At 34.8% G+C, this 72,089-nt stretch overlaps 2 protein-coding genes across 2 annotated transcripts; both read right to left on the reverse strand.

Moving 5' to 3' along the window:
- Nucleotides 1–16,592: 16,592 nt before the first annotated feature.
- Nucleotides 16,593–19,568, reverse strand: LOC131076657 (wall-associated receptor kinase 17-like). Its single transcript, XM_058013957.2, has 4 exons — nucleotides 18,640–19,568; nucleotides 18,386–18,532; nucleotides 18,083–18,268; nucleotides 16,593–17,968 (listed from the first exon to the last, which is right to left on the reverse strand). The coding sequence occupies exons 1-4, from the start codon at nucleotides 19,550–19,552 to the stop codon at nucleotides 16,761–16,763; spliced, it is 2,454 nt and encodes an 817-aa protein (XP_057869940.2). The 5' UTR covers nucleotides 19,553–19,568; the 3' UTR covers nucleotides 16,593–16,760.
- Nucleotides 19,569–28,424: 8,856 nt separating this feature from the next.
- Nucleotides 28,425–30,623, reverse strand: LOC131076656 (wall-associated receptor kinase 3-like). The gene is made up of 4 exons (XM_059220395.1): nucleotides 30,432–30,623; nucleotides 29,797–30,322; nucleotides 29,505–29,585; nucleotides 28,425–29,386 (listed from the first exon to the last, which is right to left on the reverse strand). The coding sequence occupies exons 1-4, from the start codon at nucleotides 30,621–30,623 to the stop codon at nucleotides 28,425–28,427; spliced, it is 1,761 nt and encodes a 586-aa protein (XP_059076378.1).
- Between the last annotated feature and the right edge of the window lie 41,466 nt (nucleotides 30,624–72,089).

Below are 72,089 nucleotides of genomic sequence, written 5' to 3' on the forward strand. Positions count from 1 at the left end.
TCAAAAGATCAAATTGTGTCTTTCAGGCTGTGAGTTGACAATTTTTGGCTAAATAGTGCAAAATTGCCAAAAAGGTCTTCTAATGCTTTCTAAAGCATTGAAACATGTTTTTAAGGTGTTTTTAGGCATTTCTAACTTTTCTAGACAAGTTGATAAGGTTATATTGTGAAAAATGCCTCCTTGAGCAAGAAAAGGTGTCATTTGGCATAACTACAGCTATGGTGGATGTTGATTTTTGGAGCAAGGCCTAGAGTTAAGATGAAGGAAGGAGATTTTCATTTGGCCATGCACGATGAAGCCAAAGAAAAGTACATGCAAAAGGTCAAGATGAAACCAATTTTTTTTGCAAGTATCATTTCCAAGAGGACTTGGAACTTTTTCAATTTTGGGGAGTATGGTGCAGGAGCACCTAGTTGAGCAAAACTCCCATTTTTGAGTATTTAATGCTTTTATGTTTGTAAAGTCTTGTGTTAGGTTAAGTATGTTGTTTTAGGTTTTTTTTTTTTCATGTTTAGTGGTTTTGATCTCATTTTGGGCTCAAGAGGTCAAATTGTGCCTTTCAGGCTGTGAGTTGACAATTTTCGACTAAATAGTGCAAAATTGCCAAAAAGGTCTTCTAATGCTTTCTAAAGCATTGAAACATGTTTGTTAGGTGTTTTTAGGCATGTCTATGTTTTTTAGACAAGTTGATAAGGTTAGATTGTGAAAAATGCCTCCTTGAGCAAGAAAAGGTGTCATTTGGCTTAACTACAGCTATGGTGGATGTTGATTTTTGAAGCAAGGCCTAGAGTTAAGATGAAGGAAGGAGATTTTCATTTGGCCATGCATGATGAAGCCAAATAAAAGTACAGCCAAAGGTCAAGATGAAACCAATTTTTTTTGTAGGTATCATTTCCAAGAGGACTTGGAACTTTTTCAATTTTGGGGAGTATGGTGCAGGAGCACCTAGTTGAGCAAAACTCCCATTTTTGAGTATTTAATGCTTTTATGTTTGTAAAGTATTGTGTTAGGTTGAGTATGTTGTTTTAGGTTGTTTTTTTTCATGTTTAGTGGTTTTGATCTCATTTTGGGCTCAAGAGGTCAAATTGTGCCTTTCAGGCTATGAGTTGACAATTTTTGGCTAAATAGTGCAAAATTGCCAAAAAGGTCTTCTAATGCTTTCTAAAGCATTGAAACATGTTTTTTAGGTATTTTTAGGCATTTCTAAGTTGTTTAGACAACTTGATAAGGTTAGATTGTGAAAAATGCCTCCTTGAGCAAGAAAAGTTGTCAAAATTGTCATTTTCTTGAAAAATGAGGTTAAGGAAGCCTTATGTCCCTACTAGGGCATGAAAACAAACTAGAGAAACTATATAAGGCCTCCTTTTTGTCTTGGAAAAGGTTGGTGATTGTTAAAACAAAAGGTTCTTCAATAAAATAAAAAAATAATGGCTTTATGACTAGTTTTTGTATCTTTTAGAGCAATGGTCTGTATTGTACCTTTGGGAAAGTGTTCATGGTACTTTTTTAATGCTTTTTAGTTGATTGTGCCATTGGTTTCTTCAAAAAGCTTTATTTTACAAAATTATTTCTAAAACTGGGTGCTTGCTGCCCTGTCAAGGGTTTGAAGCTCCAAAATGACTCCACTTGACTAATCCATGCTTGGGATACCACAATATGGATTCAGTCAAGTTGGCACTCATGTATATACTATACATATGCTTTGTTTTAAGCCGAAATGGTGGTTGGAAGAAGGATTTGAGTGTATACTAGGCAAGTATTGATTACTTGGCTAGTAGTGCGTTTAAAACTCAAGATTTGCACCCAAAGTCTAATTTGGGGTGTGCAAATACATGGGGCAGAGGTATGGACATATGGCCAATGGTGTGTAAGATCAAATTTCCTCATTGGTTGAGCTTGATCCAATCAAACTTTATCATTTTGTAAGCAAACAGTGAGTTCACTGTTTTTATGAGTTGTATTTGACTAAATGCTCATGGAATGCCTTAAGAGCATAATCCAAGCCTTGAATCATGAAGGAATTGTAATAGGAGGTTTGCTAAATGTTAGAAGACCTCATTGAGGATCTGTACAAGTTAATATTTCTTGTGTAACAGGTCCAAAGAGTGCAGCAACAGTCTAACTGGTAAAGGGCAGCAAATTGATAGTCTTAATGACATTTCTCTCCATTTTCAGTTGCTTGCCAAGTGTTTGCTAAAATGCTTGTATGGAAAGGGCAGGAGAAGCTCTAAATTTTTATGGCAGAGGTATCCAAGCAGTATGGGAGGATGAAAAAAGTTTTATGGAGTGAATCCATGGTGGAAGCACCCAAAGCCTCTTGAAAACCATTGTTTTGAGGCTACAAAATAGGACAGTCATAAATTGACCTTCCCAAGACCTCTCTTAGCACTAATTCATGATTTTGGCCAAAAGGGTACTCAAAACTATTCGTTGTTTTCAAAGATTCCGTGTTGGGAGTGAATAATGAGAAAAATAGTGTTTCAGGAGGGCTAAAAAGGGCTCTTTCCTTGTAGCCTTGTTTTGGGAAAAACTAAAAATCCGATTGGAGTAAGGTTTGGTGAATTTGTAAAACCTTTTGAAATCAGTCCAAATCAACCTTGGAAACCTTGTTAAGCCCTCAGAACACCAGTTTAGACATTTGGGGGTTTTGACTTAGAATAGTGGATTTGAGTAACTTGAAGAAGCAAACTAGACAATGTTGCATAACACACAAATGGAAGTTTTTGAAAGAATGCTCAAACCCATTTGTAAGGAGGAGTTGGGGGAATGTGAAACCTTAGGAGAAAAATCCTAAATAGTGTGATAAGTGGTAGATGGAGCCTTGGACAGTGCATAGCCTAAATTGGTGGTTTCATCCTTTGGTGGTGTATTTGAACAAGCAAATGACTATGAGTCTAAAACCAAGTTTGACTAACAAACCTTGAACAAAAGTTTTCTGCCCGCACATGTTCATGTTGGATTTGCTAATATGCATTTGGAAACAGCAAGTTGGATGCCAAGAGCAGGGGTTGAGTAAGTATAGTTGGAAGGGTTAAGTATTTTGAGTAGTTTTGTGCATGGGCAAGAGACATCACCTAGAAGGGAGTTTGTTGGGCAAGCCAAACATTGAGAATTTGACATGACAACAATAGGACAGATTGGATATTCAAACACAACAGACTCTACAAGTCCTTAGCCAATAAATTGTTCATTTTGAGTAACTAGCCTTGTGAGTGCTTACCTACTAAGCTCCCTATCATAGTGGTATCAGAGCAAGCGAAAGGTCTGGGATATAGGGGTGAAGATGGAATTAACAAAATCTGAGAAAGAGATAGTTGGTGCTTACAAGAAGTGGAAAGAACTAATGTTTGGTGGACAGAACAAAAGAGAGGAAGAAGAGTTGAGGAAATAAGAAGTCGAAAGAATGAAGCGAGAAGAAGAAGAAAAGACACGAGATGAGATGAGAGGTTTAAGAAGGGCTTTAGAAGCGAATGAAGCAAGATTGAGGGAGCTTAAAGAGGAACTAGAGAAAAAGAGAAAGGAAGATGTTGAAGAAGCAGATTGTGCAACAGTACACAATGGAACTTTAGTGGAAGAAGTGACCCCAAGTACCAACGAAGGTGAAGTTGAAGAGGTAGATAGTCCATTTAGTGACTTGGAGCAGCAGATGCATGCTGAAGTGACGAGTGAGCAGCAAAGAGTTGAAAAGGAACCTTATATGGAAAAGGTTCTTGAGAATGAGCAAGGGTTAGAGACCAATGTGGTTGAAGAACATGGTCTTTATCCTGATGATGGAGTTGTTGAACAGATTAGACAAGAAGAAGACATGGTACAAGGGTCACGTGCACTTGAGAAGCCTATTGACAAGAAGGATACATAGATAGTTGTTACTGATTGTTATGTTACTACAAAGGTCTACATGCATGAACACTATCAGATTGGTATTAGTCTTTATGAAGGTGTCATGACCTTTATGGGAACAATGCTCTATCCTGGGTTCCTGAAGCATGACACCAAGCATCTATATTGGTCCCCACAAATGAGCACTTCTCCTCACTTTGAGATGAAGTTCATTGAGATTTCTCATATCTATTCATGGAGTTGTTCTTGGACTGAGAGTTTTCTGGAATGGCAATTGATGGTATCATCTACACCTTGTGAGCAGCTACAGCTATGGTGGATGTTGATTTTTGAAGCAAGGCCTATAGTTAAGATGAAGGAAGGAGATTTTCATTTGGCCATGCATGATGAAGCCGAAGAAAAGTACATGCCAAAGGTCAAGATGAAACCAATTTGTTTTGCAGGTATCATTTCCAAGAGGACTTGGAACTTTTTCAATTTTGCAGAGTATGGTGCAGGAGCACCTAGTTGAGCAAAACTCCCATTTTTGAGTATTTAATGCTTTTATGTTTGTAAAGTCTTGTGTTAGGTTGATTATTTTGTTTTAGGTTGTTTTTTGTCATGTTTAGTGGTTTTGATCTCATTTTGGGCTCAAAAGATCAAATTGTGCCTTTTAGGCTGTGAGTTGACAATTTTTGGCTAAATAGTGCAAAATTGCCAAAAAGGTCTTCTAATGCTTTCTAAAGCATTGAAACATGTTTTTTAGGTGTTTTTAGGCATGTATAAGTTGTTTAGACAAGTTGATAAGGTTAGATTGTGAAAAATGCCTGCTTGAGCAAGAAAAGGTGTCATTCGGCTTTACTATAGCTATGGTGGATGTTGATTTTTGAAGCAAGGCCTAGAGTTAAGATGAAGGAAGGAGCTTTTCATTTGTCCATGCATGATGAAGCCAAAGAAAAGTGCATTCCAAAGGTCAAGATGATACCAATTTGTTTTGTAGGTATCATTTCCAAGAGGACTTGGAACTTTTTCAATTTTGGGGAGTATGGTGCAGGAGCACCTAGTTGAGCAAAACTCCCATTTTTGAGTATTTAATACTTTTATGTTTGTAAAGTCTTGTGTTAGGTTGATTATGTTGTTTTAGGTTGTTTTTTTTTCATGTTTAGTGGTTTTGATCTCATTTTGGGCTTAAGAGATCAAATTGTGCCTTTCAGGCTGTGAGTTGACAATTTTTGGCTAAATAGTGCAAAATTGCCAAAAAGGTCTTCTAATGCTTTCTAAAGCATTGAAAAATGTTTTTTAGGTGTTTTTAGGCATTTCTAAGTTGTTTAGACAAGTTGATAAGGTTAGATTGTGAAAAATGCCTCCTTGAGCAAGAAAAGTTGTCATTTGGCTTAAAAAGTTGTCAAAATTGTCATTTTCTTGAAAAATGAGGTTAAGGAAGCCTTATGTCCATACTAGGGCATGAAAACCAACTAGAGAAACTATATAAGGCCTCCATTTCATCTTGGAAAAGGTTGGTGATTGTTAAAACAAAAGGTTCTTCAATAAAATCAGAAAATAATGGCTTTATGACTAGTTTTTGTATCTTTTAGAGCAATGCTCTGTATTGTACCTTCTTAATCTGTACTGTACCTTTAGGAAAGTGTTCATGGTACTTTTTTAATGCTTTTTTGTTGATTGTGGCATTGGTTTCTTCAAAAATTTTGATTTTACAAATTTATTTCTAAAACTAGGTGCTTGCTGCCCTGTCAAGTGTTTGAAGCTCCAAAATGACTCCACTTGACTAATCCATTCTTGGGATCCCACAATATGGATTCAGTCAAGCTGGAACTCATGTATATACTGTACATATGCTTTGTTTTAAGCCGAAATGGTGGTTGGAAGAAGGATTTGAGTGTATACTAGGCAAGTATTGATTACTCGGCTAGTAGTGTGTTTAAAATTCAAGATTTGCATCCAAAGTCTAATTTGGGGTGTGAAAATAGATGGGGAAGAGGTATGGACATATGACCAATGGTGTGTAAGATAAAATTTACTCATTGGTTGAGCTTGATCCAATCAAACTTTATCATTTTGTAAGCAAACAGTGAGTTCACTGTTTTTATGAGTTGTATTTGACTAAATGCTCATGGAATGCCTTAAGAGAATAATCCAAGCCTTGAATCATTAATGCATTGTAATAGGAGGTTTATTAAATGTTTTAAATCCTCATTGAGGCTCTGTACAAGTTAATATTTCTTGTGTAACAGGTCCAAAGAGTGCAGCAGCAGTCTGACTGGTAAAGGGTAGCAAATTGACAGTCTTAATGACATTTCTCTCCATTTTTAGTTGCTTGCCAAGTGTTTGCTAAAATTCTTGTATGGAAAGGGTAGGGGAAGCTCTAAAATTCTATGGTAGAGGTATCCAAGCAGTATGGGAGGATGAAACAAGTTTTATGGAGTGAATCCATGGTGGAAGCACCCAAACCCTCTTGAAAACCCTTGTTTTGAGGCTACAAAATAGGATAGTCATAAATTGACTTTCCCAAGACCTCTCTTGGAACTAATGCATGATTTTGGCCAAAAGGGTACTAAAAAATATTCACCTTTTTCAAAGATTCCAAGTTGGGAGTGAATAATGAGCAAAATAGTGTTTCAGGAGGGCTAACAAGGGCTCTTTCATTGTAGCCCTGTTTTGGGAAAAACTAAGAATCCGATTGGAGTAAGGTTTGGTGACCTTATAAAACCTTTTGAAATCAGTCCAAATCAACCTTGGAAACCTTGTTAAGCCCTCAGAACACCAATTTGGACATTTGGGGGTTTGGACTTAGAATAGTGGATTTGAGTAACTTGAAGAAGCAAACTAGACAATGTTGCATAGCACACAAATGGCATTTTTTGAAAGAATTCTCAAACCCATTTGTAAGGAGGAGTTGGGGGATTGTGAAAACTTAGGAGAAAAATCCTAAATAGTGTGATAAGTGGCAGATGGAGCCTTGGACAGTGCATAGCCTAAATTGGTGGTTTGATCCTTTGGTAGTTTATTTGAACAAGCAAATGACTATGAGTCTAAAACCAAGTTTGACTAACAAAACTTGAATAAAAGTTTTCTGCCCTCAAATGTTCATGTTGGATTTGCTAATATGCATTTGGAAATAGCAAGTTGGATGCCAAGAGCAGGGGTTGAGTAAGTATAGTTGGAAGGGTTAAGTATTTTGAGTAGTTTTGTGCATGGGCAAGAGACATCACCTAGAAGGGAGTTTGTTGGGCAAGCCAACCATTGAGAATTTGACATGACAACAATAGGACAGATTGGATATTCAAACACAACAGACTCTACAAGTCCCTAGCCAATAAATTGTTCATTTTGAGTAACTAGCCTTGTGAGTGCTTACCTACCAAGCACCCTATCAGAATTGAAGAATCAATCTTTGTCAAAATGCATGAAAATGGATTGTGGACGGAGTTGTGGGATGAGTTGTAACAAGCTAATAGGTATGATCAAATAATTATTTAAGTACAAATATTCCTATATTGAAAAGAAACCTTTGTCTTGTTAGATGTCTATAGAAAGTGAAGATGATGGATGTAGTTTCTATAATTTATTTTAATGATGTTAATGCAGTTGGCATTTGCGAATTGGTTGTTTATTGGATAACAAATTCAAGTGAAAAATTTCACATAGATAAATATTGTATGCTTCAGATGTTTTGCGTATTTCTTTATTTTGTGGCATTGTTGGTGATAGATCTAGACATTGTTTAGTCCTCTATATTGAAAATTTGTGGGATACAGATTTTGATATTGCAAGATAGATGGTCATGTATGGTCTTGTATGTTGTGAGCACTAGCAGAGTAACTCATAATGGTCAATTATACATTGATCATTATTTGATTGAAGAGTGATTTCATTGATGATTGGAGAACATAGATTCAACATTTTTGAGAGTTGGCTCGATCAAGAAAGTGAGTGCCGCAACACATATTTTGGAGGCCTTTTTCAAAATGCTCATTTTGGGGGAGACATGATGAAACAATAACCATTTTCCTACTATTTTCTTCTAATTTTGATTATAGGGGAGAATGAAGGATAATGAATATTAATTTTTTTAGCTGATAGGCTATTCCTTGTTAGAATCCTATCCAAAATGTCAATTATCACACCTAAAAAGAAAAACCATCTGTTCAAAATGTGCCAAGAAAAAATATTCTCTTTTTTCTTCCCCCAAAATTTTTTGTCCAATCGAGACATTTATTGTGCATCCTAGCAATCTGTTTTCTGTCTTCGCTAACAACACAATATTTCACATTTAATTATACTCTTCACTTTCATGAATCTTCCCTCCCTCACACATGCCTTCATTCACTTCTTTATATGTATGTCTTGCATTCGTCCTACATTAAAATATTTCCCTCCCTATTGACCATGAAAAACATCTTGGAATTCTTGAACACCCTATAAGAACAAAACGCTGAGAGCGATGCAAAGGACAAAAAAATAAAAGCTCCAAAACTAGGAAATTTTTCTCTGTGGCCCCCTAGCTACGACTCTGGATCATATGAATACCCTCGTTAGTGAGGAGAATCTCAACACTTGTGTCATATTTTGAAAAAAGGCTTCTTTGTGCAAGTTCAAGCAATTTTATTTGAGTGTTTGTCTCATCTTGAGAGTAGGGAAAGGCAACGACTAGGGTTTCAGGTTTAAGGGAAACCCTAATTTGTACTTTTTTTTGCATGGCTTATATTAAATCTATTGAAAATGAAGGCAATAAATTGATCATATGCAAAGGACAAAAAAATAAAAGCTCCAAAACTTGGAAAGTTTTCTATGTGGCCCCCTAGCTACGACTCTGGATCATATGAATACCCTCGTTAGTGAGGAGAATCTCAACACTTGTGTCATATTTTGAAAAAAGGCTTCTTTGTGCAAGTTCAAGCAATTTTATTTGAGTGTTTGTCTCATCTTGAGAGTAGGGAAAGGCAACGACTAGGGTTTCAGGTTTAAGGGAAACCCTAATTTGTACTTTTTTTTGCATGGCTTATATTAAATCTATTGAAAATGAAGGCAATAAATTGATCATCTAGATTTATGGAGTATACCCTGAAGCTCTTTCAAACTACCCTAAAGGACTAAAAGCCTTCACTCTGTGATATTTTAACTAATGGGCATGTTACTATTGACTTAGGAGGAGTACATGTTGCCACTTTTGATGCCAACGCCATGTTTCCTACAACACAGTAATATTGTAACATATTACTACTAACATTATTTTGATATTGTGTTTTTTTGGGATGGAGTTGCTAAGGGAGTCCTTGGTGGTTCGTGCTCCTCCTTTCCTTTCCCCTTTCTCTCCCTTGTTGTCTTTGGTGGGCAAACAGTGTTCTCTATTGTTTTTGGCTACTTGGGGTGGAGGTTGTTTTGGTTCCAGGTCCATGAGGCTTCTTTGGTGGATGTATCTGACTTTTGGGGCGAGTAGTCCCTCGGGTCTTTTTTTGTCTCCTCATTGATTAGGGTTTTTGCTTCTCTGATCCCTTGGCTTCTTGGTTTGTTGTGGGTTTCTTCTGCTTGGCCCTGTTTTTTGGTTGTCTGGTGGCTATGGGTTTTCCTCCTATTGAGGTGGAGTGGCTACTTGTGCGTTGGTGTATGAATGAATTTCTTGGGCAGTTGGTTTTCTCTCCTTGGTGTCCTATTGAGGTGTCTCTTTCTCCTTTTGAGGTGGAGACTAGATATGAGGGAGTGGTTCGGATTCTGCTAGCTATGAATGGACTTTTTGGATCGTTGGCTTGCTTTCCTCTTTGGCCTATAGCAGTGGCTCTGTCTCGTATTGAGGTGGATAGAAGGGGTGAAGGAGGTTTTAGGATGAGGAGGCTCGTGTTGCTGGTTAGGGATGCCTGTCAATCCTTCCATGGTGTCCATCACTGTTGAGTATGGGTTTCCTTTCTTAACCCAGTTTCCCAGGTTGCTTTGCGAGTTGAGGGAGCTTGTAAAAGCCCTCTTGGTCTTTCCTATAAAAGGTTTAGAGTGCCTTTTCAAAACCCTATTTCCTAGATTATTTCTTTAGGATGTATTGTTGTGATCTAGGTTTTGTCTGGTTGTGGGAGCCACGCAAATCTCATTTTTAAGGTTAAGGGAGCCCGAAAAAACCCTATTCTTATTCTTTCATTCAAGGGCTGGCTAGATGCTAGTATTACCCTATTAGGTTGGGGGAGCCTTTTAAAACCCACCCACGAGGTTGAGGGAGTCTGGAAAAACCATTGGCATTTTATTTTTTTTATGGACAGGCAAAATGCTGATAGTTTTCAAGGGCCTAGTTTGGTCAGTTTGTGTTTTTGGTTAGGTCTTGGTTTTGTTGTTGGAGAGTTGAAAACTCTCTTATAGGTTAAGGGAGCCTGGGAAAACCTTGATGTTTGGTTGGGGGTGCCTGATAAACCCTCTTTTTTTGTCTCTCAAATTGATAAGGTGTTTTAGATCTGAGGTTGTGGCTAGCCTAGTTTGTATTGTCCTTATTTTGTGTTTGGCTAGCGGTAGTTTCATTTTGGTTGCTGTCTTGCAGCCTCTTGTGCCACATGAGATATAATGTTTAATCCATCTTGGATGACTGTGGCTTTCCTGCTATTTTTCATTGTTTGTATCTGTCTGCAACGTCCCTTTGTTGATTTTGAATCTGTGAAAAATCGGAAGGTTTCAAATCCCTTTAAAATGTGTTCTATGGGGTTTTTGGTCCCCTCAAAACATGTTTATCCTAATCAAAAACATTATTATGATATCTATTTATTATGCAGTTACAATGAAATGAGTATGACATTGTAGATCACAAAACCTATAGATTGTGAGGTTCAAGTTGGTTCCATGTAGGGTAAATTTATCACATACGTATCCACGAGCCACATAAATTCTTACCCTTCTCTCAGGAGGGCCTATTCAAGATGTTTTTCTTGATACTGACGAAAACCTTAATTTTGCCTTGCCCCATTCATCATTAACTTTTTGTTATTGCAAATGCATTAAAATTTGTTGTACTAATTAGGTAAAGCTTTCATCGACATTCTACACATTGGAGATATCACCCCATTTCCCAGGGATTTGATGCATTTTGAAATGAATTCTCCGCAATATCTTTATTGTACGTGGATGGCTTCAGCACAAGCCTGTTAATTCATAGAAAAGAATTGCATGTCAGGTAAACTTCCGATTTCTTGTATTTCTAAGTCAGAGATGACAAACAACAATTGAAATTTTAGCTTACTTAATGTTGATTGACTTCATTTAATTAGGTTTTTAATATATTCTTATTTGTTTTGTTTTATTTTAATTGGTGAATGATGTTGTTCCAACATGCAATGTGAATGACATGTTATTATCAATGTGTAGATAATATGAAGCAAGTCTGACATTCATTGTAAATGATATGGTTTTACTAGTATATTAGAGGCTTGTGTATCGAAATATCTCAATCTCAACTTCATCTTGTATTCAACAAGTTACATTTGTAAAATAGACATGAAACTACTAACTTGATTCTAAAGCATCAATACTAGCATTCCCTCTTAAGATGTTGCACAAACTAAAGTGATCCATCTTTATGCCCTCTGTGCATTTGGCGAGCCACAGTTTTGAACAAACCCAGCAATCATTGCAGTCCAAGACACAGCATCTCGTTGAGACATTTTATCAAATACTTGTCGGACATCAAGCATACTCCCACATTTAGTATACATAGTCATGAGGTGATTTGAGAGAAATACTTGGCATTCAAATCTAGTCTTAAGAATGTGAGTATGAAGCTTATTTCTCTTTGCAAGGGTTTTGTTACGACCATACAATTTTAAGAGATGAGCATATAGTTCAATTTGTTCATCAATACTAAATGAAGTGAAAGCCACAGTGGATGTTCCAACTGCCCTGCTCCGACCAACCACCAAATACGTGTTGGCATTACAGTTTCGTAAATTATGGGTGCGAGTGGTTTGAGAATAGTGGTAAATGTTAATTTATGAAACCTCTCCATATCAAACACATATACCCTCATTTACTTTTGGCATTGTCACTTTTCCGATTGGTGCTGTATATATTTATCCAACTCAAAATGGAAGGGCGTTATTTTCCACCCTTCGCATATTGCACACTAGAACTCTATTCAATTTGCTTGTCAGACTTTTATGGATGTAAAGTTTGAGGTAGCTATGTATATGAGGTTGAAAATGAGGTGATAGAGAACTTAAAAAATGTTTCCAAAATAATTTTAAAATAAAATTATTAGTTTCGTTTAAAATTTGTATTTGATTAAATATGTATTTTTTAATTAGAAGTATTGATAACAATTTAAATAATATGTTATTTTTAAAATTAAAAAATTGGAGAATTATTGTTGGTCTAGAATGGTGATAGAGGAAAAGATAAATAGAAGGAAGAACATGTGGATGAAATAAAACAAGATGTCAAGAGTGACTTGACAGGTGGGATTTTTTTTTAACATAGTCTTAAAATGTTAAGATATATTAATTTGGTTCTTTCATAAACATTATGCTACTTACTACTATGTCTTATTTATTATGATTCACAAAATAGTTTTAACATACAATTTATGTTTTCTTTACTGTTTTTTTTTTCTTTCTAAAAACCTACATCAATTACAAGAAGAAAATAGCAATAATCAAATATGAATTGGGCATTTTTATAATATCTAACATATCATGTCAAGCGTTAATAGTTTTGGCTTTTTCCAATGACTCGGACCATTATGATTTGTTAATTATGTTTGACATATATAACTTCTCAAACACTATACTTAAAATTCAAATTGATGTGTGGATATATTGGTGTAATATGACCATCAATAACAATACAAACGAAGTAATAAATTTGATCTCATTGTTTTGGCCTCATTGTTATACGAATATGGCATTAGGTTGCACACATACTTCAAATTTCATTGGGATACTAATAATTGTCATAGTGGATGATCATATTCTTGAATGTGTCATAATAAGGTTGCCCATCAATAGACCTATTTTGGATTATAGTGAAACATTCGTTCAACATCTTGAAATGAAAAACCCAAAAATATTTTTGAGGACAAAGACAACAAATGTTTAAGTCTTCATATTATTGAGGTTGATACTACAACATATTGTATATTTTTTGAATTGTGACAATTGCAAAGAAGATACTTTGTATAACTTAATGTAATTATATTCATAGTAGATTACACCCATTTAGAATATGCGTTTGTGGACACGGTGCAACAACGGGTATTATTTGTCTTTCCACACATAAAGATGATCCAAATTCGTTAATGCACCAAGTTACTGATGACTATGGATTGGAGGTTTTTGTTGGATTTCCACAAGCCAGGACAAATTTTGTTCCTCTAAAGGACAAGGTCCCACTTTTGCCCGAATATGATTTGAGCCAAAGATTGGGTCACCTAAAGTCTAGAGGCTAATGATTAGAACAAGTGACCTAGCTTGGCTTGGAATGATTGTTTTTAGTTTTTACTTACATAAGGAGGATTGCTAACATGCTCTATTCATTTCAGCAAATTATTTTGTACTGACTACTTTCAAATTTCAAGTAGTTTTTGTCTTTGGCATATTTAATTTAGCATGAGTTGGGTTTGTTTTGGCTATGGGATTAATTTCTGTTTTCTCCTCCCATTAATTTGGTCTAGTTGGTTGTTTTCAATGCTTGATTTTAGTTGGTTTTTTAAGCTTTACCTTGAGATATAGAGTTAGGGTTATGCAACAGGGACACCATTTAAAATTGGGGTAATTAAGTGAACAAGGGAGGAGCTATTTATATGTACACATAACCACAAAAGATATCGGTATGGGGAAGGGCACATTATCCTTGCCCCTATAAATTTGTTTCCTACCAACAATAGCTTTCTTGCAACCTCAAGTTTGAAGTATGTTGGTAGAAGCTAGACTATTCATTTTTTAATTTTTGTTTCCTGATTGAAAGGCTTCCTCTATGTATTTTCTGCCCTAAATTTATTCTTTCAAGGACCTCCCCATAGGTTTCATGTTTTGGATATTCACATTATATGTCACAATAGCACACTTCTATTAAAAAATCTTCTGTTAGATGCACAAATGTGCTTAACTACAAGATGTTTACTTTTTCTTTTATTTTCTTTTTAAACATGAATAAATCATTGTCAAGTTCAAATTACCTGAGTCATAGGGTTCAAAACTTCTATTGTTTAGGTGCATCTACATACTAGAGTGTAGTAACAATAGTTTTTACCAAGAACTCTTTGTTTGTTATACCTTGACATATGTGGAAGCATAATTATGTGGCTTCTAAATATTAGTTGCACTATTTTTATATTGTTTTTCTTAGTAACAATTTATAGGTTGCTGTTAATATTGTTTGGATGTGCATGGACTGTATTCCTAAGCTTTGTAAACATGGGTAAGGGTGTTAAAAATTACCTTTGTTAGTCTCTCATGTGCTTGCAGTTTGTGCTTGAATACCACATAATCATTACACCAGAATCTCAACACGTGTTTCATTATCATTACACCAAACCATGGATTTTTGAATGGTTGTATTCTTATGAATGTCACCCACTACCATTGCACCACAACCCCTTGCAATTTAAGTCATAATTTATAAATTGCTCCAATTTGTTGCAAAATGTTCAATGTTATGCAACTCAATTTTTAATCATTGTAGACTTTTGATGACACCCTATTTATTTTTGAGCTTATTTGCTTATTTCAACTTCCAATATTTACATTGAGATTGTCGACTCATATGGATTACTACTCGAGCAAATGAATTTGAGTACTTTGAGGTTACTAACTGATAAAATTTGGAATTGCCATCCTAATCTTAGGATTGAGATATCTCTATGAATACCTATGGCTTGACTTGGTATACCTTATTATATAAATTGGTGATCTCTTAGATAGTCGTATGATCTATGTATTAATCCTGAACATTTAGTAGATGAAATCTATACATACTACAAGCACACGTGACTGACAAAGGTAATTTTTTAAATCCATCGATTAATTGGATTCCCAATATATTTCTCAAAGTATATCTTACTATCGACATAACCATTGCACCTTATTTAGATGCAAATGCTAGTATTATTATTTGTTTAGCCGTGGTAGTTGGAAATTTCAGTTATGCTCCTAAACCCATTCATATGTAGCACTGAAAAAGGCCCTAAATAGTGGCCTTTACAATTGAAAACTTCCCTGTTCAAACCAGACACACCTGTTGCATGTGATAGATACTTTGGCAAAGGTAAACAGTGCCGAAACCCTGTCACATGTGTCCCTAGTTCGTGGGCAGAGATTTTGTGTGTTTGCCAACTTTAAAACTTGAGACTTGAAGTTACTGTGGTTTAACCAGCAACAAAACACGCCAGAGGAGCTTGGAGATGGCTAAACCAGTAGACGTTCATGCCCGAACTTAATCATTGGTGATTTAGACCTGGGCACACCTAGCTTATTCATCATCCTTTTTTCTTCCCTGTGGATATTATTTATGGCCTAGCCACTTCAAACGTGTGCGTGCATTTCGACACTTGCTCTATTTTATGTCTTGGCCCAGATCATTTGACCTCTTACATTTTTCAGATTTTCAAAGACATTAAAAGAGGGAATTAGAGCCTTTTCAATGGATTTAACCTATCAATAATTGCACTTCTCTTTCTTGAATTTTTTTTTAATTTAGCCTTGGATCCACATCACCCAAGCTTTTTCCATGATTTAAAAACTTAGGCGCAGAAAAGAGTTGACTAATGGCACTGAAAAGTGCACCTCATTTTTAACTTGAATCATCACAACATCCGGTGCTTTTAATTTGAGCCTTTGCCATTTTTCTGATGTTTTAGGCAATAGGCACACTTTAGTAACTGCCTAACCACTGCAAAAGTGTGCCTAATTTCAGACATTTATACCCCAGTGGAGATCAGTAATATTTCTGCCCTGTTTCATGACTTTTGGCATACTTTAATCATGGTTTAGCCACGTAGCACATGCGCCCAACATTTCGTAAGATTTTTTCACTTAACCTTTAGCACATATTACATATGGATTTGCCAATTTTTGCTGCGATTATTTGGTGTTTTGGCCGTAGCCGATGTGTACGACTCTTGATTTTTTAGTGTTAGACAGAGATTTGGGTGAAGAATGCCCTTGATGTCTTTCATTTCGTTTGATAGCCTTCAGGCTATAGCCGTTTCATACTTCTTCTTTCTCCTTGACCGTCGTTGCACAATATCTTCATTTTTCACCTTGGAACAACTGCAAACTCAATCATGTTGCAAGAATCATTGTCCAAAAAAATTAGACCATGACACGACAGCATTGCAACAGGGGAAGGCTATAATTGACATTGAGTAACACGCAAAGAATGATCGATTGACAACAAAATGGACAAGAAGCAGTAAGAAAATTGAGATTCATATGGGTGATAACAAAACGGATAAGATCACTCTATACCTCCTATTTTCTGGTAGATTACATTCAAAACTAAAGAAGACTAAGAAACAAAAAGCACTAGAGAGCTCACTGCTCAACAAAATGTACTGAAGGTTACAGAGCCTAAAACTGCAGGGTACCGAATCCATGGTAACAGACCAAAACAAGGCTACGGTTAACCAAGAAAGCAGACGAAACCTAACAGAAAATACCTAAAAGCAAAATTATTGACACTACTCCATAAAGTCTATATCACAAAAATGAATAGCAAGGCAAAGCATTGAATCTTTCTTTCAACAACTTGAATGCTTCATTATATAAACATGAGTTTATCTTATTTTATGCATCTTTTACATAGTCCGTCTGCTCCATACAACCACAGATTAGGGACCTTACATTACCAATCCCCAAACAAAAGTCGTACCAAATATGGTGGAATACAGCCCTTGTTTCTATAACACCGAATAAAATATTTTTCTAATATAAAGATGAAGCCTGATGATTTACTTTTCTGAATCACACAGCCAGGGTCGACATCTCAATCAGTGCAGTGAATGGCTCCTCCGACGTGTTCTCCACTGTAGATGGAAAAGTGTAACTCCTGAATTCTTTTGAAGTTTGTGATGCTTCTCTGGAAATGCTTCTCTGCTCAAATATTGTATCCTCACAATTCACACTGTCATGGAATTTTGTCTTTCTTGTGCCATCTCTTACACAAATAAGTTCCTCCACCACCTCTTTCATTGACGGTCTCTTCCTCCTTTCTAAATGAAGGCATTCTCTTGCTATCTTTGCCACGTCTTCCATATGTTGCAGATTTTCCTCCTCTAATACTTTGCTATCTAAGATTTTTGTGAGGTGATTGTGGCTGAGTCTCGACAGAAAAAGACTAGATAAACTCCACTCGTGGCTGGCCCTTTCTACACAGATGGGTTTCAGAGCTGTTAAAAGCTCAGCCAGGACTACACCAAAGCTGTATACATCGCTTTTTTCGGTGAGTTGATACGTTTGGAAGTACTCAGGATCTAAGTAACCTCTTGTTCCCACTATATTATTAGTGGTGACATGTGTGTTATTGGAAGTGGAGATGAGACGAGAAATCCCAAAGTCTGCAACTCTGGGAGAGAATTTTTCATTCAACAGAATATTAGACGATTTTACATCTCGGTGGAAAATGGGTTGAGCTGCTCCAGAATGTAGATATGCCAAAGCCTCCCCCGTCTCAATTGCAATCTGCAGACGTGAAGCCCAAGACAAAAATCCCTCCTTGCAGTGTAAATGTTCAAACAGTGTTCCATTAGGAACGAATTCAGATACCAGCAATGGGAATTTAGCTTGGATGCAGCATCCTAACAATTTCACTATGTTTCTGTGATTTATTTGGGAAAGAATTGTAACTTCATTGAGAAACTCATGGTCATCCTCTACATTGATAGCTTGATTGGACTTTTTAATGGCCACAAGAGTACCATCTAATAGAATTCCTTTGAACACAGTTCCAAATCCACCACTTCCCAACACCATGTCATTTGAATAATTATTAGAACCTCTTGCCAATTCTTTGGCAGAGAAAATTCTCAGGGTCTCTCTCCCTACTGTAGAATGTATGTGTTGCTGCAACAGCTGATAATACTTGGCTTCCACAAGTTTCAAATGGCGTTTCTTTAGTCGCCAAACCAGAAGAGAGGCTGCTAAGGAGACGAGGACAAAAGAAGAGACGGATCCTGTGAATTTTACCAGATCAAATGTTAAAAAAAAATATGCCATTTTTTTCAGTATGTTCAAGACAAACAATTATAACAACACAAACACAAGCAGTATATTTGATATTTCGATACCTATGATTGCGGCAAAGGCAAGGCGATTTGAACTTGTGGACATGCATCTTGTGCCATTTATAAAGCCATCCCCCACAAATCCTTTTGCACATGAACAGTTGTAGGAACCTGCCAGATTAGAGCATATTCCCCCTTGCTCTGCTGCAACGCACATACTCCGGCTTCTATAATTACATTCGTTTATATCTAGAGATTGATCATCATTGTCGTTAGTATTTTTTGAGATTTAAAAGGGAAATTATTATAAAAGAGAGCACATGATACTAACAATGGATCTAATTAACAAAAGTGCGGAGATAATACCCGTGCATCCTTTCCCATTTGTAAAGCCATCTCCCACATATCCTTTTGCACATGAACAGTTGTAGGAACCTGCCAAATTATGACATATTCCTCCTCTCTCCTCTCCAACGCACATATTCAACGATTTATGACGGCATTCATCTATATCTGCGCATTCATCATCCTTGGCGTTAGGATGTTTGAGATTTTGGAGAGCAATGATTATAAAACAGAAAACATAGTTAATATAATTAAGAGAACTAGTGAGTTCTTACCCGTGCAATCAGTGCCATTGGTGTAACCATTTCCTTTATAGCCGGGCAGACATTTGCATACGTGCCCTTTTCCTGAAGGCGAGTCGTTGCATTCTGCATGCATGGAACAAGAATAATTGGGCGTTGCTTTAGCCGTGGAACAATTTTGAAGGCCAATACCCCAGTTAAGGTTGAGGCCATAAGAAGCCTTGATGCCATCTCCCCAAAAGAGGTTTGTTCCATTGTCGACGATGGTGAAGGTCGACGGGTCCATTATGGTGGAGAAGCCACACTCGGAAACACTTTCATTGCGCAATTCAAACGTGGTTTCATTGGGCAAGTGAAACAGACCTCCGCCCGTGAAATTTATGGAGGGCAAATTATCTGGAATGTTAATTTCACAACAGCCATAGCGGCAGTACGGTCGATAACTTTTAATGTTAATTGATACACATCTCGACTCTCCTAAATCCCCGAAACTGTAACTACCGAATGTTTTGTTGCCGATAACCACCAACCTATTGGAGTTGGAAAGAGTGAAAGGCCCATCTGAAGGTAGCTCAAAGTAGTTTCTCGCACCACTGGTCCCTAGATCACACGAATAGGATTTAATAAAAGAAGAATTTAAGATGAGATGACCCTTATAATCGATCTCCATAATCTTGAAGGAGTTTACGTCAAGAAACTTATATGGATCAGCAGTTACAAAACCAGTAAGATTACCACGAAAGGCAGTAAAGTATGGAGACAGCATGCCAGTAGAATTTTCCTTCATGCATGTGATCTGAAAACCACGGTATCCACAATCATGATTGTCAATCCAGAAAGGGTAACTCACATTCATCGATCCACATTTTTCAGGAACACATTTGGCAGTAGTAAAGCCGACCAAACAGACCCAAATAACAAAGCGAACTACGACTCCGTAATGCATTTCTGTTTGCAACAATATTTTCTGTTTGAGCAAAACAGGCTACTCTCTGATCATAATAATAACAACAAACAAATGTTTAGTAATGAAAAGCCGCGTGGAAGTAAATATAAGATTGCGTGGTTTACTGGGCAACAATAGAAGAATTTGGGAAATACAATGTAAAATTTCCAAGTAATTTCTTGTGTAGACCGAAGAAATTAGTTCAGAAATACAAACTTTATGGTATTAAAGTAATTTCGTATATTAAAGTCAGCTTTTGCAAAGATAGTATTCGACAGAGAATTGCAATGATCGGAGTTGAGATATCTGATCCTGACTTTAAACTATGTAAAACACGTATTACAAGAATTAATTTTTTTATTAAGCTTAATTAAATAAATTATTTTTATTTTTGTGAAAGGCTTGTAGCTTTATGGTTGGGGAATTTTTTTTTCACCTGAAAGGGTTGTAAATTTTAATTTAATTTATATAAAATACGTGCATAGATAAATTTTTCGAGAGGTTTATTTTAAATCAATTTTATATCTTAAAGTCAAATAGATTAAATTAAAATTTATGATATATGTACTAGTATTATTACAAATATATATAACATTATTAAGAATTTATTTTCAGTTTCTAATTTGTCTCTTTTTGATGGACTGTATTTCTAATACTGCGGTCCTAAAATGTCTATCTTAAAATGTTAAAACACAAAATGAAATTGAAAAATGCATAGGTATACTGCTTTCACCATTGCAAATACTAAAATTTTATCCTTCAAATTCATTGTTAATAAATTAAAAATCTAATAAATTTTTAAGTTCTAAAATTGTTTCATTTTATTTTCTTTCTTTGAGTTTCAAATTTTTTATTTTTATTTTTTGTTTTCCAAAATGACTATGTCAATGGACCCTTGGTCTATTGGTGAAGTTGAATAGCTAGAGATCAATAAATTAATCTTTTTAATAAGTATAATTATTCTTCAAAATATATATTGAAATTTTTAATAATAATAAAATTAATTTTAAAATTCTATATTTAAATTATTTAACAAATAGATTATTTGTTTATTTTTTTTAAATTTCTATTTTAAGTTATTAACTATTATATTATATCATATAAATATAATATATAAGTAAGTGGTTCTAAGATATATATTATATAAGAATATCGATAACATTATTTCCATATCTATTTTTAAAAGTTAAATAATCACATTACTCAAAATTTCATATATGTTACAATATAATAATTATTATTATAAATTAAAAATAAGAATTATAGAACTTAAATTTATGGTTTATTATTTAAAAATTTAAATATATAATTTAAAAAATACTTATATTTATTAAAAACTTATTACTATTTTTCTATATATGTATTTTTAAAAGTTAAACAAAAAATTAAAAAATATATATTTAATAATATTATAATAATTAAAATAAATATGAATAAAAATTTAAATATATAAATTTAAAATTAAGTATATTTATTAAAGGATCCTATTATTTATATATATATATATATATATATATATATATATATATATATATATATATATATATATATATATATATATATATATATATATATATATATATATATATATATATATATATATAAAGTTAAATGTGAGTGTGTTAATGTTAAATTTTATCTTTAAACTTAAATTTGACAACCAGTCACATGTTAAAATATATATATTAAATATGAACTTAATATTTTTAAAATAAATATCATATAAAACAAAATATACTCTTATAAAATTAAACATTTTAGATATATATACAAATATAAAATAAATACAAAAATATTTTAAAAAATTTACCATTTCATAATTACAATATTCTTTTTAATAAATATGTTTTATAATTTTTTTTTCATGCTTTTTTTAACAATGATAAGGAAGAGATTGAAGGGAGAGATAGAAGACATATTGGATAGTAGTTTCTTTCCTTTCCACTTGACCAATTACAACCTGGAAGGATGGCAGAGGAGAAGAATTTGAATTTGCAGCATGCAGGAAAAAGAAGAAATGGTAGAGGAAGCATGGATGGTGTCTTGGGAGAGGAGGATGCAGATGGGAAAGATGATGGAGGTGGAAATGATGTCTGGGATGGTGGGACTCTGTGAGTTGCAATGTGTTGTGATGACTCTTCGTTTGACCATCCTAAAGTCTCGCGTGTTTTTGAGGGACCCAAGGAATTTGCCGGCCGGTTAGATTCTTCTTCAATATCTGACTGCAACAAGAAATGGTCAACCCTTTTTGGTATGCGCCCTAAAGGTAAGTCGATATCTCCAATATCTCACTTTACATATCCTATATATGTGATTTGTTCTATTTCGATCTTGGATTGTCTTGTGGAGAAGACAATGGCAAGCATGGCTTCTATTCTAGTTGGCAAATTTGTGGGTCTCTGGCCCAATATTGAAGTTGTTCATGCCTAGGTAGCCAGAAAATGGAAAGGAAAAGGCTAGATTGAAGTGGTTGCAATGGCTAATGGATTTTTCTCTTTTTCTTTTAATTGTGATGAAGATTTAAAATCTGTGTTACATGGTGGCCCTTGGATGCTGGGTAAGTCCTCCCTGGCATTGAAAAAAGGGGAACTTGGCTTTAACCCCAAGGACTGGGAATATAACGAGGCCCCCATTTAGGTTTGTCTTCTTGGCCTCCTAGTGGAATATTGGGATGAGGAAATATTCAGTGGGTTAGCTGCTTATTGTGGAGAGATGTTGTCTCTAGATCCTGTGATGACTGCTAAACAAAGACTAGTTTATGTGAAGCAGTCACTGGTGAGGAGGGACCTCAAATAGATCTATTCAGACTGGTCAGCAAGAGTAAAGACAACAAAAGCACACAGATATGATGGGGGCAATACAGAACAAGTAGTTTTATTGCATATCGACACACAGTCCTGGTAGAATAGGTCACAATTGGGACCTTGAATAAATTATAATCTTAAAAGGATGTCTCATCCTTGTCCAGAGTCACCCATACCCTACCTTTATCTCTCATCTAATGCTAACCCTTGGGAAGCACATAAGATAGAAAATTTAATGAAAGGAAGATACATAACGGTGGAAGTGTGAGAGAAACTTGAGTACATAGAAGGTACATTTAGTTGTTTCCAAAGAAGCCTTATGTTATTGTTTTAACATTTAGCATTGGTTGAAATGGTTACTTGCCACATTTTACTACTGCTTGTAGTTTTACAAATGCATTATGTTATTATTTAGAAAAACAATTATTGCAAAATTCATAAGTTTGGAGTGGGGTGAATAGGTTGTGTAATGCCTATTAAGCTTGAAAATTTTGGGCATTACAAATAATTTAATGATTAAATTTAATATAAATTTATAAAATAATGTTTGGTAACACCTATTCAAAAACACTTGGAAAAGACGATTTTGATAAACCAGAAAAGCCCTCTTGGGTGTAAAATAAGTCATTGCAAGTGAGAAGTTTTATCACAAGCACAACAAAATCAGAAGCACTGTGAAAAGTAAGTTAGTTGGTATGCTCATTCAAATCAATCATTTTTCCACCATTAAATAAGAACTACTCTTAAATTGAAACCATTCACTTAATACAAATTGTTGAAAATTTATAATAATTAATAAATGATCTCCCTTTATAACAAATTACTTATTTTCACTCTCTATAAACATAATTTTGTAGAAGCTTCTCAGTTTGTTCCTACATTTCTTTAGGGAAGTTAATTGAACTTATTCTCTATGATTCCTCTATTAACATGACAAAAGTAGTAGATTTTTAAGACTCAAATAGTAGACTTTAGGGTATTATTATATTGCATCTCTTTGCAATTTATTAACCCTACACATGATAAATATCAACTATATTCTAAACAATAGATTTAGAATAATGTATACAGTAGAGGGAATTATATATGAGTGCTTTATATGATCTACAAAATATTACAATTTTTTAAATGATCATGAAGTGTAGAGTTGATTAAAAATTACATGAATTGAGAATCACTCCAAAGTGTGTACACTCTCGTGGGTGAAAGATGTAGAAGTGGTTGAAATTCAACCCATTTTGTTTTAGTTCACATTCCATCCATATTCAATATAAGCTCAATAATAATTTAGATGTTTAACAACTTATTGATAGAATTTATCATTTTTTGCGTCCATAATAATTGAACTCATTCCTCCAATTGATGACACTATCATGAGCATAACTTCTACCATTGCATGTGAGTAAAAAAAATAAAAAAAATTTCAAAATGTTACAATTATTAGGCAATAGTCTTGGTGATCTCCTTTTTCTCTTGCAAGATATTTGACAAGTGGGAGAATGTTGAGAAAAGTTATCTAAACCTTATATTCTGAATATTCATAATTAGTTGTTCGGCATTTATTTTTACTTATTTATGATTTCATCATCACATATAGTCTTGGACATAGATGCCAATATTTGTATATTAGTTTGAGGAGATCATGAGATCCTTTTGAATTTCGCACCTTGAAGTCCTTTACCAATGGTTGAATTCTAATACATATGATATGGGTATACGATCAGTTGAAGTCCATTGTGTAGTGTAACAATTTAAAATTATAGATTTGTGAATTTCCCTACTATGACACACACAATAGAAGTTTGTTCGATTTAAATAATAGATATAATTTTATGGAGAATTTTAAAGATGATACATGTGAGATTCCACTCAAATTATTCTAGAGCTAAGGGATGTCATGTTGATTGCACAAAGAATTCGTAAATGTAAAATATATGTTGTTATGGAGCATCATAAAATATGTCTATCATAAAATTGTTACATGTCCCATAAGTCATTGGATGAACTTGTGTTGGCAAATCAAATTATAGTTGTAGATTGGTGAATTGCCCTACTATGACACAAACGATAGAAGTTGGTTCATTTTTAATAATGGGTCCATTTCTATGGGGAATTGTAAATATGAGACATACGAGATCCCACTCAAATTATTCTAGAGCTAACGGGTGACATGTTAATTACACAAAGAAGATGTAAATGTAAAAAAATGTTGTTGTGGAGCATCATAAAATATATCTATCATAAAATGGTTACATGTCCCATATATAATTAGATGACCTTGTGGTAGCAAAACAAATTACATGCCTTGTTCTAGAATGAGATTGTTATTTTATTTTTCAAAATTCTTAAGAGTGTTCCATGTAGTGTAGGTTATGGAATAACTAATAAGATTAAGATAAATGGGATTGGCCAACATATAATATTAAATTACACTAATATAAAAGAAGCTCAATATCCAACATGGACTAATAGTAAGATATCACATGAATAGTGTTTTAGTTATAACATCAATAGCCAGTATTAATAGCCACTCATTCTTTATTAGACAGTTCCATGACATGCAAGTACATAGCACAACAATATATATCATCCCTAAGAATATACTACCATATGTTATAGAAGGCAATAACTAAAGTTTCTTGGAGTGATTAGTATGGCATAGATAAGACCCTGTTCACTTCAATGCTTTGGTTGCTACCTAGTTTTAATGCGTCACTAATCAATGGAAGACAGAGAAAATATAATGGCTTTATACAATGCATTATGTGTATGTGGGCTTCCACTTATACGAATTGATAGGAAAGAGGGATCAAGACAAAACCCTCATAACATGTAGTAGGTAAGAATCTTCCAAATTGAACAGCTTTGAAAGCAAAGGATCCATCTTTTCTAATCAGATGTAAATGTCGGTGAAGAGACGGACTGCATAGAAAACGTCTCCGACCTACGTGGCCAGCTCCTCATCCTCCACTGCCTTCAGTATTAAGACATTTTGTCCACAATGTTGGAAATTTGTCTCAACTACTATTCTTTCCCATTGCCGTTTGGGACGCGCTAAGAATACAAAAGCCGGTAAACATGAGTTCCACACAATATCTGGTAGACTCGTTGTTGAACAGTCAATTTACATTAATTTATACACGCATTTCATTTATCCGCTGTAGCTTGTTTATCTTGTTTCATTACAAGAATAACGATGGATGTACATTTAATTTCTATTTAGATGCTTGACTGTATGATACTGATAACACTGATTTTCTATTATACAGCTCCCAGTCAATGTGATTTCAGATTATAGAGGAATAAATTATTTTCAATAATTTATTTTTCTGGAGAATGAAGCACCTCTACGGATTTGCCATCTATTCTCTACCTACATCCAAAGACCAATGCCTAAGCACTTTGTTTGTTATCTATTTTTATTGTTTTTTTTTTCTACTTTTGTTTTCTCATCTGTCAAGTTCTCTTGTACTTTTTAGGTTCTCTTCCATTTTTTTTGGTTAAGATATTGGCTTTTACAGTGTTTGTTGTTAAAAATAAATTGTCATCGTCTTTTTTGTTATTATAAATTTTTTATAATAATATCTAATTTATAATTTATTTCATTCAATTCTACTTTTGTCTATTTATTCACATTGATTGCAGATATTTTTATCTTTTTTTTCTGCTTATCTATTTTTGTTACCTATCACTTTTCTCCTTACTTTCTCATTTTTTATGTCTATGTGTAGCTCTTCTTAGTTGATTCTTCAATCTATTTAATTCACTCTCTACCTTTGTCAACAATGTATAACTTATCATTGATCCTTTTTTATGCAATTATTTTTTCTCAACTTTTCATTTCACTAAAATTTAATGAAAGGATGCTTACTTCATGTACTTAATATGATACATATAATCCTCTAGTTTGTTAAATTTTATGACAACATACATGTACTCCATGATATTTGTATCTAAGTCATATATAGGTGATTCCCTAGTTGTTGTCAAGTACAATAGCATCTAGAATTTCCTTTATGCTTCTTTTATATCTATCTAATTTCTTAATAAAGTAATGTTTGTAATCAACTTAAATTTTGAAGGATTGTTTACATTGTTGGGAGTATTCATAAATGCTTAATGGTACAATAATATTTTGTTATCCTAGTCATATTAACAAGAGTAGGGGTGTCTATTAGAAATAATCCCTTTGAGGTGGAGATAGTTGGACTTATGATAATCTTTTGTTTCTTCTCATGGAATTTTTTGTGGAGTTAATCTACACCATCTACTTGCATTGACATCTTAAAATTTTTTTTTGTTACAACAATTGTTGAACACTAGTACTATTTATACCACTAGCATGAGTGCCAATAGATTGTCCACCATTTTGTAATCTTACAAATCTAAGCACCTTTTGTGGAACTAATAAGACAAGGGGTTCCTACTAGAAATAGTACCATTTGAGGTGGAAATATTTAGACTTATGATGTTCTTTTGTTCCTTCTCATGACCTTTTTTGTAGAGATGGTCTACACTATCTACTTTTATTGACGTCTTATAAATACTCCTATGTGCAAGAAACAAGTTCAAGGGCTATAATTATAGATTTAGGTAGACTGGACAAAGATGATTGGATACAACTTTTGTAGGAGAAAAAAGTGGAGGATAGGGTCAATTAGAGTGACATTGTCCTATGTGCCAATGACTCATCTTTTGGCATAGATACTAGAGAATATTTTGATCCTAGAAGTATCTCTTTTGTCTATATCTATCACCCCAAGGATAGGGCCACCTAAACTTACATCTTGAGTGCTAGTGTCTCGACTTCAAACACAGGTCCCTTTCTGCATCCTCTTTATTGATCTATGGCACATGTCTACACATCTAATATGAGATTTCCTAGATTTCTATCAATTTCACATCATTAAGCCTAAGCCTTGCATTCAATTCACATCTTTTCAATTGCATTTTTAGCTTAGTCAAAAGGAATAGAATCCAATTAGTATTCAACCCTCTTCCTAAATAGAATTGTGCTTGAATATATTGAATTCATTCTCCTTTTACTGTGATGTTTGTGAAATAGGTTTAATTCCTTATATGTACATAGCTAAACATGAAAATTTCTATTTTCATTCATTAGACACTATTATTTCATTTATTTCATTGCCTTTCCTTTTCTCTATCTTCTCCAATTAAATCCATCCTCAAAGCTCTTATTGATTAGCCACTCATTCTAATCCTTCTATATTCTCTATGAGATTCACACCTCTCCTCCTCTATACTATTTCCTTAATGATTATAGTAATTAGTGATATCCCTTCATGTTCACCACTACCCATTCCTTCTATTTTTTATCTTTCGTAATAAAGATTTTTTTTAAGCACTTCTTTTATCTTCTCAAGAGAAGTGTAAAGTAGAATTAGTTTCATGGTATTTTTAACTTTTTCATCTAAACAAGACAAAAAATGTAAATCATGAAACTTCTAAAATATATAATATTAATATAGAAAATCAATTAAGTGATTTGTCTTTTAAAGACCCAACATATTATATTACGAAAAAAAAACATATATGTTTTATTTTCAATACACTTTCTATCTCTTCAAAATAAAACGTGATAAGAATTCAATCTAAAAGTTTTTTTTGTACATTTTCTAATACGATTTCTATCATACTTTATCTTACATTAGTAAGATATAATATTTTTGTTGATTGAATTATTAAAATTGATGATATAAAATATGAATGCAACTTCAAATATTTACTTTAGAATCGTACAGAAATTTGTGCATTCCAGAGATTATATTATATTAAAATAGACTAAACAATACAAAAGACTTTTCATAAAAACAAATGAGATTTTCTCCATATTTTATAATGAAATACACATATACTTCTACAACAAATAGATTTCCTCTGACGTACTCTCAACTGCAGATGAAAATGTATACGGCATTTGTGATGCTTCTCTGCTCAAACTTTGCGTCTTCATACATTACACTCTCATGGAATTTTGTCTTTTTTGTGCCGTCTCTTACACAAATAAGTTCCTCGACAACCTCTTTCATTGACGGTCTCTTCCTCCTTTAAAGATGAAGGCATTCTCTTGCTATTCTTGCCATATCTTCCATCTCTTGCAGGTTTTCCTCCTCCAATAATTTGTTATCTAAGATTTCTGTCAGGCGATTGTTGTTGAATCTGGACAGAAAAAGACTTGATAAACTCATCACGCTGCTGTCCCTTTCTACAGAGATGGGTTTCAGAGCTGTTAAAAGCTCCAACAGAACTACACCAAAACTGTAAACATCGCTTTTCTCGGTAAGTTGAAACGTTTCGAAGTACTCGGGATCCAAGTAACCCCATGTGCCCTTTATATTATTAGTGGTGACATGTGTGTTATTGGAAGTAGAGATGAGGTGAGAAATCCCAAAATCTGCAACTTTGGGAGAGAGTCCCTCATTCAGAAGAATATTAGACGATTTTATATCTCGATGGAAGATGGGCTGAAATGCTCCAGAATGCAGATATGCCAAAGCCTCCCCCGTCTCGATTGCAATTTGCAGACGTGACGCCCAAGGCAAATACTTCTCTTCGGAGTGTAAATGGTCAAAGAGTGTTCCATTGGGAACGAATTCAGATACCAACATTGGGAATTCAGTTTGGATGCAGCACCCAAACACTTTCACAATATTTCTGTGATTTATTTGGGAGAGAATTGTGACTTCATTAAGAAACTCATGGTCTTCCTTTACATTTAAAGCTTGCTTTGACTTTTTAATGGCTACAAGAGTACCGTCTAACAAATTGCCTTTGAACACAGTTCCAAAGCCACCACTTCCCAACAACATTTCATTTGAATAATAACTAGAAGCTCTTGCTAATTCTTTGGAAGAGAAAATTCTCAGGCTTTCTCTCCCAAGGGTAGAAGCTATGTACTGCTGCAACAGCTGAGAATACTTGGCCTCCACAAGTTTCAAGTGGCGTTTCTTTAGCCAACAAACCAAAAGGGTTGCTGCTAACGAGACAACCACAAGTGAAGAGACGGATCCTGTATATTTTACCAGATAAGACGTTTAAATAAAAATATACTAGTTATTCTCAAATATGTTTAAGGAGAGCAATTCAAAATAGCACAAACGCTGACAGTATTTTCAATATTTCGTCACCTATGCTTGCATCAAAGATAAGGCGATTTGAACTTGTGGACTTGCATCTTGTCCCATTTGCAAAGCCATCTCCCACATATCCTATTACACATGAACAGTTGTAGGAACCTGCCAAATTATGGCATATTCCTCCTCCCTCCTCTCGAACGCACATATTCCAGTTTGTATGACTACGTTCGTTTAAATCTGAGGATTCACCATAATTGTCCTTAGGATATGTGAGATTTTAAACAGCACTGATTACAGAAGAGAAATCATGGTTATCTAATTAAGAGCTTTTCTGAGGTATTACCTGTGCAACCGGTGCCATTGGAGTAACCATTTCCTTCATACCCAGGGTGACATTTGCATACGTACCCTTTCCCTGAAGGCGAGTCGAGGCATTCTGCATTGGAGGAGCAAGAATAATTAACTGTTGCTTTAGCCGTGGAACAATTCTCAAGGCCGATACCCGAGTTAAGACGGAGACCATAATAAGGCAAGCTGCCGTTGACATCTACCGAAAAGAGGTATGTTTTGTTGTCGACGATGGTGAAGGTGGATGGCTCCATTATGGTGGAGAAGCCACACGCGGAACCACGTCTTTCGTTCTGGTTGGGCAATGGAAAGCTACCTCCGCCAGTGAAATTTACAAAGGGCAAATTATCAGGGAGGTTAATTTCGCAGCAGCCATAGCGGCAGCATGGTTGATCACTTTGAAGATTCATTGTTACACATCTCGCCTCTCCCAAATCCCCAATACTGCAGGTACCGAATGGACTTGGAAAGAGTGAAAGGCCCACCTGATTGTAGGTCAAAGTAGCTTCTCGCACCAATATCTAGATCACAAGAAATTGCAATGATAGAAGCAGAATTTATGATGAGGTGACCCTCATAATCGATATCCATAATCTTCGAAGAGCTAAGATCAAAAGCTATATAACTAACATCAGCGAAACTACCTGTAGAATTAGCTCCAAAGGCAGTAAAGAATGGAGAGAGCATCCCAGTATCTTCATCTTTTGTGCAATTGATCTGAAAACCAGGATGTCCACAATGAGAATTGTGAATCCAGAAAGGGTAACTCACATTCTTCGGACCACACTTTTCAAGAACACATTTCGCAGCTGTAAAGCCCATCAAACAGAGACAAATTAGAAAGCGAACCACAACTTCGCAATGCATTTGCGTTTGCAACAACATTTTCTGTTTCAGCAAATAACAATAGCAGTGGTTAACTGGGCGACAACAGAAGAATTTGCGAAATGCAATGTGAAGTTTCCATGTAGTTTCCGGTTCCCTGTTGATTTTCTGTACAACCTTGATACAGCTGGAAACAGGGCATACAATGGTTTTTGAAAATAAATATATTTATCTGCCATATGCAAAACGAATCATTCCATATGTTGGTATCAGGCCTGGAATTTGACGGTCACCCCTACCCGTCATATGAATTTTTTATGACGGTTTAGTCATTTCAATGCCTTTTATTTGACTTTTGAAGAAAAATATTAACTGTCAAAAAATATATAAAATATATAAATAGAAGATTGAAGCAATGAAAATCAATGCACATCTTTATTTGGAAGAAACGAAAATCATTATCTTAATGAGAAAATAACGATAAATTAGTAATCTATGCAAAAAATTTTAATTTACTAAATAAGTTTCTAAATTAATACACTAATATATATTATATATTAACATTAAATGATAATCAATTAATAATTACTAATTTAGTAATAATAAACATTTAAATTTTAAAATTATATATATTATGACAAGTTTCTATAACAATCTTATTAAATATATTTAAAAAATTAAATTGACTAAGTTTCTAAATTCATATATAAAAAAATAGAATATATTGTAAAAATTCATATTAAAATATTTTATCAAGTATATTCTATCATTTCAATTATGACAAGTTTCTAAATTCATATGAAAAAATAGAACTATTCTAAAAAATAATATTAAAATATTATAAAATTAGAAACAACTACATCCTTCCATATCCTAAAGCCTTCCATTTCAAAATATTCTAAATAAATTTTTGTTTTTATAATAAACATTCTAAACTAATATATATTTTACCTATTATTTTTTTTTACGATTTATTTATAATTTGAAGTGTCATCTATACAGTTTTTAAGAAAAACAACATGTCAAAAAATGACCATTTTGCCTGTCAAATTCCAGGCCTGGTTGGCATAACAACTCTAATTATTTCCATTAAAAGATGTGCTCAGTGGTTTCTTCTTTCCCGAAAACTTTGCTCAGCACATGCCAAATCCAATACGTGGACATTTTAAATATTTTCACGATGATAGAACATGTCCAAATAAACTTGAATAAAATCATTTTATTAAATAAATGTGTGATTCCATCTATATATTTCTCAATGATTAGCCATTATTTGCAATGATGAATGTTATGTATTTATATATGTTTTATTTAGTTCCACCCTCCATTTAGATTCTATGTGCAAATTCTACTATGATAGAGATGACCTATGAATTTGCAACTCTGATCAAATAACACCCTGTTATAATTCAATGCTACTTCTTTCTATCGTAGAAAGTGACTCTACTGACAAAATTATTGACTATTTCATGGAAGATAGCCAAGGATAGCCTAGCTTCACACGAAATTGTTCGGATGATGGAATAATAGCAAATCTCACATCAAGGGATTTGTTATGGACCTCAATAGGTAATGTAATAGAACCAATTGCAGGAGAAGAAAATGCATCAAATAATTTCACAACCACATTTGTTTTGTCATAGATCACTTGATTCAATTGCAAAGTAAAAATAAATTCTTCAGTAATGACATTAACCATACAAGAAGGATCAATAAGCACTCCACGACAAGGTGTATTTTTGACTTTTGCAACTATATATAAAGGACCATCAGGTGCCCTGATAGTTTCATTGGAATCAAATGTGATGGAAGGTTCTTTAGGGATTTTCGGCTGCTCCACAAAGTTAATCACATTCGGAGTCATAGACACAAGACCATCAGGTGAGAAAGAGGAATCGTTAGTCTCAATCACATTAGAGGTATGAGAAGGTAATGGATCAGTAAAAATCTTAAGATTTTGGTTAGGAGGAGCTACAGATGTGTTGCCTTTATCATTCACACCTGAAACAGAGATAGCATTATTATCAATCAAATCTTGAATTTTACCCTTTAAAGAAAAACATTTTTCAGTATCATGCCCAGGTTGACGATGAAATTGACAAAAAGATTTGTTATCAAAATAGGGTGAATTAATATTTGCAGGATCTATTTGCTTTATAGGAGGGAGAATAAGCACATTTTGTTCCAATAACTTATTCATAATACTATGCAATGATTCATTCAAAGGAGTAAACATTCTTTCTTTCTTGAAAAACTTAGAAATAGGAGGCACACCTGATGCTGCATTCACATTGTTGTTGGTGATGTTTTCATTGAACTTAATGAACTCTTTGTTCAGTTTAAACTTCCCAAATGGTTGTTGACTACTATCACCCTTATCACTCAGAGCCATAGGATTTGCTTGTTCCATTTGACTCACAGTCAATTGATAATTGTGAAGAGTTGCGCACAACTGTTGGAAAGAAGTAAACTCAGAAAATAGAAGTTTTTCTCTAATATCTTTTTGTAAATTAGAAATAAAAATTCTTTGAATATCATTGTCAGGTACTGGAAAAGAAATTTGAGCACACAAATGCTTATATCTACCAATGAAATCAGTCACTCTTTCTTTAACACCTTGTTTACAATGCATTAAATCAATCAAAGTAACTTTGGGACTTATATTGTTTTGAAATTGTTGAATAAAAGCATTTGCAAGTTGTTGGAAAGAAGTAATAGAATAGGAAGGCAACGAGCAATACCATTGTAGAGCTTTATCTCTTAATGTTCTAGTAAACAGTTTTGCAAGCAACCTTTGGTCATGAGCAAAATTGGTACATATTGTTTGAAAGGTCTTAACATGTGTTAGAGGATCACCTTTACCATTATAAAGCTCCAACTGCAGGATTTCAACATGCTTAGGGGGGATAGCTCGAACAATGTCAAGAGAAAGTGTGCTCGCAACATCAAATGTGGGCACACTAAACTTAGATTGATTCATGGAGGCAATTTGTTGCTGTAAAGAAGAGACAGTTTGTGCAAGATTGTTAATGGTCGCTTCAGTCGAAGAGTTCATATTAGACATGTTAGATTGTGATGGAGGTATTATGTTATTGAAAGAAGGTATTGATTGAGAGTAAGGTGGCGGGACACTATGATAGTTAGTCATAGGAGATGATTGGAAAGAAGGAACACTACAAGGAGGAATGGAATGGTTAAATGAATTGCCCCCTTGCGTCATGTTCATTTGTGGAGATGTAATAGGGACACTCATTGAAGGAATGAATGAAGAAGTCGGATTGAATGAAGGAAGAGGGTTGATTGAAGAAGAAGGATTGCCCCCATGACTGGTGATCATAGGTGGAATGTTTTGTATTGAAGTAGTCATTATGTTTGATGTAAAAGTAGGTATACTAGCAATAGAAGTTGTCAAAGGGGTAGAATGATTGACTTGAGTAGGAGGTTGTGTATAACCTAAAGTTTTGGCACAACTCTTCATAGGCATCACATTCGAATCCACAATGTGTGCAATACTACGCAAAATATCAATTCCATTCTTATCACTTTGAACCATACGTTTTAGACCCTCAATTAATGAAAGAGCTTGACTATCGGGGTATTCTTGAGACATCCATTGCTGAAAATCATCAAATTAGTTATCCAATTTCGAAAGTTGTTCTACAGAAACCTCATAGAGAGCTTCTTCATCATTAAGAGGATTATAGGAATTACCCATGTCCTCGTTAAAAAGGCCATTCAAATTAGGTTCCATCTCCTCGGTAATTAAACCTTGGAAAGACTTAATTCTAAGGCTTCGTCTAATGGGAATAGTGTAAGTAGGGCTTATTGTTGTAAAACTCATGCACTAGAGAGAGAGAGAGAGAAGATTTTGAATTTTGAAAATAAAGTTGGCGAAATTGAACAATGAGATAATGATTATCCAATTTGAACTTTGTGAAAGAAGAGGGAAACACAACTTCCAAGAAAGGTAGGCACAATTGAAAATTAGGGCCAAGGGGGGTAGCACTTAATTTTAATTGTTATCTTGAAAATTGAAATCTTGAATTTTGAATTTATTTTTGAATTTAGAGGTAGCAAATTTCAATAAAATCAGCCAATCTCCTAGATTTAAGTTGTTAATGCAATCATGACAATCTCCCAAAGTTTCACAAAAAATGTCGGGGACCGTGGCGAATAGAGTGCACACGGTCCTCGCAACTTTTTTCGAATTTTTCAGGGATGAAAGTTATGATGATTTTAAAGCTAATCTGAAAAAATTGAGTGATTTTACGATCTGTAGATAGGCCAAATTAAAGTTGCAATCTCAAAATTGAACCCTACCAAGATTGTTGAAAAATACAAAATTTGAATCTTGAAAAAGAGAGGGAAACTGAAATTTTGAATTTTATGATTTTAGAGGGAATACTAAAAGCAATGCAAGCTTTGAAATTTAAAAGTTGACTCAATTTAATGCAAAATTTAAATTTGAAAGCAGAAATCAAAGTTGTTGCAATTAAACACTTAATTTCAAAAGTCACAAATTGCAAAAAATTTGAATAAAGCACTGAAACTTCGAATGAATGCCAACACACTTTTCAGATTTAGGACAGTAAGAAATACAATTTTAACACAAAATTTCAATTTCAACAATTTTTGAATGATTATAAGCCCTAATCCAAGCAATCACTAGACCAACTTTGACTTTAATTTTGAAAGTGTTAGAATTGATGAAATCAGCCAAGATTCTGGATTCTAGCAGAAAAATATAGTAAGATCTAGCTCCCTAAATTTCAGAAAAAATGTCGAGACGATGGCGCTCGGGGTGCACACGGTTCTCGCAACTTTTTTCAAAATTTTCAGGGATGAGAGATATTGTGATTTTGTTACGGAATCCAAAGTTACAGCCGATTTGGAGGTGTTTTGATCAGTGAAATCATCGGTCAAAGGTTGAATCAAGAGGGTTTTAAAAATTAGGGTTTTGACACTTAACCACTTAGTTTTCAGAATTAAAGCACAAATATGATTTGACAATTTGCAATAGAAGGGTAGATCTGAAACAAGCATTAACAATTAAACATTTCACAAGCTCAATTACTACAAAGAAAATTTAGGGTTTTTTATGCAATTAACCTCTAAAATTTGCAAAAGATCAAACATGGAAATGTAATTGAGGAATTTTTTTTTTTTTTCAGATCTAACCATGAATAATCAGAATTAGGATGTTCACGTCAGGTTCACCAAAATGTAAAGCGGAAAATCGAACCCCAGGTGTTCCCCCACTCCAAGGAGAGAGAAAGGAGGTCACTAGGATTGACAGTTTTCACTTAGGAGAGACTTTACATTCAAAAGAGGGGTTGAAACTCACAAGATCCAATCCCACACAATGCAAGATTGAATTCTAAATGAGTTTCAAGGGTTGAGATAGCAAGGATACCCTCTTTTGTAAAGAATAAAGATAGAAGGATTGAACTAGGAGTGTATGTAAAAGTAAGAAAGATTTGCTTGTAGATGGAGATAGGGACACGGGATGAAGCTACGGACTTGAAATTAGTAGTAAAATGTCGAGACGATGCTGTCCTGCAAGTTTGAGTGAAAGTTGATGAGACGATGGCGCCCGGAGTGCACACAGTCCTCCCAAAAATCCGCGAAACGAAGGGGGATCTGTTCGTCTCTGCACAAGGATTCCAGATCTTCAATTATAGCCGTGTACCTGCAACCTACACACAGAAAAGAGAGGACGATTGGGGGGTTAGGGATTATGGGTTTGTCTTCAGGTCAAACCCTAGTTTTGGAATTAACCAAGAAATGAGAATGCTGTAAATGTAAATGTTTGTAATGTAATCAAGTATTGATACCTTGTTGTAAGAATGTTTGTATTCTTACATGCGAAGGTGTAATGATGTTGTATGTTTTAGGTGATCTCCTCTTCAATGGTTGAATCCTTGTCTTGAATGCAACACCTAGCCTTGAATGGAAACATAGAATGCTCAATTGCTTGAATGTTTGAATGTTTGAATGTTTGAATATCGCTTCCGCCTCTTGCATACATATGTTTTTCTTCTCCTTTTTCTTGCCTCCCCAAATGGGAGGGGAAATGTAGTTTATATACTTGTCAATTAGGGTTAGGAGACTGATTTTTCTGACCTTAGGCCGACCTAGGAGCATTATTTTCCAATTTGCAAACTTGAAGACCCGATGCCCAACAAGAGACTGAGCCCACAATAGGGCCAAGGACCAAGGCGTTGGGCACCATGGTCCTGAGGGACCAGGGCGCTAGGCGCCATGGTCCTGAGGGACTAAGGCACTAGGCGCCATGGTCCCACCTTCCGGGACAGCAGGGTGCAAGGAGGATCAGGCCAAGGTGCAGAAAGATGCAGTTTTTGATGTCGTAAATAGGTTTTAGGGTCTCCATTCAGGTTCAACGTTGCACCGCCATCGTGAAGACCCAAATGCAGTTGAAATTGCAAGTGTCGCAATTTTACGACGCTACAGAATCACTTGTAGGACAAGAGAAACCATCATACACCTTAACCATAACATCAAATTTATCATATGTAACTTGATGCAATTGTTGAGTAAAAATATATTCTTCAGTAATAGCATTCACCATACATACAAGATCAATGAGCACCCCTCTTGAAAGTTTGTATTTAATCTTCACAATAATGTATAATAGTCCATCAAGTGTATCAATAGTCTCACTAGGATAAAAAGTAATGAATAAATCGGGTTTCGGTTTAGGTTTTTCAATGAGATTCACAACATTATTAGACTATACACCAAAATATTTGGGAGAAAATATAAGTGACTTGATAGCATTGAAAATTGATTGTATGAGAATTTCCAATTTTGAGCTTAAATATTGATTTTTCTGGTTTTATTTGCATCCTCTGTCAAGGTTCAATATCTAGGGTTTGGGGTTTATCAAAATTTATTATGTCTTGTGAATAAAACCCTAGCAATGATATATCTCATCGTTACTTTTTCAACCTTAAGGCCAAGGATTGTTTCCCACTGGCGGGGCCATTTTATTTCCTAGGTGTTAAGTGGTGGTTGACCAGTTTTATAAATGATTTTCCTAAAGTCGCGTGCAAAAATTTCCCTATTGTTGATCTCTTTTAATATTTGTGCCTGCGCCCGCATTTTTCCTAAGTCTAAAATCCTAAATGTTTTAGCCGATTGATAAAAGCAGAACAGATCTGACGGTCCACGCTTTCTCATGGTTGAAAGTGTAGTGAAGATAAAGACCATGACATCGTGAGATGATGCCATGTATCTTCAGCAGAAAAGGATAAGCCACTGGTTTAACCTACCGAAGCCTCGTGTCGCCGGTCTTCAAGCGATAAAAATTGGTTTACTAATAGTCCGATCAATTGGCACGTGTTCAAGATGAATGACGATGTTATGTTCTCAGATAAAAGGTGCCCGATTTTTTATTCTGAAAGGGTTAACGGGCATTGTGCAAAGCAATAAAGTGTGAACATATCTGATGGCCCCCGTATTCCCACAATGGAAGTTGCAAGGAAGTTACAGACTGTGGCATCAAGAGATGATGTCACGTGTCCCGGGCTAACTAGGAAGATCTACAGTGGGGCCACTGACAGAGTCTGGTCGAAAGATGATATGGCATTGAATAGTCATGACTTCATGGGTTAGCAAATATAGATGGAAGGTCAAATGCCACATCGACAAATAATTATGGTTTAATTTGAGAGGCTGGGTAAGATCTGCAGCTGAGTTTCAAATATGAAATTAAGAGGGATCATTAAAGACATTGGTCGTAGCCCGCATGAGAAAGATAGGATGAATAGGGTGCAGACTTGTCAACTTAGGAATGACGGCGATGAGTCTGAATTTTTGAATGTCGACTCACCCCTGAGGAAGCTTGTGCAAGGTCCTTATTGGGTAAGGGACCGATTAGATGACTAAGGATGATATCTTAGAGATGTGAAAGGATCAGGATTACTTTCAGCTTTAGATATGATGGATCACGAGTTCTCTGATGAATTCAGAGATTGCTTGTTGACAGGAATCCTGACGCAGAAGACTATACACTCAGTAATTAATAAGATCAGAACAAAATCATTCACGCAAGATGAACATATGTAGGTGGCAATGGAGTGATGGCCTAAAAATGAGGATGACCTGAGTTGTAGGCATGATTGCTAGAATCCATGGCTAGCAAGATGAGCATAAAAGATCAGGATGATGATTCTTCACATGGATTAGCACTGCCACTTTGAATGAAATTTTGATTATAAATTTACTAGGTTGGTGATAGAATGGGTAGAAATGGATACAAAATTCTTCATTTTTCTAAGAATGGTTTTTCATCAGTAAGAAGATGGTGTTTGAACAAAATTATGTATGGAGTCATTGCATGTTTTGTGACACTGGATGGATGTTTTTTCTCTAGTATGAGGTTGCTCATTGTCAGAGGGGTTGTGAAATATCAGGGGATTATTAGAGGGGGCGTGAAATCCCTTTCTTATCAGGAAAACCCACCTAGGACATCTCCTATGTTCTTACTCTGCAATTTGTTGGCAAAGTGTTCCAAGAGGGAGCTCGCATGGAACTGAAAGAAAGATTTGTTCGAGTAAGGATTGGCAGCCAGTCGTCTCTACAATGACATGGAAGATGCAATGCCTTCTCAACAAATTATATTTACCCCCAAGCTCCTCTTTCCATTTCCATTAATCTAGGGCATAAAGGTCAGAGATTTTCCTCTAATTCGTGGGAAATCTTATTTCTTGCCGGGATCTGTTTTCCTTTTCAAGAAGGGAAATATTGTGTAGAGAAGACTGAGCATCTCAAGGTCCATCCAGAAGTGTCTAGGTGATATCGGCACGGCTCAAGTGATTTTGTTTCTATCGATAATTAGTTGAAGATTTTGGCTCCACCTCATCACGGGCACCAACATGTGGATAAGGAATATTTTGTAACAGAATTATGTACAACCTCCCTGGCTTGGTTTTTGGTGACAAGTGTCTTTTGGCCTGAAGCTTGTTGCTCCCTTGTTTTCTATAAAAGGGAAATCAAGGCCAGAAGTTAGGGTTACGAATTTTCTGAGAAGGATCTCCATAAATGTAGGTCTATTTTGCAGGGTTAGGTTCCATATAGTTTTAGAGTCATTAAAAATAGTAGGAACTATAATGTCATTTTGCAGAGCCAAAGTAATGAAGTGGTTACAAGTTTCCTTTTCAAATGGGTTATTCTATAATTAAAATTGTCATCTATTATCTGATAGAAGATAGCTTATGATATTGATGGAAATATATTCTCTAATATTTTCTCTCTTGCGTGCAATTTTATCTTCTTTTGAGCAAATGGGATCAAGGGTTTCATTTGTTTATTGCATTGTTATGATGTATGTAGTTTTTCATTCTATGCTTTAGTCCAAGGGGTTAATTAAAAATCCTTTAATGAAATTATAGAGAAATAAGTCTTGTACCAGGAATTGCTAAGTAGTTTAGGTAAGGGATTCTAGACAGAATGATATTGTAAGGCAGTATTGTTCAAGACTAAATAAGCTATTAGATAAGTTTTTATCAGATTTCAGCAACTTTTCAAAGACTCTCTAGCCCAAATAAACAAGGCACTTGTATTTGCTAGAAAATTTTATTAGGTTTTTGGTTTCTAGTTTTGTTTTTTTGGCGATTCCTCAGAACAAATCTTTAAATATCAGAATAGATCATTGTTAAGTTTTCATGTATTTTCGCTCCCATCTCATGCTCCAGCCTAAGGTTGAGGATCACTGAAGGACTTTCCATCCTTGAGCGTTCTCCCTTTCTGTGGAGCCCTTTTATGAGATAATCTACTTTGTTTTCAGTAGATTCCTATGTATTGTTGTAGAGATCAGGGAGTTCACTAAAGGGATTACCTACCCAAGTTCTGTAGAGCCTGAAGTGTAGAAGGATCTTGTATCCTTGTTGATGTTGGTCCAAGCCTGAATGATATTGATAGTTGGAAGTGGATTTCCATAGATATTTTTGAAGAACATAGCTTGGTCTCTACCCTGTGGTAGTGTAAACCTGTTTATTTTGGGAACCAACATGACTTAGAGTAAACAACATTGTCGGAGTAAGAAGGGAAAGGATTGGTAAATATTTCTAGAGTTTGATTAGGAGGTGCTATAGATTAATTTCCTTTATCATCCACACCATCTAGGGATATAATATTGCTATCAATAAGGTCTTATATCTTATACCTCAACTTAGAACTTTCTTTAGTATCATAGTTGACTTGACAATAGTATTTGCAAAAGACTTTGCGATCAAACGAAGGTGCTAGAGGCTTAGATGTATCTATAGGTTTGATGGGAGGAAGTTGCAACACATTAGCATTAATCAGCCTCAACATTATACTATGTAAAGACTCAAAAAGAGGAGTTAATTATTTTCTAAAGTATTTTGATAAAGGGCCCACACCTAATGTTGTGGCTACCACTTGTGTGTTGATGTTGTTGGAAGAGTTATCATTTATCTTGATGAAACCTTTGTTATGTTTGTTTAAATTGGAAAATGATTTTTGAACAGTCTCATTCTTATCAATTGGATTCATTGAAGAGGATGATTTAAATTGGCTCACTTTAAGTGATAGTTATGAAGCATTAAAAACAATTGCATGAAAGATTTATAATTTTGAAACTAGAAGCTTATCTAAAATATCCTTTTGGAAATTCGTAATGAAAATTCTTCCAATATCATGATGAAGCACAAGTTAAGAATTTTGTGAATGCAAATGTTTATATCTACCAATAAAATTAGTCACTTTTTCTTTAACTTGTTACTTATAATGAATCAAAAGATAAAGTATTTTTAGGATCAATATTATTTTGAAATTGTTGAATGAAAGAATTAGTCAAGTATTGAAAAGAAGGGATGGAATAATGAGGAAAAGAACAATACCATTGCAAACCTTTTACTCTAAAGTTTTAGGTAAATAATTTTTCCATAAGTTTTTTATTAGGAGAGAAATCACTACACAACGTTTGAAATGTCTTCACATGAGTCAAGTGGTCACCTTTTCCATTTTATAACTCTAATTGAGGGGTATACACAATCTTAGGAGAAACAATGCAAACTATCTCATTAGATAGTAGGATTGCCACATCATATGTGGGAACACTAAATTTGGATTCCAGGGTTAACGAAGCCAATCGTTGTTATGAGGATGAAATAATTTAAGCTATATTATTGATAGTGGCTTCAATGGATGGATTGAAATTCAAAACACTGGATTGTGATGGAGGAGTAATGTTATAATAAGTAATTGGAGGTTTAGAATAAGGAGGGGGAACATTTTGGTATGATGGTATAGGAGGAGGTTGGGAAGAAAATGGAAGACTCACAGAAGGAGGTATGTAAGAGTATTGATTAATAGGATTCCCCCAATCAATAAAATGTGTAGGATTAACTTTTGTGTAGAGGGAGTCATGATAGAAGATGTGTTGTAGGGACACTAGGCAAGGAAGTAGGCATAGAAATGGAATGCTCAACTTGACTAGTAGAATGAGAATAACCAAGAACCTCAACACAAATTTGAGTAGGTACATTATTGGTATCAACAATATGAGAAATACCATAAAAAATTTCCACACTTATCTTATCACTTTGAACCATTTGAATCAACTCTATCATGAGAAGTGTGAGGGGAATTGTCCTCCATGATGTTAGGTATGTCATGTGCTGGATTAGAGGAAGTACCAACTCTCACATGGAATAAGTTAGTTGACTCAAGATCCATATCCTTGGTATTTAAACTTTGGCAAACCCCAAGTCTACAACTTCTTCTCATTAGAATATTGGATGTAGGACAAAAGGTAACAAAACTCATGCACAAAGAAGGAAATATTGAATAAAAATATTTCAAATCACAAGTTTCTTGGTAATACAAGCTATATGTATGATTAAACAATGTAATTTATTTATGAAATAATTTATTAGCCAAAGAATTAAGTAATGTGAATTAAAAATTTGAACACAAGATTCTTCTAAATCTGAAAATAACATGCCATAGCAGTAAAAATGGAGCATATAAATCATGAGTTATACAACCCACAAGTCAATTGTATCAAAACAAATTAGGGTTTTATAAATTGAACATCTATGTTTATGTCAATTAAGTGCCTATATGATATATGAGTGGAAAGATGATTGATTAAATGCATACAAATTATATCTAAGAATAAAATATCAATATGAGCTATAATGGGTTCACCAAAATGTTTGGTGATGAAATAGGGTTACACAAGATTACCTACATAAATTAGGAAAACACCTATTTCACACGTACAACATTAAAAAAAAAATGGACCCAATAGATCCAACCTTAATTATTTTGAATGAAAATTGGATCTAATTCCCTTTTGCTTGAGTTGAAATTGAATTGGAATTAGGTTTGAATTGCAATGCTAGACCTAGGATAAACAATAAGAATATGACATAAAATAATAGTAATAGTATGTTCCAAATATCATGCAAAGTTGTAAACTTGGATGTAAGAATGAGAAGTAGATCAAAACCTATGATAGAAATTTTAGGTAGAATTTTTGGGACCAAGAGGTGCAAACAAACCTAGTCTTGCAAATGTCAGCTACAAACAATCTGAATATTATTTGGATCATGATGACACATAGAATCTACTGTTAGAAGATCATAAAAATTTCCTATGACTAGGAGGTGCACAACAACTTGGTCCTCCCCTTTCTACTCCTTCGTAAGATGAGTCTAATTATTATTGTTTAATTTGATAGACTCTTTGCTGGTAACTCTTGAATCTTTTTCTTAAATGCAGAAAGAAGGAAATAGGTTTGTTGATTGGGGTTTGCCTTAAGTCAAACCTTGGTTTAGGGATTATCATTGAAATTAATATAATTGAAGTGCAGTTGAATTGAAATAGAATGCTTTCCTTATGAGGGAAAGGCCATATTTGATCTAAAAATGCTTTAAATTGAACTTGATACCTTGATGAAGCATGCTTGAATCCATACACAAGGGTTTATGATGTCATATAGAATGTCTTCATAAAATGTTGATCATGAATACTTGAACTTGAATTGATTTCTCCTACAATTCTTGATGAATACTTGATTGTTTTATCACTTAGGCTTGAATTTCCTAGAATACAATTGATTTACAAATCGAGAGATCTAACCTAGTTACCAAATGAGGGGAAGTGGGCTTAATTTTATACCTAACTATGAATTAAGTGTTGTTTAGAGCAAGCCAACATAGAGCCAAATTTCCTACCCACATGAAGTGAATGTTGTGAGGTCCTAATTAGAAGGATTGGGGTGCATAGTGTGTCTAGGTCTAGGAATCAGAATTGGATAGAGGCTGAGAAATGAGCTGAAAAATGAATATTACATTTCAAATATAATCACTTTAATAGCCTTATTTTCCCATATATAGCTAATCTATGAGAATAAATTCTCACAACTAACCCTTAAATAAAATTTCAATTTAGTATCTAATCTAGTCTATGATGTAATATCTTTCAATAGCACTTGTGTTAGGTAAAATGGACCAACAAATGGTTTTGGAAATCTTTGGGTTTCCCATCTTCTTGTGCATGCCCTTACTTACATTTTATGGTTTTAAAGTTCTAAATATATAACACATTATTAGTTTCAAAAAAAAATTGTCCCAAAATGCTGTCATTTGTATATGCACAAAAATAACACCTACCTATAGATAAAGAACACATGATTTTGTAAGCATGTATGCCTATGATTAAAGATAGTCATACATAGATTGTATTTAGGGAAAATGCATTTTGGGATAAATGTGAGTTCTAGTTAAATATGATAAAGTATACAATATTTTTAGGATTATGCATGATGCAATATGGTGTAGGCATCACTAGGCTATAGATTTATATATCCACCCCCATGACTAAAATTATTTTGAGAAGGAGATATCAACAACTTATATTATTAGGATATTAATTCATCAATATATAAGTTTTCATGATTTTAAGTAAATCTATGTATGGGAAATCTTAGAGCTAGCATAAGAATTATAGCTTGCAAGTTAGAAACAAAAAGGAGATGAGCTCAAAGGGCTTCAAGTGATACATGGATATATAATACTAGGTTAGAGATCTTGAATACTTAGGCATCAATCTTTGCATGTAATAGAGAATCCCCATAAATCACACAAATGGTGTCTATAAGATATGCCACACAAATTAGTTCCAAAATATTGTCATTTGAATATGAATCATAAATAACACCTAGCTATAAATAGAGACCACATCATTTTGTAAGCATGTATGCATAATCACACATATATTGTATTTAGGAAAAATGTATTTTGTGATACATGTGAATTGTAGTTAAATATAAGAAATTATACTATTTTTTACATTGTCTAAGAATCACTAGGGTTTAGATGTCTATATGTACCCCGTGACTACAACGATTTGAAGAAGATATCAACAAATCATTGATCAACTATATTAATGCATCAATATAGAACTGGCATAAGGATTATAGTATACAATATAGAAAACAATGAGAAGATTAACGCTATGAGATTTCCACAATCCATGCTGCATTCTTTTGATTTTTTCTGGATTTGATTGTGTATGTATTTCTTATCATCAATAACTTACTTTCAAGTGACACAACAACGAAATGCCCATCCAATGTAAGTATTATTATAATCAAAGAATAATATAAATCAAAAGAACATGCTACATGAATGCAGTGCACCCATAAATTATTGTAAATTGACCATTCAACAACATTTACTACTTAACGTGTGAAAAAGGGTAATGGATGTGATGGGGGATAGAAAAAATAAATTGAGTGGAAAAAGTTTTTATAGGGGTTTGTACTATATTAGCATATGACAAACAGTAATAGACATTCCACGTGGATATAGGAGACAAATATTCCAACATTGTATGGCTAGGGGTAATAGAAAATTTATGTGAGTTAATGACATACTGTAAAGCAACTTAAAAAAATGAAATGCCCATTCATCATAAGTATTATTATAATGAAATAGTCAAAATAAATCAAAAGAAACATGCAACATGAATGCAGTGCATGCATAAATTATTATCAATTGACTGTTTAACAACATTTGCTACATGAAAACTGTTATCACCTAAAAATTCACCCTAACTAAGTTCTAGACTTATCTTTTCTGGTGAAACATGGAAACACTCCTATGGCTATGGGTATCCTTAAAAAGTGGAGTGAATCTCTGGATGAGGTTGTCTCCTAGTTGTTCTATATGGTTATCACCTATACTAATAACTTGCAGAGGTAAAGGGTAAGAAAATGCATGAAATAAAGAACTTGAAGTGATAAAATGAGAAGGTGATGCACCAAAATATCAAACAGGACCTACAGAATAGCTCACAAACACAAGACAATCAACAACAAGTTGATATAGACAACCCAATAAAGATATGTATTTGCATCAATATTTTGCAAGAAGTCTACTATGCATGTAAATTTTGAAAGAAAGGAACTTTCATATCTCAAAACACTAGCAACTTAACACAACTTACAACCTGCAACTGCATACACTTTTTTGACTAATGATGCTACAAAAGAGACACAATAACTAGGAATGAAGAAAATTCACAAACTTTAATATATCAATCCCTTAAACACATATAATAGAAACAGAAATTTGAGATGGTGAAATAGCTTATCTTATTGATTTCCAAGGCTTCCATTGAAATACATGATCAAAAGAGTTACATGAAAATGACAAAAATTGCAGAAGGACTTCAAGAGTCACTAAGCATCAATTGCATAATCCGAATTGAATACAAATGAAGTCAAAAAATGACTATATGAACTTGAACTCCATGACTTCCATCCAAAATCCCACAAGGATAGGAGCTCCCAACTATCTTAGCTCGGATGTCCTAAAAAAACCAAAAATATAGGACCTATATTCCCTCCAAAAGGTCTACAAATGAGTCAAAAAGTCAAGCTTGACTTTATCAGACATAATGACACCCAAACAACCCCTAAAAATTCTCAAAAATAAACAAAAACACCCTATATACCCTAAATATGTTGGAAACTAACTCTCAACAAGATCTATATGCCCTCCTTTGCATTAAAGTTTAACAAAAAGAGTTAAAGGTTTATAAAATGCCTACTAACGCATATGTTTTACAATGAGATTACATGCAAAATTAAAAAAACACAACTCTCCTATTCGAGTTGATTAAGAAGGAAAACCAAAACATAAGGAGTTAGCTATTTTTTCCTAAGGCAAAGTCTTTTCATTGAATGACCCCATGGGTCAATTAGTTTACAAAGGATATTTAATTAAAACAATGGAAAAATGTCATTTTCTCACTTATTGTCCAAAATTAGGGCTAAACAAAACCCTTAGCCGAAGACAAAGCATCACATTTGTTTGTTGAAGCTTCTTGAAGAAGCTTTCTCTATCAATAGGGTTCTGAAACACTAGACCCAACATGCTCACACAACTGCCATGAGGGTTCACTTGAGGAGTTCGTGAAAGATTTTGGAAATATTTTGCAGAGCTTACACAAAACTACAACCGCTCTTGGTAAGTCGTGAGTTTTTTTGTGTTTCATCAGTAAAAATTATTGGGAACATCACCTCCACTGCAATTACTATTGTGTGATTGGTCTTTATTTTATGCTTCATGTTATACCGTGACACAAACTAAAATAAGAGTTGTACATGAGATGCTTTTATTTCCTGTCCATATTCTGGTTTCATCAAGCAATGGATATTTTGTTTATTCAATGAAGTTTCTAGAAGTGCTTTTCTTGATATATCCCACATGAGGGTTTCTGCTATAAAAATACAATAAGGGTTTCAAAACCCTAATTCTTCTTTTGAATAAAAAATATCCATAAATATTTTTATTTGAATATTGGTGGCTGTTGATAGTTTGGTGAATATATGGTTCTGGAGATGACTTTTCTGAAGCCATGACTATTAGTGTATTTTTTTTCTTTGACAATATCTCTATGCTTTTTCCCTAATCTATTAGTGCCTTCATTTATAGTTCATGGAGTCATTGCAACTTAGCTATGGGTTTCATTTGTAAATCCACAAGGGTATCACATGACTATTCTATGAATGCTTTGTACAGTAGCCACACAACATCTTTGACACTGTTATGATTGGAAATAACCTCTACTATACTACTGTATTGTTCGTACTTTGACTATCAATTTCTTTAAGGATCTTTAGGCCAAAAATGTCTCTTTACTATTTTCTCTATTATAGATTTGAGAAATCCTTAATGAGAGATACCTTGCAAGATGGGTTTGTTTTATTACTCTCTCACTGTGAACAATCTTGTATCACTTCATCACTAGATTCCTCTAAGAATCCTCATTGTCTTAAAGGATCTTAAGCATCAATTTCCTTGGGACAAATTCATTATGACTATACTTTTGAAGCTCATAGTCACACCGCTCTATGTGGGTACATTTTTGTTTATTAACTTGGCTCGTTATTGTGGTCACTTTTCCTATGACTATTGTAGACTTCCATAGTAGCTTTCATGGACTGCACTTTCTAACCTTCTCTGTTTGATGTAAATCTCATACATTCCAAGGTTAGTATGGCTATCATTTTTATTTTTCTAAAAGTACTCCTTTATGATATATTTTGAACTATCAAAAATCTATAACAAAACTTCATTTGATTGCTCAACCACTTTGCATTGGACGGAGATAAGTATTTATTTTTTCCTTATATCATAGTTCAAACCACGACCATGCTACTAATGGCTGTTATTAGTGATGATTTGATGATTGTTCTATTTACAGTCTTGATTATTTTTTGGATTGTTTGGTGATTCATATATCCATTGTTATTCATTGCAAATGCCAAAGGTTGTCTTTTGTTAGTAAACAATCATTGTATTCTTGACAAAACCTACAATCTTGATAACTCAACCTTTCTGATACTTAGACTGTGTTTATGACAGTAATATGCCCTGTCCATTGTTTGTTAAACTGATGCTTGACATGGTGATTGAGATATTTGTCTTTATGGCTGATATGTTGAAGCTTCTTTCTTGGGCGTGGAACCCTAAGACCTTACCCACTTCTCTTGTAACTGATAATTACTGGCTTTGAGGTTTATGACCTTCACATCATTGAGGCTATGTCTTTGTTCTAAGATTGTCTTCACACTGCTTTGCTTGGTCCCCGGATATGATAACTTGCTCTGTATTTTGACAATCCATTATTGGTTTATGTCTGCACAATGGCTTTGTATTGTTGTGTGTTGTGACTGAAGTTTGTCAACTTGTGACTATACATTTCTCATTCTAATAGTATACAACATTGTCATGTTGTTTCTTTTTTATTATTATTTGTATTTAGCATTTATCAATTATTCTTGAACTCAAAACTTTCATTGAGTCTCTGTCATTGTTGTCTTATTAAAATTAATTTATGTATTCAATTCTTTTTGTTGTTTTACATTCAAACCTTTTTTATGATGTAGTACACTTTGACTTCCAGGTTTATATTCTTTTCTAAAATGGAACAATGTCAATCCCCTTTTTAGCAATGTTCTACCTTGCTTTGGCATTGACCACCTTTTTCTCCTTAGTGTGAACCTTAGGAAAAGAAAAAGGAATTCATGTCAAAACAAAAATAGAATGTTGAATCTATAGTTGGTCTCTGCAAGGTAGCATGCATTTTGTAACTCTTACTATGAGTTTTTCATTGCATTACTTATTTTTCATATGCTAGCATGATGGGCTCAACCCTTACGGGAGACACATTTTGCCCCACATGCTGAAAATGAACATGATTATATCTGTATCTGCACATGACACAAACATGTTAGAAAAATATATTCCTATCTAAGATATGCATGATGATCTTTTGTGGTTTTCCTGTACACTTAAGATATGCATTGCTTTTAAATGCTCATAGAGCTAAATTTATAAATGCATGGGTATAGTGTACATATGATGATAGAGACCTTTAATTGCTTAGATATTTTCATAGCTTCTAACATCATTTACTACAATGGATGCATGTTCTAAGGTAACAGTGGAGTGAAGTAGGTCACTAGCAGGTGAAGACAGACAAAAATAGGACAACACCTAACCACCAGCCATTCAAGAAATGTCTAATCCCTTTCTTCTTATGTACATTTTCTTTTCAATATACCTATTCATGTCTAGATTTTTCTTTATGTGTATTGAACAAGTATCGGCTAGTCTCACTGCTTGTGTGAGAACAAATGTACTTATTTTTCAATAAACATTACTCTTTCAGAAAAGATTTGTTGAATCTTTTTCATGTTTCATGCATGTGTATAGCTGAAGTATTGTAATCTTTTATAAATTCATTCCTGCATATGAATGTAATATGGAAATGATTTGTAAATGCATCTTTTTCTTATTTCAATTAGCTCCTAGGACCAAAACAGTCCACCAAAATAAACTATGAGCAAATTTTGGTAACAATTACATTAAGAATATAGTGGAGGATGACTTGACACCCATTTGATGGAAGATGGTCAATTGTAGATATGGAAATGGTGAATATTCATTTCTACATTGCGAGCTGGTCAAAAAGTTAAAACTATTGCAAGTGTCATTTTTATGGAAACTAATGATATATATGGCAAGCAAATACTTTATTAATTTGCTTTTACAGTCAATAGTCAAGACGACTACTGTAGTTTTTCACCAAAAGAAAAATGTCATAATGTTAGAAAGAATTTTTATTGTTCATTAATATTATTTTTCATGATGTTATATGGCAATGGACGTAAGGAAGGGGAATTAGTAGAGGAAACAAATTTTCTAACATCGTGGAGAAAATATTGTGACATTCATATTATTTTAGTTTGGTGGATTAGGTAGTCGAGGATGAGGAGCTGGCCACGTTAGACTGATAGAATTTTAATGTAGTCCATCTTGTGAGCGATATTTATGTCTTTGACTTTATCATCTGATTGGGAAAGATGGATCCTTTTCTTTTAAAGTTCAATTTGGAAATTTTGCCTACTACAAAAGCAATGTGTATATGTATTATTGTAAGATGACTGTTCAACACCAATTCGGAAGACATTGTGTGGAAATTATGTTAAACGAAATTTGTACTATGTCAGCGTGTGGAAAATGGCAACGAATTTTCCGCATGAGAAATGATGGGGACAAATTTTCCAGCTTTGTGTAGAAAATATGTGAGAATGCAGTGGAGGATGAGGATGAGGATGAGAATGACAAGCAGATAACATGACAAAAGAAGTAAAAGAGGCCCAAGAGATTTTTAATGTAGTCTGTCTCTTCCGTGTCATTTACGCGGCAAAAAAAAATAGAGATCCTATGAAAATAGTACTTAATAATTTAGACTTCTCTAAAATTATTTTACATACATTGTATTTTTTCTATTGATCAAAGTTAGAAGAATTCTAATGAAAAGAAATTAGAGTCTAAAGAGTGTAAATTTAAAATCAAACAAATTGAATTTAACATATAGAAAACTTTTTATTCATTCTAAATCTATTATATCATGATTTGCCTCTAAATAGAAGTGTTACATTTTGATCTACCTAAACAATACAAGAAAGCAGTATTTTATAGAGGTTGCAACCTCTAAAAACACAACACTTCACTGCATCACCAATAATGAAGCTTCAAAAATTGGCATCTATGAAGATTTACCAAAACCACTAAAAACTGATTTAGAATCTTTGTCTAAAACCTCCATTTGCATTCTTTGAAATTACTAATTAAATTTCCAGTTGCATGCTTGCATCACTATCCAACATACTCCCCCTTTATGCTAAGAGGATTCACAATTTGAATCTTTTCAACTCACTATGCAAAATTGCCATTACTATTATACCAGGTCTTATAGACCAACAACATACACCTCTTATAGAAGTACCAATTTCTCTCCTTCATGAGAGATCACAAGCTTTTCCCCTCTTTTCTCTAACAAAGACAAAAATCATGAAAATTCATCTACGCACAATTATGCTTGTTGGTTGTTATTGTGCATTGTCCAAGCATTTATGCTAGTCTTAAACAAAACTAAGCTTCAATATCAACTTGACAACCATTTCTTTGTTGTCTGCCATAAATTTGCCAAAAGGCTCTCATCTCATGTTGGATTTCTTGCAACATTGTCTACCTCATACATACACTTTTGCCATATGTAGACCATATTTTTAATATGGGCGGGGTTATCCCTTAAAACCTCATCTTCATCACCTCTCAAACAGATCAGTGGAATAACTTCTAACCATGTCTAATGCATCTCTTTCATTGGCACTCTTCACACTTTTCTATATCTCATTCTTCTCACTTCCAATAATTCTATCAATGCAATTATTCAACTGCTCACACAAGTTCTTTACATGAACCTCTTAGTGCAACAATTAAACATCAACAAGCATCAGTAACGTTAACTTCTACAATCTCCAAACATGTAATAACTTCTCTAAATGAGATAATCCACAATCTGATCTCACAAACACACCTAGCAATATCTTAGAATATAACATTGATAATCCTAGGCCCTCCCATGAGGTAGTTAGGCCCAGACCCACTCTAATACCACTTTGTAGATTTAAAATCAAACAAATTGAATTTAACACATAGAAAACTTTTTATTCGTTCAAAATCTATTACATCACAATTTGCATCTAAATAGAGGTTACAATTTTATCTACCTAAACAATACATGAAAGCAGTATTTTATAGAGGTTGCAGCCTCTAGAAACACAACAGTTCACTGCATCACCAATAAAGAAACTTCTAAAACATGAAGTTGCCATGTATGAAGATTTACCAAAACCACTCAAAACCAATTTAGAATCTTTGCCAAAAACCTCTGTTTGAATTCTTGGAAATTACTAATTCCATTTCCATTTGCACGCTTGCACTACTATCCAACAAAGAGAGGACCGCACATGAAGGGAACCTTATACAATCTAATAGGTTTCAAACTAGTAAGAGAAGATTAATACAACCAACTGAATTATAAAAATTCTTGAAATATAGTTGTAGAATACAAATTAACTTCGAGTTTAATTTTTTTTGGAGTTCTCACACATTTGATCTCTCTTTTATGGAGTTGCAAAAATTGGTGTTTAATCTTGTTGGTAAACAGATTTGTCATTGTGATCGTTTCTCAGAAACTGACCTTGTTCGTAGAAGAGCACTAACAAATGTTCCAACTATTTGAAAGATTGTGGTGAAACCACAATCTTCCTTTGCATTTGAGAGGGGCAGCTCCCTTGTATAATAGGGTTTTTTTTTATAGTTTTTGTGTACTTTTAACGTAAAAGTACATAAATGAGAAAACACAAAACTAAAAGAGAATACATAATGAAAACCCTATTTGAACACATACAAATACTAAAAGGACTTCATGAATGATAACAATCACAAGGGGGTTATAGGAGTTGAGAAAATACAACACTGCAGGAGCCCAAATAATCTCTGCAAGCTGAAAAACCTGTTACAAGGAGAAACAATGAAGCAAATCACAGAAGGAAAGAATACACAGGAAAAATATGCTCCAAAAGATGAGAGCTCAATAATCTCCAAAATGTATTGACAATAATAATCCTTCTTCATACAATGAAAAGAAAGAACTCAACCTTTAATAGGTCAAGACACCCTAAAAGGGAAAACCTAGGTTTGCACATAATAATTAATTAAAATAATTAATTATATGCACCTAAAGTTAGCTTAAGTGTAAAAGAGATAAAGGGAACTTAAATAATTAAACAAATAATGTTTAATTAATCAAGTAAATACCCGAATACTCTAACACCCCCCCTTAAGCTAGACTTAGGGAGAAGCTAAAACCTAGAACAACTACTGAAAGCAATAAAGATGGGTCCCAACAACAAGGCCTGATCAGGTACCCAAATACAATGAAATCTCTATGAACTGGAGAAATAGAGAAAACCACGTGGGAACAAAACTCTACTCCAAAGAGAGATGGAAAAGAATATCACTGAAGCATGAAGAACCTGCAAACTCTATCGAAGAATAACTGCTAATCTGAAGAACATCCACTGAACTAGAACATGAGCAGGTAGAGAAGACTATAATCTGCATGAGTGCCCTCAAATGACACTCGAATCATTAGGCAAACAAGGAAAAACAACTGAAATCAAAGATACAGATGGCATGAGAAACCAAAGCCTGAAGAGCTGATCAATAGAACCACGGAAGCAGTAGAACCAACAGGATAAACCTCCCCATAATATGGAAGTGGGAGAGGGATAGGAACACTGAAAATGACAGCCAAAAACAACTACATGACGAAGAACCAAGAACATCAAAGGCGCTGAGACACATCATCATGAGGTGAATGTCATGGAAGGAACACTCACTGGACAAAGGAAGATGACAAACAACAGGCAAACATCAACCCCCTCATGGCACTTGATCAATAGTGCATGTACAACAAGACACAAGATATGCAAGATTCCAAGTAAACAATGCATGATGGCACTTTATCTCAGTGCTTTTGCATAAATACAAGCTACAATGATAAGAAGATTGGAAATAGAAACGTGAACCAAAAAAGAGACATCCTACTCAGAGAAGAGATCCCAGGACCTAAAACAACCACAATATCCACCAGAGTGCTGAAAAGAAAAAAATTGAATAAAATATGCATGGAGAAAAATATGGAAATAAAACTTAGATTTCTGGAAAGTACACAGCACACGCTTTCCAAAAATATAAAATTTTCAAAAAACGGAGGTCGGATGCTCATTCTATGGCTCCCAGAGTGCAAAACCTAGACCTCACTTTGACTGGAAAAAAACAAAGTCAAACAAAAAAAATAGAAAAAATTACCAACACCATGAGGTCAGTCTTGGAACTAGCTTTCCGACGCTTATTCATTTTTGAAAAAATGACTCCGTATGCCCAAGATAGGGCCAAAAAACCAAACCCCCCCTGAAAAAGCCAAAAAAGGGGTTTGGTGGCCAGTGGGTGGTCCGATGGCCAAGGAGTGGCACTCCGATGGCACTCCGGTGGCGGACGGGTGGAGCTCCGGGGGCTGGTGGCTGAGCCCAGTGGATGGGCGGTGCAGGGAGGTGGATGTCGGTGACGTGAAGGTCGGGTGGCGAAGGAGGCCGGGCCGGGCGGCAAAAGCAGGTGGTGGGGAGGCCGGGTCGGGCGGTGGCTGCTGAGGCTGTGGGCTTGGGCGGAGTGGGGGCCGCTTGGGTGGCGGGCTCGAGCGGGGGCCACTGGGGCAGCGGGCTCGGGTGGAGTGGGGGTTGCTTGGGCGGTGAGCGGAGTTCCAGCGGTGACAGTTGAGAGGGTGCTGGCGGTCGCAGGGAGGCTAGCAGGGGGCCGGAGACCGGGCCGCCGAGGGCTGGAGAAAACTGCCGGGGGCCAGAAGAGGTGCGGGGCCCGAGGTCCTACAGGGTCTGCATGAAGGCAGGGGGCCCCACGGTATCCTGTGTACCGTGGGGTTGCCCCCCCAAATTTTTTTTTTTTTTTTTTAAAAAAACCCTATTTTTCTTTTCATTTTTTCAAGAAATTTTTTTAATAAAAAAGAAAAAATTCGGCATGCATGCCGTTAAAAGGCAATTTTTTTTTATAAATTTTTTCTCGATCTGCGTGCCAGGGTCGTACAACCTGGATCTGAGACAAAAATTCACCCAGAGGCTCGGGAACCAAAATAGGTCAAATTTTATATGACCATAGGGGTTTTCAGGCCTTTTAAGCACGAAGGTGAGGTCCGTTTAGGCCCAAATTGCTCGGAAGAAAAGATCAAACCCTAGGTACATAAAAAATTCCTGAAACCCCAGATCTACTTCCAAAGCAAAAAATTCTCAAAATAGGAATAGGTAGTTGCAGATTTGAAGCTCTGATACCATATAGGAGTTGAGAAAATACAACACCACAGGAGCCCAAATAATCTCTACAAGCTGAAAACCCGTTACAAGGAGAAGCAATGAAGCAAATCACAGAAGGAAAGAATACACAGAAAAAATATGCTCCAAAAGATGAGAGCTCAATAATCTCCAAAATGTATTGTCAATAATAATCCTTCTTCATACAATGAAAAGAAAGAACTCAACCTTTAATAGGTCAAGAAACCCTAAAAGGGAAAACCTAGGTTTGCACATAATAATTAATTATATGCACCTAAAGTTAGCTTAAGTGTAAAAGAGATAAAGGGAACTTAAATAATTAAATAAATAATGTTTAATTAATCAAGTAAATACCCGAATACTCTAACAGAGGTCATAAGACAATATGTTTGGATACACAATTACAATGAAAGAAGGATGATGAATCTCAACACACAAAGAGATAAACTACTTCAACACATTCAAACTGAGATACCAAAGTCTTTTTGTGTATCATTACATCAATTGCATAGGTCATCAATGATTTACATAAGTACATAAAGGAACCACTAATTCAACATATGCAAATTTATCAACAATAGCTCAGAAGAACATTTAGAAAATACGAACAAATGCATTCTTTATTATCTTTGTGAGTTTATACAATCTTAGACACCCTTCTGTACATAATATAAAATCAAAATGTCACTACAAGTTTCTCTACAAATTTTTGTAGAGTTATCCCCTCTTGTAAAAAGTCTCCCATTACAATGCATAAGGCTTGTATTTATAGGCTCTCCTTGGTAACTAACTTGTAACCATTTTTCATAACAACATAGGATAACCAACTTAGGTAACCACTTAGGATAACTATCTTATGATAACTATCAAATTGATTACTTCTAGTGACTACCTTTTAGTAGGCAAGTTAGGATTTACCTAACTTTTACAAAAATGAAGTCAATTTTCTAACTAGTAGCTACAATGGGTGACATAAGTCATTTATACAAAAAAGAGTAACATGAAACCCACACATTTTGAGGAAGAGATCAAATAATTGATTTTGATGAAGTGAGAACTGAGTCTTCCCTCGATCTAAGAATCATTCATTCACCAACAACTTAACCTTCAAGAACATGCTCTTCGATTGTATTTAATAACCATCGCTTCTTTCCATGGAATTTTGACTTTACAAAATATTTTGTCTTATAAGAATGAATTCACCAAATCAAACTTACACACATTGATAAATATCTTGATAAATTTCTAGTTTCTCCCAAATGTTCAACGTTCATTAGTAAGAACTCTGAAATGTGTGCCAAGCATGTATCATCAAGTGTGTCACAAGATCAACTTCTTTTCATTCAGGTCTCTATCCATTCACAACGCAAAGTTTGCCACCTTCTAAATGATATGAGTCGTGTTTCCTAAGTTTATACCTTCACGTTAGCTATAAAGTATGAACATCTTTCAAGTAGATCCTCGGTAACATATTGAAGAACGAAAGTGTTGAAAATGATGTAGATGTCATCCATGATGAACTGATGAATTTTGACCTCTTTCGTTGTAATGTAATGCTTCTCTAATTAAAATAGCAAAAACATCATCATTCTCTTTACATCTTGCCTTGAATTTGTTGACAAGGTATTGGCATAAACCAAACAACTGTATGACACTTTCAACTTGTCGCAAATCTTCATATTTTCAACCAAATTGTTGAACCGTGAGGTGAAAATAAGACACGCACGATAGGGTAAGCTTATTTTGTTTTCATCACTTCTTCCCCCACATTAGACTTGCCAAATGTGTCACGTGAAATAAGGACTTCAAGGTGAATTGTTGGGTTTTGAATATCGAGATCTTTGATGACAATCTTTACATTCATATATAATATTTAGATCATAGGTCTAAAGGGAATGGCTTAAATTACACACGCTAAGCTTATATTCCTAGACTTAAAAGTCAAATATTCAGAATTGATTGATATTTTGTAGGTTTAATATGTTATTTAATGTATGTTATCATACTAAAAATACATTTCTAGACTTAAATATATTAAATACTTAAAATTAAAATTTGCTTAATATATGTGATTTAAGACTCGTCGGTCTAAAGTGGCATCTTGATAATATGGTTTAGGGCATCCTCAAGATAGTCGCGACGGGCATAAGGCCAACGATGGAGTATGCACGGCCCTCGACTGCGAACTAGAATACAAACAAAGCTTGCGATGTTAAGAAGTGTTCGTGAGTGCTATGTTAATTCGAATATTGTGTGAGATTCCTTGCGATATCCATTTTGTATATTCATTGCAGTCATTGCAATCCACGAGACGACGTGTCTTTGAGCAATTCTGTCAAACAGATCGGCGCGCTTTGGCTGTGCTCTCCACATTTTGTTTGCATGTCTATGAGGGTATTTCCAACTAGAATATGTGACAAGAATCTGCACTTTGTGTAACAAGTCAGATGAAATTGTGAACGTTCGTTATGACTGCCACACGTGGGGAGGAAGAATGGAGTTCGGCTTTCACCTGTCCAAGCACATTTTTGTGGAGGCACTTTTGTCAACTGTTCATGCGCTAAGTAAAAGCTTCACGTTCTGCATATGTGCAAGTTTCATTAATTCGAAGATTTCCAGAGCTCCCTTGCAGAATCCATTCTGTGCAGATTCTACAGTTATTTCATTCCATTCATTGCGATGGCAAACCTTTCAGGCACATACTCTTGAACAAATTGAAGCGTTGCCAATCGTATTTGTTTGAAAGTTTCTAAAACCTTTTCCACGGGTCTGTTTTCTACATATCGTGTTGTTATATGAGACCAAGTTTCCTTGAGGCATTTTGCAAAACATTTCACATTTTGGCCTCTTCTCTTCCACAGGCCGTGGGGTTTAGCTCTACAACCGCTGATATCACTTGCTTAAAAGCTATTAAAATGGTTTTTTGACAAGTCGATATTGTGTATGAGCTGAAATCGCTGAATGTCCCGAGGCCACGTTTTAATAAAGGTATTCATGTCAACAATTTAGGTTCGTTGGCTATACTTCCACATCTTGCATGCGTGTTTACGAGAGCATTTTTCAACTATAATTTCAGACAGAAATCTCCCTACGAATATGCTTTGATGTATGACCATCATATGTTCTGAAGCTCCCATTTGTGGCCCATGTAGAGAGGATGCTGGCGAGGAGGAGTCGGCTTCACACTAGCCGTTTGCATTTGCTCAAAATTTAATAAACCTGCTCAATGCTGCATATATCCTCTATATGGATGTTTTCAATAAATTCAATTTGCAGACACTGCAGCTATCACATTTCACTCCTTGAGATAACACTTCATTGAATCATTTTGTTAGAATATTTGCATACTCTATTTGAGATTCCATAATTTGGGTGTATAAGGTTTTCACATTCCATCGGATTACATTTCCTCAAGGCATTACATGTTTCACGGGGCTGTCTACGCTTTGATATTTCGCATGAATGTGTGCGAGAGAAACCTCAGAGCAAAAGATGTGACAAAAATCTCCCCACCAAACCGCTCTGATGCATATATATATTCATGCATTATCGTAGAGATATCAGAGATATAAAAGAGACCGGTGAAAATGACTTTTGTAAAACCAATTCAACAAATCTATCTCTCACAGGTTCTATAACCATATCTCTTCGCATATCTGCCATTGAATGCTGCATTTGACAGTTACGAGTTCTTGAAACAACTTAAAAAACCCTTAACCAATTAGGTTGAAAAGTTAGGAAATCGGAGCAATTAAGCGTAAGGTTAGATTTTCTCAAATTTTGAGCAATCTTAACCTTCTAAAGGTTGGGTTTTTCACTTTTCAAAGCAATCAGTGTTGTGTTTACACTTGAGAGAAATTAGTGTTGTGTTTACACTTGAGAGAAATTGAGACTAATTTTTTTTTTATAATCTTTTGAAGTTAGAAATTTGAAGTTTTCGAGCAACAAAATGCATTGAGTATAGGATTGCTTGCAATTTTGGATTCGGAATATGAAGAAAGATAACTTGAATACAAATAAGAATTTTTCAACTTTTTTTACTTTCAAAATGATCACAATGGGAAATATATAGTAATCAATTAAAAATATTAAAATTATTTTTGAAAAATAATTAAAAATTTTCCATTAATATTTAGTATCTAGATTTAGGAAAAATGACCATAAGTTTCAATTGGTAAAGAGTTAAGCCCCAAAATTTGAACTATATGCTAGTGGTAGGCAAATGAGCATAACCCAACATCTCGTCCTCATGATGAGATTTGGGATGAGATTTTTTTTTTTGAGCAGGGGGACGTGAAAAATTGAAAGATAAAATTATCTTAAACCATCAACTAGGTTCGGATGAAAACTAAACACATGGCTCAAAATGATGCTTAGGACATGTTCCTGAAGTGATTTATCTTAATGCCTTTTAATTTTCAATATTTATCCATTTTTGTGCTTGGACTCACACATTATAGGCCCCATCATGATAGGGTTTGAAAATGGTGACTTTGAAGTGAAATGACATATGCACAAATCTTAATAACTCTTGAAAACAAACATCGGGACTTTATATGACATTAGATTCAATACAAAATTTCAAATTTTGGATGTTTAAAAATTAAGGCAACAAATCTCTTTGGGACGTCTATTGTATTTAACATCTTCTTTATGCCCCTTTTTTAGAGAGAACATAGAAAGAGGAATTGAAACATGATGTCAAAGTAAAAATATTAAATATCTACTTCATAATGCAAAATATAATTAGAAAACACTTCTAAACATCTAATTTTTCATATATGCGCTAAAATATATTGTCTTATGAATTCTAATACTAAAAATCATTTCTTTCAAGTATAATACATGATAAAAATAAATAAAAGGGAAATGATTAAATATTATGTTTCATTTATTCATTCTATAACTAACTCATTTCTTTTCTTGGACGAATTGCATTTTCTATTGAGTCTTAGATTCAATTTCATATTTAGAAGAAGCTTAATATAGATATTCTTCAAAGAAAAACATACAAAAGAGTGTTTGATAGGCCACATTCAGCCCCTTGAAAATATTGCATTGTAAAGATGTGCAAAGTGTTATGAGGATTTTCATATGAACCAATGATTTAAAAAAAAACCATAAACCCATTAAACCTTATATTTAGATTCAATTTCATATTTAGAAGAAGCTTAATATAGATCTTCTTCAAAGAAAAACATACAAAAGAGTGTTTGACAAGCCACATTCAGCCCCTTGAAAATGTTGCATTGTAAAGATGTGCAAAGTGTTATGAGGATTTTCATATGAACCAATGATTTAAAAAAAAAACCATAAACCCATTAAACCTTATATTTAAAGTAAACGAGTTTTTGGAGCTTTGACAATTAGCCCAATCAAGGGGGTTGAAGTTCAAAATATCAGCAAACTATTTCACCCCTTGTTTAAAAAGATAGAGTTTGTTTAAAGTGGTTGCCAATGATATTGAACAAGTTTATTTTTCTAAATAAAATGATTTCCAAAGATAAAACCATTCTGCAAGAAATTCTTCCTTATTTGTTTAGATCTAACTATCATTTCAGCCACCATCTTAACCTTGGTAGCTAAGTCTTTCACAATAATTTTATAGAATTTATTGATCAATGTGATAGGCTACCATCCAAAGATATAATCTACTTTTTTATTTTAGAAGAAGCATTGGGTAAACGCACAAAGTTGGGTCCCAATCTTGCGGAAGTCCGCAGGTTGGGAAAAGAGCCCCCTAGAAATAGGTGCCCGATTTTTACAAATCGGACACCCGTTTTGCTTCGGGTGCTCGAGCCATTTAAAAACGGATGCCCGAAGCTAAACAGGCACTCGAAGCTAAATGGGTGCCCGTTTTTTTCAAATCGGGCGCCTGATTTGAAAAAAACGGGCACCCATTTTTGAAATGTACTTTTAAAAAAAACCATTTTCCATCATTTTCACTGTTTCAAAAATGGGTAAACGTTTCAGAGGAGCACGGGTACCCATTTTTTTCACCCCAATTGACCCCCCAGACTGTTAGTGTAGGTTTTTTATTTTCCTTATGTTAAGGGGTATTTATTTTTCCTACACATATATTATTTAAGCTTGCTTAGGTTAATAGGAGTGGTTTATATGAGGACACATGGTGAAATACTTCAGCTACATGTGTAACTCTCCACCTCACATGGGTAGTTGAGTTACACACCCTCTTTTGGCTTATTGTGCCACCTCTCATAACCACTATTTTGTCATTCCTAAGTGGGTTATGGGGTAGTTGGGTTACACACCCTCTTTTGGCCTTATGTGCCAGCTTTCTCAACTACTTTTTTGTCTTCATGTAAGGAGGTTATGCCACATGTTTTGGCATTTACCAAGAAGGTAAAACCTCCCACTTTTTATGGGGAATAGGAGTTAATGCACCCCTTGGATGTATATGCTTATATTTTTCTATATAATAAGCACTATACTCTCACCTTCACTAGTGAAGTAATAGCTCGGTTAGAGTCTTCTTCAAATTCTCTTCTTTGTCTCTATTTCTCTCTCATATCGAAATTATCTTCATTCATCTATTTTGATCTTCGATCATTCGTTGCGTGAGGAGTTGCATGTGATCTACGATCGACATCAGATCTTGGCTCGGTTCTCGCTTCTCACAGAATCTCACATGGTATCAGAGCTTATTGTCTGATATAGCTCATTGCTTTTTCTGATTTATTTGAGAGATTTGAGAATTTTATATAGCTAATATTTTCCTCAAAAACTAAGTATGCTTTTCTCCCACAGTGTCGTGTGATCTGGAGAATCATAACAGCTTAAAGGAAAATAGCTTCTAGTTAAATCTGGTTTACATGTATGTGTTCTTGTAAGATCTGGGTGATTGCAGCTTTGTGGTAATATTGGAAGCTTATTAAGAATTTCCAGAGTGTCCAGAAGGCTTGAAAAAGTCAAAAGTGACTTTTACTTCACCAAAATCAGAGTTTGGAGGACACAGTAAAAAAATCAGAGTAAAATATTTTTACTGGAGCTGTTTTCATTTCGTCTTTAGTGTTCCAACTTCAGTTCACTCTCAAGAAAAATGATTTCTGGGTTTTCTTCCCAGCATCGAAAAATTTCTGGGTTTTAGATAGTATTTCCAGAAAACTAATAAAGTTTGCATAAATTGAGCTTTAATAGGGCTTAAGCCATTTTTCTATTAGACAAATTCAACAACCTTTCTTAAAAGTTGCACAACTTTTGCTTCGGCTGTTAGATTTTTGCAAACAAATACTTGACAGAAAGTTGGAAATGAGCACTCTCCATATTGTAGGTCTAATTGTAATTTTTTGCCTTTTTCTATCAGATATTAAAGGTTGTATCAGCTGCTTCTTTTTCTCTTCAGCTAGTCATATCTTTCTCCTCACAACTCTGTTTTTCAAAAACTAATAGTTGTTGGGAATAATTTGTTTCAGATCTTGTCTCAAATTATTTGTATTGAAAATATCTATTGGTTTCTTAAAAGAATTGTAATCTGATAAAAAGCCTTCTAAATGCACTAATTATAAAGTGCCAACCTTGTAATATTTGGGGGGGGGGGGGGTGATTTCTGAGACTAGTGAAAAGGGGGGGTATCTCTTGTGTCTTCTTTCTTGCACTTTCTCAATTCTTTGCAATCTTCTTTTCTACTATCATGGATGCATCTATAGTTCCACTTTTAACACCATATAATTACTTTGAATGGAAATCTAAGATGATAATATATCTGAAAAGACATGGATATCATCGTGTTACTATGGGACTTGAAACTAAACCTCAAGATGCTGCAGAAAAGATTAAATGGTTTATTAAATGTGATGAAGCTTTTGGTACTTTATGTATGTTAGCCTCTCCAGACCTTCTTTTTCACATTGAATTTGCCACTACACCAAATGCAGTGTGGACCACTTTGGAAAACATCTTTGGTAAGCAGGATGAGCTAAGAGGTCATCAGTTAGAGAATGAAATCATAGGGTTGAATCCAACCAATTTTGATACTATACAAGACTTCTTCACTAAACTTAAGTCTGTAAGATTGCAGTTGGAACAGTGTGGAACTAAGAAAGATGATAAGCAACTGATCTTGAGTATTCTTTCTAAGCTTGGTCTTAACTATCCAATGTTTGTTTCTACATTCTATGCTACAAAATATGCCCTAGGTACCACATTCAAAATGCCTTCTCTAGATGAATTTGCTGTAGAACTCACTAGGGAGAAAGACAAATTGGTTCAAATGGGTACAATAAAACCCTCTAAGTCACATGCCTTAGCTGTAAATCAAGGCACAAAAAAGGCTCTAGTAAGCAAGATAAGAAACAAAATAACCAAGGAGAGAAGAAAAAAGATCAGAAAATGACTACTTCAAAAGCAGATAATCAGACCTCTTCATCAAAAGGTGAACAACCTAAGAAGGAGAAGGTTAAGTGTTCTTATTGTAAGAGGCCTTGTCATAATGAACATAAGTGTTTAAAGAAACAAGTTGATCACCTTTCAAATCTTCTTGAAAAGAATAATATCAAGGTGCTTGATTTAGTCAAATAGAGTTCATCAGAAGGATCTTATAAGGATACAGATAAGAGTAAAGGAAAAGGAAAGGGTAAGGCCCTAGTTGCTGTTGCTTCACAACCCAATTCTTGGATAATTGACTCGGGTGCTTCACACCACATGGCTTCTTCAGAAGATGATTTTACCTCTTTAGGGCCATATTTTATGCCTTCCATACTAATGGGTGATGACACTCCTCTTGAAGTGCATGGGAGAGGGTCTATTGATGTGGGCAAAGGAACATTTATGGATGTCCTTTGTTTTTCATCTTTATCAACTAATCTCCTATCTATTTATTAGATCACTCACATTGGTTCTGGCAAGTGAGTTGAGTTCACACCAGATACAGTGGTAATCAGTGAAATGCATAATGGGTCTACTATTGTTGTGGGAAAAGCAGATCATCAATCCAAATTATATCAGTTTTCTCACTTTGTTCCTGACTCTCCTTCAACAGTTTTACTCACTCATGTAGATGAGATTAGTTGTTTGTGGCATCAACGATTTGGCCACTTGAACTATCGTTACTTGCAAAAACTTAGTCAACAAGACATGGTTTCAGGGTTTCCTTCTATTCGATTTTCTGATGGAGTTTGCCAGGGATGCATTCTTGGTAAGCATCATGAGGAGAAGTATGATAAAGGAAAAGCATGGAGAGCTACACAGCTATTGGAGTTGGTACATAGTGACTTGGCAGGACCATTTCCACAACCATCCTTCAACAGGGCTAGATATGTCTTAACATTTATTGATGACTTTTCTAGATTTACATGGGTTACTTTCTCAAACAAAAGTCTGAGGTATTTGAGAATTTTCTAGATTTGAAAGCTTTTGCAGAGAAACAATCTGGGAAGTTCATCAAGATTTTGTGTACAGATAATGGGGGTGAATATGTTAATAATCAGTTTTAACAATTTTGTGCTTCAGAAGGTATCAACATGTAGCACATAGTTCCATACAGTCCTCAACAAAATGGTGTCGCAGAATGAAAGAATAGGTCTTTGAAGGAGATGGAAAATTGTATGATTCACTCCAAGTCTTTGGCACCTCAGTATTGGGCAGAGGCCATCAATTATGCATGTTACATCCAGAATCGAGTTCCTCATAAAGCTATGAAGGGGGTAACTCTTTTTCAAGCTTGGACCAGTCAGAAACCTACAGTTAAGCATTTTGGAGTGTTTGGTTCTCTTGCATGGGCCCACATTCCAATAGAGAAATGCAAGGCTATGGATCCGCAGAGCAAGCCTTGCATATTTGTTGGGTATCCAAATGATGTCAAAGGGTATAGACTTCTTCATCCCTCTACACATGAGTTGTTCATTAAGAGGAGTGTTCATTTTGAGGAGAGTTCTTCTATTTCTTCTGATACCACTTCTCCATCCACTATCACATTGGAGACATTGCATGATGATGACAGTTCTTCTGAGGATTTTTCTTCCTCTACTTTAGATGGTGACAGTGATGGTGACGATTCACATTCTTCTCATAGTCATCATTCAGAGGTTGATGATTCTCCCCTAGACTCTCCAGCTTCAGTGCCTCTTTGGGCTTGACAAAATTTTGAGTCAGCAGGAGAGTGGCTTGGTGATCCATCAAATACTAGAAGAACTAGGTCACAATTTCAGCAAGCTCCACATCTCTTCTTTGCTTCAGCTTCTGATCCATAGTCTTTTCGAGAAGCTTCAGGTGCTCCCGAATGGGATGCTGCAATGCAAGAAGAGTTTAATTCCTTGGAAAGGAATCACACATGGGATTTAGTTCCTCTTCCTAAGGGAAGGAAACTTGTTCGATGCAAGTGGATCTATCAAACAAAATTTACAACAGATGGGTCGGTTGATAAGTATAAGGCTCGCTTGGTAGCAAAAGGATTTTCCCAAGTACTAGGGGATGATTACTCTGAGACTTTTTCTCCAGTTGCTAAGATGAATTCCATTCGGCTTGTCCTTGCTATTGCTGCAACCCATTGTTGGGAAGTTCATCAGATGGATGTGAAGAGTGCATTTCTTCATGGTGACCTTCAGCAGGAAATCTACATGGAGTAGCCACAAGGGTTTGTTCAAGATCCTTCACTTGTGTGTCGACTTCAAAAGTCTCTCTATGACCTCAAACAAGCTCCTCGAGCTTCGTATGCCAAGATGGACTCCTTTCTTCTGACAGTTGGTTTTACTCGATGCCATTTTGATCCGAACGTTTACATTCTGTAGCAAGATGATACTGTCACATTTCTAGTTCTTTATGTTGATGACTTGTTGATCACAAGGAGTCATTCATCCACCTTCAAGGTAGTGAAAAATGCTCTACATGATAGATTTCTGATGTCAGACTTGGGTCTTCTACATTACTTCTTGGGAATTGAGATCACTCAGTCTTCTTCAGGCATCTTCCTTGGACAACCCAAGTATGCACTTGATATTCTCTCTAGATTTTGCATGGGTGATTGTAAGCCTGCACCTACTCCTTTTTTGTCTGAGGTCAAACTTGAGGCTAAGTGCTCTTCACCCTTGGTTGATAGCACTTTATATCTACAAATTGTTGGGAGCCTCATCTACTTGACTCATATGAGACCTGACATTTCATATGCGGTGGGCATGGTCTCTAGATTCATGCAGGAGCCACATGAGTTGCATTGGAAAGTAGCTAAGTGGATTCTCCACTACATTCAGGGTACTCATAATTATGGAATTCAGTATGCAGCAGGCATGGATATTGACTTGGTGGGATATACGGATTCAGATTGGGCGGGTGAATCTCAGGATCACAAGTCCACTTCAGGGTATTGCTTCTCACTTGGTTCTGGTCTAGTTTGTTGGTCGAGTAAGAAGTACTCTGCCATTTCTCTTTCATCAACAGAGGTTGAGTATTGAGGGGTAGTTAATGCCACCACTGAGGCTATTTGGCTTTAGAATATTCTCACCGAGTTTGGTATTCTAGTTAGGAAGCCTACTATCATCTTTTGTGATAATCAAAGTGCTATACAAATCTCAAGAAATCCATTTCATCACCAGAGGACGAAACACATTGAGATACATATGCACTATATTCAGGAGCTCATTCAGGAAGGCATCATTGATCTTAAGTATTGTTCTACAATGGAACAAATTGCGGACATCTTCACCAAATCCTTCACCGAAAGAAATTTCCTTCATTTGTGATCTTTGCTTGGGATACGATAGGTGTCTACTTTAGGAAAGACTTCTTAGTCCTTCTTTCTTTCTCTCCTTATTTAGGGGGGGCTATTCCTCTTATGGGGGGCTTCTTCTTTTGGGGGAGCTATCTATGTACATGGGTACCTAACATAGTTGCATTTATCGGGACCCATATTTTCACCCACCTAATCTATTCTTAAGGGGGGGTGTTAGTGTAGGTTTTTTATTTTCCTTATGTTAGGGGGTATTTATTTTTCCTACACATATATTATTTAAGCTTTCTTAGGTTAATAGGAGTGGTTTATATGAGGACACGTGGTGAAATACTTCAGCTACATGTGTAACTCTCAACCTCACATGGGTAGTTGAGTTACACACCCTCTTTTGGCTTGTTGTGCCACCTCTCATAACCACTATTTTGTCATTTCCTAAGTGGGTTATGGGGTAGTTGGGTTACACACCCTCTTTTGGCCTTATGTGCCAACTTTCTCAACTCCTTTTTTGTCTTCATGTAAGGAGGTTATGCCACATGTTTTGGCATTTACCAAGAAGGTAAAACCTCCCACTTTTTATGGGGAATAGGAGTTAATGCACCCCTTGGATGCATATGCTTATATTTTTCTATATAATAAGCACTATACTCTCACCTTCACTAGTGAAGTAATAGCTCGGTGAGAGTCTTCTTGAAATTCTCTTCTTTGTGTCTATTTCTCTCTCATATCAAAATTATCTTCATTCAGCTATTTTGATCTTCGATCATCTGTTGCATGAGGAGTTGCATGTGATCCACGACTGACATCAGATCTTGGCTTGGTTCTCACTTCTCACAGAATCTCACGCAGACCAATTTTTACCTCCTTCCAAGTATTTAGTTTTATTTTTTATATAGTGTTTTATTTATTTTTATTATTTTTCATAAAAAAATGTTAATTTATTGTTATTATTTTTCATTAAGAAAATGTTAATTTATAGTTATTTTTTAATTTTAGTGTTTTAAAGTTTGAAAAATATTTTTTATTTTATTTTATTTCATGTTAAAATAGTTTTTAGTTTTTAAATATTGCAAAAAACATGAAGAGTAAAAACCATAGGTAAAAAACAAAAAACAAAAACATTAATGAACTATAAATATTAGACACAAAAAACAGACAATAAACCCTGAACATAAAAAAGAACACTAAACCCTAGATAGAAAAAAATAAACAATAAACCCTAGAAAATAAACAAACAACAAACCCTAAAAAATTACCAAACAATAAACCCTAGATGAAAATCAACAATAAACCCCCCTTCTCTCTCACACACACACGTACACATTACCATCTCTGTCATTACGCTCTCTCTCTCATTCTCTCATTATCCCCTCTCTTTCTCACACACACATATTACCCCCCCTTCTCTCTCTCACGCACACACACACATTACACCCTCTCTTTCTTTCACATGTTACCATTTCTCTATCATTACCTACTCTCTCTCTCTCAAATTATCTAATCTCTCTCTAAATTGTTGTATCTCAAATTACCTAGTCTCACTCTCTCTCTCTCTCTCTCTATTTTAATCATGCGTAAAAGTCTGAATGTTTAAATTTATATTTCTAAATGTTGTTTTTATTTATAGGATTCTTTTGTAAAAGTTAGATGTTTAATTTATGTTTAAATTAAACTTTAAAATGATAATGAATATGAATGTGTTTTGTGTGTGTGTGTGAAAAATAGGGTTCTCAAATTTGATAATACTCTAACTATCACTATTAATTCTCACTACTTCCTAACTTAGCCCAATCTCTAAAGATATACTATATATTCACAAACATGATAACATGTCCTTTTTCTTTTTCTTTTTTCTCTTTGCTTTATCCTTTTATCTTCCTCTAATAACCAACGCCTCCTTTTTATGGTAAATACCCCCCTAATAAGAGAGATAAAATGAGAATACAAAACTCCCCATAAAGAAGTAGGTCACGTGCTAATGATGAAAGATTGAAAAAAAAACATGATCCATTACTTGAAAACAACATTTTTTTCCTTTAGGAAGAAATAAATACATTGGTGACTAGAAATGTCATTATAATAAGTTGGGTAAATACAAAATTCAAATATAAATAGACTTGTGTCTCTAAAAACTTTGCAAATATTCACATGTTGAAATAAAATGATGATAAAGAATCTTGTGAGGATTCAAGTAGAATGAGTGCCAAAGATAATATGATGGGTTGCCAATGATGGAATAGCTATCATGAAAGAGGATATCAATATTCTCAAAATAATATTTAAAATATGTAATTCTAAACTCCTCAAACAAGGATAATATATTCAAAAGACATGAATCCCAAGTGGTCATGTTTAGAAGATGATTAATGCCATGCTAGACTAAATCAATTGGGTTTATGGAATTGGTGATAATAATCTAAAATAATAAAAAATATTTAATATGGATATTAGATCTTGATAAGATGAGTACTTGAAGAATGAGACAAGCCTCTAAATTGTCAAAACATGCAAGACCTATGTTATAATAAATTTCCTTTTAAGTATCACCATCGAAGGGTATGTGATCTTCATCTACAAAGGGAATGAAAAATCTACAATAGGATCCTCTAGGAATGGAGAGATATGAGGGTTTCCATGGATCTCCTAAAGTCTATTCCAAAGTGTGTGGGGGAAATCAATATCCAATGAAATACACATAGAATCATGATCTTGATACTAGATCAAATCACTCCTACATGGTCAATGATGTTACACCAAGATTATATAATTTCTAGTGTTTCTAGTTTAGGTATGAGTCCATACATAAAAGGAAAATGATTAAACCACCTAAAACTTATCAAGATATCATTTTACAAAAGAATCATAGTTATCCCTTTCTAATTTTACCACAAAAGGATGAATAGAGAAACCTATGATACCTCCTCAAATAAAAAATTAAAAGATCAATAAAATCAATACATATAAAACATATCAAACAAATTCATCTCATGTAAGACAATCATTTTCAAGTGCGAAGATGTGCAAGTAAATGACTAGAATGTGAAATCACAAAAAATAAAATATAAAATACGAGGGAATATTCTAGAAAATAATTGTGTGATTTATGAAGATTTATGAACTACCCTTTCAATGCCATATGAAGAATGAAAAAATATGTTCTCTATGAAAAGTTACTAGGATTTAATTTACATAGTGTGTGGGGGAAAAAGTGACACTAAGCAAACATGCCCTAATCTCACTTTCAATCACACACTTGTGGAATACGAAAGAGCCTAGAGGTATCACACAATTGGCTACTTCTTTTTGTGGAAGAGAGAGCCACGGGCTACCTATTAGGATTTCTATTCCTTTGTTGCAAATGATAGATAGAATGATGCAAGTTCAACTATTAACCCTAAAGTGTAAGTATGAACTAGTAACAAGATTGCAGAATTGAGATTAAACAATGGAAAGCTACAAACACAAGGACAAGATAAGAATGCAGATGTGTACCCGGGGTTAAAATCTGAGTGAAAATGTTCGGGACGAGGGCGCGGGCGCCACTGTCCTTGATTCTGCTCCTGAAACTGTTGTTTTGCAACCTGAAAAGCTGTCGGAAAAATGCTGAAACTTGTTGTCTGACAGAAGGACCAGGGCGCCCAGCGCCCCTATCCCAGGGACCAGGGCACCCAGTGCCCCTATTCTAGCAGGACCAGGGCGCCCCACGCCCCTGTCCTGGTCTTTTGCTCTGGAATTTGGTGTGAAGTTCTATCTCCGTCTACTTCTGTCGGATCTGCAACTTGCGGCGTCGGTCGAATCTCGAAACCTGCACTTATATCTGAAAAGGTATGGTGGGCGGCTATATAGGGTTTTGCCTTAGTCAAACCCCCGCTTTGGTGATTTCCACCTCCACGAATAGCCAAGTTGTATTGTAAAATTAGTGTGTGTGCAGACCTTGTGTGTGTGCAAGATCCTAAAATGCAAGTAAGCAAACTAGAGCAACCTAGAAAGTAAACCCTAATTGCTTGCAAATGATAATGTAAATGCCCCAAATCAAGATGTAGAGTGATGTAAAGCATGAATACAAATGATGTAATGAAGCTTATGCAAAGACATGAAAACAACATGAAATCATACCCAACCCCAAGGGAGGGGTACAAGCCAATCTTCAGTCGGTGATCCCTTATTGCTCTTCAATGCCTTCAAAGCCCTAAATGGATGAATGAATTTGATGAATGCTTGATGGATGAATGTTGAATGTTGTTGAAGTCTTCAAAGATCTTCTCTTTCGCTGCGTAGAAGGCCCTTGAAACCAAAATTCGGATCCTTTCCAATGAAGAAAGAGAGCTCTTATATATGAAACCCTAGGTCTTAATTTCAACTTTTGGCCGACCTAGAGATTGAATCTCCTGCCAATTTCTTAGGGTTAAGCTTTATTTTATGATTGGATTGCGCTCCTAAAATTTCAAGAAAAATGTTCGGGACCGTGTGCACGCCGGGCGCCATGGTCCTGACAACTTTTCACCAAATTTTCAGGGCCGTCAGATATGATGATTTTAGAGTGAATCCCAAAGTTACAGGTGATTTCAAGATGTTTTGACCCCCGAAATCAAGCCGCCAAGTTCAAAATAGGACCTAATTAGGGTTTTTGATTAAATGATGTATTGGAGGAATAAAATGAAAGGGGCACACTTTAATGAAAGGGCCCAACTTTATGATGTAGATGATGACAAAATAGAACTTTAGACTTAATTAAATTAATTAATTAAGTGCTAAAGGGGAAATGCAATGCAAAATGCAAAATGCGCCAAGGCGGGTGCTAAACTAGGTGTGAAATTGTACCACCCTAGCAAGTGCGTACAATTTATGATGCTACATTTAGCCCCCACTTTAGCGGTCATATGAACACTACGTGCATATGCAAGCTAAAGTATAGAAAAGTAAACATTATTTGAAAAAAGGATATATCCATAAGTCT

This window comes from Cryptomeria japonica, chromosome 5 (assembly GCF_030272615.1).
Source record: "Cryptomeria japonica chromosome 5, Sugi_1.0, whole genome shotgun sequence".
Lineage (NCBI taxonomy): Eukaryota > Viridiplantae > Streptophyta > Pinopsida > Cupressales > Cupressaceae > Cryptomeria > Cryptomeria japonica.

Excerpts from the sequence above, each read along its gene's own strand:
- LOC131076656 (XM_059220395.1), bottom strand. The coding sequence starts at position 30,623 with ATGGGCTTTACAGCTGCGAAATGTGTTCTTGAAAAGTGTGGTCCGAAG. Across the intron at positions 30,323-30,431 it reads CTACAGGTAGTTTCGCTGAT|ATATTGGTGCGAGAAGCTAC; the intron begins GTTAGTTATATA and ends CTTGTGATCTAG. Across the intron at positions 29,387-29,504 it reads TATCTTTGATGCAAGCATAG|GATCCGTCTCTTCACTTGTG; the intron begins GTGACGAAATAT and ends TAAAATATACAG.
- LOC131076657 (XM_058013957.2), bottom strand. The coding sequence starts at position 19,552 with ATGCATTACGGAGTCGTAGTTCGCTTTGTTATTTGGGTCTGTTTGGTC. Across the intron at positions 18,269-18,385 it reads AAATGGGAAAGGATGCACGG|ATATAAACGAATGTAATTAT; the intron begins GTATTATCTCCG and ends ATCAATCTCTAG. Across the intron at positions 17,969-18,082 it reads TGCCTTTGCCGCAATCATAG|GATCCGTCTCTTCTTTTGTC; the intron begins GTATCGAAATAT and ends TAAAATTCACAG.